Here is a 72,089-nt window from a genome sequence, read left to right as displayed (position 1 = left end):
TTTGGAAGGGACATCCTGCGTGACACTGCAGTGCCACTCCTAGATGGGCCCGGTGTTTGTGTCGGCCACTAGGGTCGCTAATCTTACTCACACAGTCAGCTACCTCATTGCGCCTCTTTTTTTCTTTGCGTCATGTGCTGTTTGGGGAGGGTTTTTTGGAAGGGACATCCTGCGTGACACTGCAGTGCCACTCCTAGATGGGCCCGGTGTTTGTGTCGGCCACTAGGGTCGCTAATCTTACTCACACAGCTACCTCATTGCGCCTCTTTTTTTCTTTGCGTCATGTGCTGTTTGGGGAGGGTTTTTTGGAAGGGACATCCTGCGTGACACTGCAGTGCCACTCCTAGATGGGCCCGGTGTTTGTGTCGGCCACTAGGGTCGCTAATCTTACTCACACAGCTACCTCATTGCGCCTCTTTTTTTCTTTGCGTCATGTGCTGTTTGGGGAGGGTTTTTTGGAAGGGCCATCCTGCGTGACACTGCAGTGCCACTCCTAGATGGGCCCGGTGTTTGTGTCGGCCACTAGGGTCGCCAATCTTACTCACACAGCTACCTCATTCCGCCTCTTTTTTTCTTTGCGTCATGTGCTGTTTGGGGAGGGTTTTTTGGAAGGGACATCCTGCGTGACACTGCAGTGCCACTCCTAGATGGGCCCGGTGTTTGTGTCGGCCACTAGGGTCGCTTATCTTACTCACACAGCGACCTCGGTGCAAATTTTAGGACTAAAAATAATATTGTGAGGTGTGAGGTATTCAGAATAGACTGAAAATGAGTGTAAATTATGGTTTTTGAGGTTAATAATACTTTGGGATCAAAATGACCCCCAAATTCTATGATTTAAGCTGTTTTTTAGTGTTTTTTGAAAAAAACACCCGAATCCAAAACACACCCGAATCCGACAAAAAAAATTCGGTGAGGTTTTGCCAAAACGCGTTCGAACCCAAAACACGTCCGCGGAACCGAACCCAAAACCAAAACACAAAACCCGAAAAATTTCAGGCGCTCATCTCTAGTTTAAAAGGATGAGTCTGGAGGAAACTCAGGAAAGCCATATCGCTGCTTCTCCCGGCATGAATTTAGTAGCCTGTGCAATGACTCGGCTCATCTGGTTGCTTCACATGCTAATAGGACCTGGCTAACATGCTAAAGAGCCCGGCCAACATAACAGCCACAGCCACTGACTCCCCTGCTCCAGCTGGATCAAACTATGATTATGATTGTCCCAGGGAGCAGTGAGCCTCGGCCGTCACCAGCAAATCTCCAATGTAAATATGTTTGTACGCAAAAGCAATTGCAATTGCCGCTACTCCACATAAACTCTCCATTAACACCCCCCAAAAGGTCACTTCCTGTCAATCACTTTCCCATGAAATCATCATTATGAGCGGGAATGCAGCGGCACCTTGGCTCATGTACAGTGCGATTACAATCGCTTTGTTGCGTGAACATCGGCCATTGTGTACAAATGTGTGGAGGACACTTCATACCTGTGTTCCTAGCTCCCTCATTGGACAACTTTCATTTCCTATTTACCCTCAAATTGTCGACCATGCATCTGCTCTCATAGGCAAACGCAAACCCCCCTCCCAGAAACCCCCCTCCTCTTGGCAAGTGGCTCAAATTATGGCACTAAGAGCCATGACATATAATACAATTACTAGAGCTGCCACCACATCATGCAGTGTAAGGGACAGAGCGGAGCTGCTGCACATGCCCAGTGATAGCAGCTTCTTCTACAAAGTTTGCTCTGTGTGTGGATCTGAGTCTTCAATCATTGCTCTGGACCAGAGAGTAGCCACCAGTAAGAAGAGACAGGAGCCTTACCATGAGGTGGGAGAATGTGTGCTTAGAAAGTGCAGTACTTGTTCTATTATGTCTGTGTATTTATTTATTATGGTATGTTTAACCTTTTCCTGACCACTTATTTATATTATTTCAATATTTGATACAGCCTATACTATAGACCATCTATAGTGTTAAATATTGATACTGTATTCCATACATTATCCGGTGTATAAAAAGACCAATATTTACATTAATGTCCAGGGTCGTTACTAGGTTCTTCTGCCGCTTCTCCAGACTTCCGCACTTGCTCCAGTGGTCCACAGAGTGGGAGACTGTGGACTGCATTTGGAAACCCCCCTCTAGAAACCCTGCGTCTGCCACTGGCATTGACGTTGTAAAATTCCGGTTACATTTCTTTCCCTATAATATACTTTGTTTTTACTTAAGAGAGTGCAGAAGCTCTGACTTTACTAGGAACAACTCCGTCACCTCACAAATAAAGACTTTGTCTTGGTACGGGCAATCCTCCTAACAGGAAACAGCAACAAACAGAAAATCAACGCTATAGGCCATTAGAGCAACGTACTATAATATAGAGATGTGCACCGGAAATTTTTCGGGTTTTGTGTTTTGGTTTTGGATTCGGTTCCGCGGCCGTGTTTTGGATTCGGACACGTTTTGGCAAAACCTCCCTGAAAATTTTTTGTCGGATTCGGGTGTGTTTTGGATTCGGGTGTTTTTTTACAAAAAAACCTCAAAAACAGCTTAAATCATAGAATTTGGGGGTCATTTGATCCCATAGTATTATTAACCTCAATAACCATAATTTCCACTCATTTCCAGTCTATTCTGAACACCTCACACCTCACAAAATTATTTTTAGTCCTAAAATTTGCACCGAAGTCGCTGGATGACTAAGCTAAGCGACCCAAGTGGCCGACACAAACACCTGGACCATCTAGGAGTGGCACTGCAGTGTCAGACAGGATGGCAGATTTAAAAAAATAGTCCCCAAACAGCACATGATGCAAAGAAAAAAAGAGGTGCAATGAGGTAGCTGTGTGACTAAGCTAAGCGACCCAAGTGGCCGACACAAACACCTGGCCCATCTAGGAGTGGCACTGCAGTGTCAGACAGGATGGCAGATTTAAAAAAATAGTCCCCAAACAGCACATGATGCAAAGAAAAAAAGAGGTGCACCAAGGTCGCTGTGTGACTAAGCTAAGCGACCCAAGTGGCCGACATAAACACCTGGCCCATCTAGGAGTGTCACTGCAGTGTCAGACAGGATGGCAGATTTAAAAAAATAGTCCCCAAACAGCACATGATGCAAAGAAAAAAAGAGGTGCACCAAGGTTGCTGTGTGACTAAGCTAAGCGACCCAAGTGGCCGACACAAACATCTGGCCCATCTAGGAGTGTCACTGCAGTGTCAGACAGGATGGCAGATTTAAAAAAATAGTCCCCAAACAGCACATGATGCAAAGAAAAAAAGAGGTGCACCAAGGTCGCTGTGTGACTAAGCTAAGCGACCCAAGTGGCAGACACAAACACCTGGCCCATCTAGGAGTGGCACTGCAGTGTCAGACAGGATGGCACTTCAAAAAATAGTCCCCAAACAGCACATGATGCAAAGAAAAAAAGGGGTGCAATGAGGTAGCTGTGTGACTAAGCTAAGCGACTCAAGTGGCCGACACAAACACCTGGCCCATCTAGGAGTGGCACTGCAGTGTCAGACAGGATGGCAGATTTAAAAAATAGTCCCCAAACAGCACATGATGCAAAGAAAAAATGAGGTGCAATGAGGTAGCTGTGTGACTAAGCTAAGCGAACCAAGTGGCCGACACAAACACCTGGCCCATCTATGAGTGGCACTGCAGTGTCAGACAGGATGGCAGATTTTAAAAAAATAGTCCCCAAACAGCACATGATGCAAAGAAAAAAAGAGGTGCAATGAGGTAGCTGTGTGACTAAGCTAAGCGACCCAAGTGGCCGACACAAACACCTGGCCCATCTAGGAGTGGCACTGCAGTGTCAGACAGGATGGCAGATTTAAAAAAAATAGTCCCCAAACAGCACATGATGCAAAGAAAAAAAGAGGTGCAATGAGGTAGCTGTGTGACTAAGCTAAGCGAACCAAGTGGCCGACACAAACACCTGGCCCATCTAGGAGTGGCACTGCAGTGTTAGACAGGATGGCAGATTTAAAAAATAGTCCCCAAACAGCACATGATGCAAAGAAAAAAAGAGGTGCAATGAGGTAGCTGTGTGACTAAGCACTGTACAGTACTGCGCACAACTAAAATGCACCACAGGTATGGATGGATAGTATACTTGAGGACACAGAGGTAGTGCAGCGGACTACTGTACCGTACTGCTAGATATATACTGGTGGTCAGCAAAATTATGCACTGTCCTCCTACTATATATACTGCGCACAACTAAAATGCACCACAGGTATGGATGGATAGTATACTTGGTGACACAGAGGTAGATAGAGCAGTGGCCTACTGTACCGTACTGCTATATATTATATACTGGTGGTCAGCAAAATTCTGCACTGTCCTCCTACTATATATTCTGCGCACAACTAAAATGCACCACAGGTATGGATGGATAGTATACTTGACGACACAGAGGTAGGTAGAGCAGTGGCCTACTGTAACGTACTGCTATATATTATATACTGGTGGTCAGCAAAATTCTGCACTGTCCTCCTACTATATATTCTGCGCACAACTAAAATGCACCACAGGTATGGATGGATAGTATACTTGACGACACAGAGGTAGGTAGAGCAGTGGCCTACTGTACCGTACTGCTATATATTATATACTGGTGGTCAGCAAAATTCTGCACTGTCCTCCTTCTATATATACTGCGCACAACTAAAATGCACCACAGGTATGGATGGATAGTATACTTGACGACACAGAGGTAGGTAGAGCAGTAGACTACTGTACCGTACTGATATAATACTGGTGGTCACTGGTCAGCAAAATTCTGCACTGTCCTCCTACTATATACTACAATGCAGCACAGATATGGAGAGTTTTTCAGGCAGAGAACGTATAATACTGGTGGTCACTGGTCAGCAAAATTCTGCACTGTACTCCTCCTATATAATACTGATGGTCACTGGTCAGCAAAATTCTGCACTGTCCTCCTACTATATACTACAATGCAGCACAGATATGGAGCGTTTTTCAGGCAGAGAACGTAGATATTTTCAGCACACTGAGCACAGATATTTGCAGCACACTGAGCACAGATATTTGCAGCACACTGAGCACAGATATTTGCAGCACACTGAACACAACTGAGAGAACGCTGCACGTCCTCTCCCTATCATCTCCAATGCACGAGTGAAAATGGCGGCGACACGCGGCTCCTTATACAGAATACAAATCTCGCGAGAATACGACAGCGGGATGATGAAGTTCGGGCGCGCTCGGGTTAACCGAGCAAGGCGGGAAGATACGAGGCTGCCTCGGACCCGTGTAAAATGGGTGAAGTTCGGGGGGGTTCGGATTCCGAGGAACCGAACCTGCTCATCTCTACTATAATATAATATTTTATTGAAAACTATATGTAAACAACTGAAGGAAAAAAAATAACTGTCCACGACTCTTTATAAAAGCATACATTTTTGTTCGTTAATAATAATATAAAAAATATAAAAACAGTATAAATCAAAGGTCAGATGTATGACTTTGACAGAGTCGGCCAACTTGACAAATTACTGCAATATTTTGGAACTAAAGCTGGGTACATACTTAGCGATATGTGGTCCGATCCGGCGGCTAGCACCGGCATATGTCTCACATCGGCGCATACCGAGCAGTGTGTTTGCCCGATATGAGGGTGCGTGGTCGCCACAACGTCAGGTTTGATGTGCTGCACATGAAACCTGATATCGCTAGCGACAACTGGTATTCTAATGAAGGAGGGGAACAGTGATTGATATATGAGGCCCAATGCAATGACGCTCGAGATTGCCGGAGGTGCGAGATGCCGGCTTATCTCTGACTTTTTTCTAAAGGGGCAGTCACTTACAAGGCAGGTGAACACTCTAAACACTAAGAACACTGCCAATCATAACAATTATAATACACTCTGTAATTTAACATGGAGCACAATTGAGGTTCTTGGCATAATTTTGGCCAAAAAATATTGGCCCACCTACCTCATCACGGTGACCTCATCAGGTGGGTCCCTAACATTCTTATGGTTCAAGTCCAGAGCCGGTGACCCTGGGGTGCAGTCCAGCCCTCCCTGCTAGTTGAACAAGTAATGTCAGCAAATGGACCCACATTGCATATTTGCCCATCTGCAGAGTTATACACATCATGCGCTGTGAACGCCCCCTATCCAGAGACAGATTAATAATGACGTGGATGGAGCTACAGCCACAGGCCTCCACATAAAAATACACCGTAGTGAGAGTGGAGAAGTTGCCGATAGCAACTAATCAGTTTCTAGCTATAATTTAACTAGTGCAGTCTATGAAGTGACAGCTACAATCTGATTGGCTGCCAAGGGCAACATCTCAACCTTATCTTTCTGGAAGGTTTGATACATCAACCCCTTAGGGAGACAGTGGGGCTGATAATGTAGGAAGTGTACACGCCCAGATGGCACTGGCCACACCCACACTGCTCTGGTCACACCCACGTGACACTGGACACACCCACACATTACTGGCCTCACTCACATGGCATCTGTCACACCCACATAGCACCAGCAACACCCACACAGCACTGGTCAGTGGTCACACCCACACTGCTCTGGTCACACCTCCCCCACTTCTCACAGTAGGCCCTTTTTAATTTCCAGCCCTAAGTCTATGTGGCCTATAATCTGGCTATGCACATCCCTGTATTCTTGATTTACTACTATCATCAACAGTGCGCACCTCCCTATGTCCAACTCCGCATTTACATTAACATACCTTTGCTTGATCTTCGCCTACATCAGAATGCCGTTAAATCTCAGTTCTACTTCTTCAGTCATGGCGTAGATGTGATCGAAAATGCACACGACTCCACATCGCCCGTACGTTCCTGTGCTTAGGCAAGGTGCATGCACAGAATGAAAATGCGCAAACGCGCTCTGCAAACTGGCGACATTCAACTCAGCATTAGGTCCAAAACAGTTTTGCTGCAAAAAACTGAGCCGCCATGAAACCAAACACAAAATCAGATTCTGTTGATTGGTTGCTAGGGGCAACATCACCTCTTTTCACTTTTAGAAGCTTTTGTAAATTCACCCCAGTGAATGTGATCTTAGCTGTGCACTTTGAACACAGCCACAAAGCCAAATATCATTGTATTACATTTATCTCAGTAAAATAATAATATCCCTGCAGTGGCGGAAATGGAGGGAACGGCGCACATTTTTAATATTAAAATGATTTATGTTTAGCAGGCACAAATCAAGCCTAATGTAAGCCAAGAAATGATTGTTTTTGCGGCCTGTATAAAACGCATTCCTCTTTCCACTTACCCAGTTTTGTTGCTGTTGTAAAATAACTGAATAAACAAGTAAAATATCATAGACAGAGATTAAATCAAGTGCAATTTAATTATCTACATGTAATAATCGTATAGGACCCGTGTTATATCTGTGAAATCTGTGTTGGTGCTCCTTCTAGTAGATTGACCTTAAGAAAGGGCAGGTAAAGGGTTTCCTTTACAAAGATCAAAATGGGCGAGGTGCGGCACCCACTTAATTTTGCGCACCCCAATTTGCGCTGTTGCACCTAGATTTCCACCAACATGGGGATCTCAGGTTTGCACAGCATTATACATTTGTATAGGCCATTGGGTTTGGTGTGGACACTTTTTGCAGCGCACTGCGTGTTGTTGCAGAGCAGCGCAGAATCTGAGATTTCATATTGCGGAGCAGGATTGTTTAAATGGGATAGAAAGGGCAAATATTCTTATAAAAAAGTTTAAACACACGGTAAGTGTCACATGTACTGTAATAAAGACTGTTCGATTAAGAGATGTTTTTAACCTCTCTGCAAACGTAGGCGCCTTTGTACTGCCTAGCGGCCAGTCAGCTTGAGTCGGTTGAAAAATGTATGTCAGTAAATGGAGCTATGTACACATTCTGATAAAGAGTTGGGTTTGGGTGACCGGCGGTTGGGAGACTACCGGTCACCATACCAATGCAGGGATCCCGGCTTTTAGATGGTCGGGGGGGAGGGCAGCGCAACGAAGCCCCTTGCAGGCTTGCTGCGTTGTCTACATAGCGGGCTCAGTGGCTCGCCGTGCTCACCATAGGTTCTATTCCCACTCTATGGGTAATAATCCCTGTTGGTTGGCATGTCGACTGGCAGGCTATTCAGCGTTCGGGATCCTGGCATCGGTATTGTGACCACCGGTCTCCCGACCGCTGGTCACGTAACCTCATTCCCTGATAAATATGCGTTTGCATCAATTTCAATGTTACTGTACCTGCAAATTTCCACAGTGCTAGTCTGAGTGTAGTTATATGGCAAATCTCATTTATGTACTTAGGGGGTTATTCAGAGATGAACGCAGATCGCCGCATACATAGCCGCATATGCAGCGCCGGTACTCTGCTCAGGCAACGCCTGTGCCTGTCAATCACGTTGCGGACGCATCCTTCAGGACAATGTCAAGGTCGCGCACGTGCGCAAAGGCTGTTGCGCACGCGCGGACCACCTGGATGCGGCCTATGCGAGCGGCCACACGGCTGTGTCCAGGTCTGAAGGAGGGCCTTAGAGACTAACGCACTGCTGGGCAGAAGGCGTGCTTGTGCGAAACAAAACCTAATTGCAATTTGCAGCAAGATTTTATTTACTAGGGGACAATTTTTCCAAATCACTGATCTTCTGCTGCTCCTATTTAACTAGTCTTGTATACTGTCTGTAACTTGATCATCATAAATGTGCCTGCTCTCCGCCCACTTCCTGGCCACAGCCAATCCATGGCAAGTTGTGGGTATTTAAGGCAGGAAGGCAGCACACTCACTGCTGGTCATATTGCCTTTCTGTCTGGATGGTGCTGAACCTGCTGCTGCTCTGTTCCAGATTCTGGGTTTGCTCCTGGACAGTGGCAGTGCTGGGGTCGGTTACACCCGGTCCTGACAATAGACCCCTTACGCATGCCTGGAAAGGGGGTGTGCACGGGGTGTGGCTTTATGTGAATCCTGCTGCCGTCATTAGAGTTGGTGTGAACTCGCGGGGAAGCCCCCAATTACCTCACTCCGTTGTTGTGCTGGCTGGCCCCGAGAGACTCTTCCAAAGCTGCCTGTTCCTTCTCAGTGACAGGAGCCATGCCTGACGGATAACGTTACACTGTAGAGCCCATCTCCTGTCACTGTGGGAAGTTGGCATTTTGATGTCACCCCTTGCAAGGGTGACACCAAAGCGTGGCCCGCACTCCCTGCACCCCTCTATTGATGCCTGTGCTCCTAGATATTGTTACTAGTGATGAGCGAGGTTCGGTTTTACTCGGTTTTACTCGGTTTTACTCGGTTCTCAAAACGGCATCTTATTGGCTATCCAAAACACGTGACATCCGTGAGCCAATAAGATGCCGTTTTGAGAACCGAGTAAAACCGAGTAAAACCGAGTAAAACCGAATCCGCTCATCACTAATTGTTACCTTCTGGCTTCCTGACCTCAGCTTGTTTCCCAGATATTCTTCGGTCTGCTGCTTGCCCTGAACTTGAACCATGCAATGTTTATCTGAGGCCTGCCCTGACCCCAGACTGTGACGTGACAATCCTGACTGCCGCCTGCCCTGACTACCTACCTGTGTCTGGATTCTGCCTCAGAGACCCAACTTCACCTCACTGCTCTATCTTGGTGTCCAGCCCCGTTCTCACTGATCATGTTTGGTAATTAGCTGGAGGACCATGACCTTTGGGTTTTCAGCAACTAAGTTCAAAAACTCCTTGCGGATATTCTAGGTGAACACCTCACCCTCATTAGACTCTGCAAGCCAGATCATGAGACCATTGGCGGACAGAAAGAAAGCTGCTAACCTTTATTCGGTGCCCATACTCAGGTACTCTCCATAAACCCCTGATGGCAGCCCTTGGCATATCCGACACACAAAAACCAAGATAGAAACCCTTTAAGACATTATCTACAACAACCACATAATAACCTTTCAGTTATTAAAAAAGTCTACAAGCAAAGCTGTTTCTGCTTGTTATTTTTATGGAAAGACTTTACAAAAACAACATCTTATCTCTATTTATATTATAACCTGCTTCCAACACAACAGGGAGTCCTATTAGTTTAGCTATCAGCTAGGAGATATATAAGAAAACAGTAGGTATTCTGCAAAGCAAGACAGGTGGACTATTGTTTGCTGAAGTATGATTTGCAAACATTACAACAATTTCTGACAAAATGTGATGGTAAAATCTAAAATTATATTTTCTTCCTGATTGGGGAGGGATGCTCTATCATTAAAATACTATTTTTAGGGGCAATACTTCAGGGAGGCAGAGGAAAGGAGATTCTCTTTTGGCGCAGGTGTACAGAGAAATGAAAGATAAGTCTATATGGGGAGATGTATCAAGCCTTGGTGATAGATGGGGATATGTACTAAGGCAGTGATAAAAGTGGAGAAGTGAGCCAATGGAGAAGTTGCCCATGGCAACCAATCAGCATTGATGTAACATTTATAATTTGCGTACTATAAAAGTATACAGAGCAGCTGATTGATTACACAGTTACATAGTTGTTGAATTTGAAAAAAGACAAATGTCCATCGAGTTCAACCTGTATTATAATTTTTATATTAATTAAATGCTGTATCCTTGGATATTTTTTTCCGCTAAGAATTTATCTAATCCATTTTTAAACTTATTGATTGAGTCCACCATTACTACCTTCTCTGGCAGAGAATTCCAAATCCTTACTGCTCTTACTGTGAAGAACTCTTTTCTCCGTTGTGTATGGAATTTTTTTTCTTCTAACCTCAGGGGGTGTCCTCGTGTCCTATGTGGTGTTTTTTTGATAAACAAATCGTTTGATAAATCCTTGTATTGTCCCTTTATGTATTTATAAATATTAAACTAATTAACTCTCAGTCGCCTCTTTTCCAGTATAAACATATCTAACCTTTAACCTAAGTCTTTCTTCATAATCCAGTGCCTCTAACCACTTAACCAGTTTAGTGGCTCGCCTCTGAACCCTTTTGAGTTCCAAGATATCTTTTTTATAGTGCGGTGCCCAGAACTGTACACAATATTCCAGATGTGGCCGCACCAATGATTTATACCATGACAGGATTACACTCTCATCCTTTGTCTCCATTCCCCGTTTTATGCATGATAACACCTTATTAGCTCTTGTTGCTACTAAGTTTATTATCGATGAGCACCCCCAAATCTTTTTCAACTACCATTATCCCTACATTTTCCCCATTTAGTTTATAGGCTGCCCGATTGTTCTTAGTCCCAAAGTGCATAACTTTACATTTGTCTATATTGAACCTCATTCTCCATTTTTCCGCCCAGACCTCAAGTCTAGATAAGTAATTCTGTAGAGACTCAACATCCTTGTCTGAATTAATTACATAGTTTATTATCATCTGCGAAAATTGACACTGTGCTTTCCAGATCCACTCCTAGGTCATTAATGAATATGTTAAACAGTAATGGTCTGAGTACTGAACCCTGCGGTATTCCACTGAGCACTGAGGCCCATTCAGAGTACATCCCATTAATCCCAACTCGCTGTTCCCTATTGTACAGCCAATTACTCACCCAAGTACAAATAGTGTCTCCTACCCCAAGCTCTCTTCATTTGAGAATTAGGGGGAAATTTACTAAGCAGTGATAAGAGCGGAGAAGTGAACCAGTGGAGAAATTGCTACATCAACCAATCAGCAGCTCTGTATAATTTTATAGTATGCAAATTATAGATGCTACTTCAGTGCTGATTGGTTGCCATGGACAACTTCTCCACTGGCTCACTTCTCTGCTCTTATCACTGCTTAGTAAATGTCCCCCATAGTCTCTTATGTGGAACTTTATCAAAGGCCTTAGCGAAGTCCAAAAAAACCACATCCACTGCTTTACCCTGATCAATATTATCGCTCACTTTCTCGTAGAAGCATATTAACCTGTCCTTCATAAAACCATGCTGATTCCTAGTAATAGCCTTGGAGGTATCCAAGTACTTTAGTATGCTATCCCTTAATATACCTTCTAGTATTTGCCCCACTATAGATGTCAAACTTACCGGTCTATAGTTACCTGGGTGAGTTTTAATACCCTTTTTAAATATCGGGACTACCGCTGCTATACGCCAGTCCTTTGGTATCATTCCTGGTGTAATTGACTCACTGAAAATCAAATATAGGGGTCTGGATATCTCTACGTTAAGTTCCATAAGAACCCTGGGGTAGAGCCCATCCGGTCCAGGAGATTTATTAATCTTAATTTTACTTAGTCTCTCCTGGACTACTTCCTCGTTTAACCAAGTACCTAGCAACGGGTCGTTATTATGGCTTATGTTATGCTCTACTCTCGTCAACCTGTCCTCTTTCGTGAATACTGATGAAATGGGCAACTTCTCCACTGGCTCACTTCTCCACTCTTTTCACTGCTTAGTACATGTCCCCCAAAGTAGAGTAGTTGCCCAAAGCAACCAATCAGAAACTGTCATTTGAAAGACTCTGCTACGTAGATAAATGATAGAAGCTGATTGGAAACTTAGGGGTCTATTTACTAAGCCTTGAACAGAGATAAAGTAGACTGCAATAAAGTACCAGTCAATCAGCTCCTGTCATTTTTCAAACATAGGGGTCTATTTACTAAGCCTTGGATGGAGATAAAGTGGATGGAGACAAAGTACCAGCCAATCAGCCCCTAATTGCCATGTCGCAGGCTAGGTGTGAAAAATGACAGTTAGGAGCTGATTGGATGAAAGTTTATCTCCGTCAACTTTATCTCTGTCCACGGTTTAGTAATGACAATGCTAAATTCCTTGTCGTATAAACAACCCTTATGAAGCTAAGAACACTGTACGCTGTTTATTTAAGAAATACCGTAATGATACGCTATTTGCGTAACGATCGCTCAGCCGTAGGCGAGACGCTCAAGCGTCACGTTCGCTCACGGCCCAGTGATCACAGGACACGTTATTGGTTATGTCTAGGGGAAAGATTCGCTGTAACGTAGCGTACGCTAGAGACCACGAGGAGGTCACCAGCGATGCAGACGCTCACAACACTATACCTTTATGTTAAACCTTATACCGATGAAATACACTGAATACCTTAATGTGAGTACAGGGTGTAAGTGCAACCTTGTGGAACCTGACTATCTACAAAGCTGCATGAGCGTCACCGACGCTCAAATGAACACTTATCACTATAGGAAATACACAGATACTGGTTTAGGTTTCCAAGGCCTATTAACTGTATTATGTCTAATATACTTGTAAAAGGGGATAACAGTACATATGATACACTACAATATAACAGAGACTTCCTAACCACAGAACTAAACAATAAATACAAAAAGACAATACTACACTGACCTAAATGCAATACGATACAATACTATAATACTATAAGGTATTTAAGAGGAAAAGAGGAGAGAGGGAGATAGAGAGAGAGAGAGAGAGAGAGAGAGATTGGCTCGCAGAAAGACAATGATTATGGAGAGAACTTACGCACAAAGGGTATGATCGCCAGCGCCTCGATATCCAGCTCCCGATTATCAGCAGATAACCGTTGATGAGAGAGTGAGAGCTGGATGTGGTCGGCCTGCCTATTTATGCTCCACACACAATGCAATCTCCTGGTCCTACAATCCCATTGTCCATTGGCCGAAGGAATTCGGCCCTGCATCATAACAAAAGGTCATAGGGTGATTCATACAGGTGGGCTGTGACGATTTCCAACAGCTCAGGTGGGTGGGAAACTGGGGTTTCCCGCCGCATACCTGAGTATGTGCAAATCATAGAAATGGACATAAACTTCTTATGTCCATAACTATTCGCACGAGCGATTAATACGCTCCAAACCAACACCGGAATATTGCTAATCAAATACTCTTCCGATGGGTACCAAACACTGCTGTATGATTCCTGTTAAACCCTTCGTACGATGCAAAGAGGGATTCCTCAGCTCTGGGACATTATACTTTAACCAAACTTACAGAAACTATCAAAGGGATCATGATCTATAAACTACATTAATTGTGAACATTTGTAACTAATGAGTCGCACGCTACGATCACATAAACTCTACCGTAAATGCGCATACTGCGCGTGCGAGTGCACGCTATTGCGGGTATGCGCTTCCACGGGAGAGCGTACGCATGCGCAGCACGGACCAGTGTGCGGTGCAAATATGGCAACGTGCATTGAGACATTTTTCTGACTTTGACAGTCCACCCTTTGGCAGTCAATAATAACTGCCACAAAATATTTAAGGAGAAAAATGTAAGTCAGGGGTTAATTGATTTCCATGGTGGGGAAAGGAAGAAGAATGGAGTAGGTGTGAAGAGGGTATGACCTAGTGAGAAAGTAGAAGCATGTGTGTATGAGTCCATGTTTGGAGGGTCATGTATCATCGTGCCGTACGTGTGGTAAATCAAGCTTCGAGGTATTGCGAAGTATACATTTGAATTCCTTCTTATCCTGTGGTACAGGTCTGTGGATGGGCTGTCAAACTCTACCGAGCTCATTTCGGCTGTGGTTGTAACACAATGGGGATGCACATTTTAGTTGATGATACATGAATTGGGGGAGGTATGTGGTTGCTGATATCTGTGCCTGTATTCCCTATCGTCTATGTGTGTCGTTACCTGAGGGTTGTAGAGATGAAGATAAAGAACACTTACGAAAAATGCAATAATATTCTATGTCAGGGAAATGTACATTCGTCGATTGAGGTCTTGATTGGTGTCAGTTGATTGGAGTCTTCTTCTTTGTGCTTTTGCTCATAAATCGTGAGTAAAGCATACAACGTCCATGGATTTACAAAAAATGTTGGGCTATCGTGATTTTAAAGTTCCTAGGGAAACTGGGGTACCCATGGCATTGTCCATCAAAATCTTGTTTATCAGGTCGTCTGCTCTTCTTCTTTCCATCTTTCCGTTGTCGGCCCCTTGGCTCATCAAATCCTTCGTCTACGTGGGTCTTTGTTCCTCGGAGGAAAACATAGAAATGGGTGAAAGACGGACCGTATACTCATTACATCATTACGTCATGGTTTCTAGCATTGGGTCATAAATCAAATCCAGGTTAATTACAGTTTCCTCACTCCTCAAGCTCATCACTTTTGTACTTTGTTTGCACCTTATTAAAGCCTGCCCGCATCTAAATATCAATCCAAACGATATAACGACACCCAAAATACATAGGAGAAACTTTCCAACATCCATTATGACTCCTTGAGCCCAGTCTCCTAAACCGGAGAACCAATTTCGCGGGTTCAACCATGACACCCAACCAGTCAGCTCATTACCTACAGCAGCAAGGGTGAGATTGTGTTTTCGACGAAATTCCCACTTTAATTGCAGAATATCGTCCATCTTTTGGTCTATGACCTCTATCGGATCCTCGGTGCTATTTGTGATATACGTGCAACACTTTATGCCGTACTGTGTTGCCAATGTAACACAATATCCGCCTGTTACTGCTGTAAGATAATTAAGAACCATCCTATGCTGAACTAGTTCTGTTTTGTAAGCTTGAAGTTCTCTTCCAGTGTATCTAAACGTGTCATCATACATTTCAGTGATAATATCTAACAAATTGGCGAGTGCGGAAATGTATCTATAATTCATCACACCTCGAGCGGTGCGAGTGAAATCTAACGCTACCAGAACCTGAATCCCGGTGGATTCATGGATAAGATCAGAGGCCGGATGCTCTAACCTTTCTGACAGTTGTCTTTTAACAAGGTGCTCGTAGTGAGTGTGAGTATAAGGAGTTTGGGCACCACGGTGTATGTCCTTCATTTTGTCATGTGTAACAGTCATTACTTCAGGCAATACTTTTCCAATATAACACAATCCTTCAGAGTTTGGGGCAAGCCACTTGTACGCCTTTCTCCCACATATGAAATATGCATCATCGGGGAGAACATAGGGGACGGAGAAGGACATGACCATGTTACAAACCTTCCAGGTGAAATCTCCTGACCCTAATTCTTCCATCTGCCTAATGCACGTATCGGTTTGTACGATATGTGCACAGTATCCTGGTGATACCTCTCCAACTTTAGTAATCCTATTTCCTAAGGTATATCGATACCGGAAAGATTTTCCTCTACTGGCTATGTGGCGTACGAGCTCTGTATCTGTAGGCATTCTATCTGCTCTGTGTGAAAAGGTCATGGTAAGGTTGCTCCATGACACTTCCCAATTTCCCGGTTTTCTGGGATTGGAGATGTTAAAACATATGAGGGACCTATCCACATGGTATTGGTGGAGCTTCAAACTAGGAGGGCTGGAGATGTTAAACCTCCGGTCCACCGGTCTCCCACCACTTAGCTCAAGTACCTCCCCTAACGTTAAAGGAAATGGTACTAGCCCTGATTTACTGTGACCCTGAGGTACTTGAGAGCATACCCAACAATCTGTTTGGTTTAACACGTTACCCACTAAGGAGTGATAGTCACTCAATGGATGCCGGTCCATATGGATATTAAAACTAGATTGGCATTTCTTTATGCATCCATCTTCAACCAGATTATCACAGAGCCTACAGATACAATTTTCCTCAGCTAACAATCCATCACAATTTCTTCTATCGGATCGTTTTCTGATACTCGCCTTTGCTTGTTGGCTTGGTTGATCTTGGAAAACTACGCCTCCATCATCATAATCGGAACCCATTCCAGAACCTCTTTCGACCTCTATGGTACTCTCGCCGGAACAGACTGCTCTGGTCAACATCATGGTTAACATCAAAATCCGGATCACAGTCTCTTGGGGCAAGTCCATCTTTGAGGAGGAAATAGAGAAGAATGAGAAGGGGGAAAAAGAAATTTTAAAGGAGAGGGGATGGGAAGTGGAGAAAACAATAAAAGGGAGAGGGGAGTCGACAGCTGCTTTCGGTCTTCAAGGCTCAGGTGCCGCCTCAGTCCTCCTGGAACAGACACTCTAGTGATACAACCTCTACCGTCTGTTCCTTATCACGGGACTTCTCTGGATCAGCAACCTTCTTGCAGTGGGATGAATGGACCCAAGTCTCTCTCTCAGCAACCTTCAATGCTGTGGTGCTAGTCAATAAGACCTGGTATGGTCCTTCCCATCTATCAATAAGACAACCTGAGCGTAGAAAATTTCGTATCATTACATAATCCCCAGGTTCAATGTCATGACAATTACTATCTGGTAAATCAGGAATCACCAACTTCAGATTATCATTTTGATTCCTCAACTGCTTACTCATATTAATTAAGTACTTTACAGTTACTTCATTGTTACATTTCAAATCATCCTGAGGGTTAATCATGACATGCGGTTGTCGACCAAACAGAATTTCAAAAGGAGACAGATTAAGAGGGGACCTGGGAGTGGTTCTGATACTATACAAAACAATGGGTAAAGCTTCTGGCCACGTCAATCCTGTCTCTGCCATTACTTTACTCAATTTATTTTTAATAGTGCTGTTCACTCTTTCGACCTTCGCACTCGCCTGTGGACGGTACGGAGTGTGCAGCTTACTATCAATTCCCATCAACTTACACATTCCTTGAAAGACATCACCTGTAAAATGGGTACCCCTATCACTTTCAATGATTCTAGGGATACCATACCTACATACAAATTCCTGCACAATTTTCTTAGCTGTAAACATAGCGGTATTTGTAGCTGCTGGAAAAGCCTCGACCCAATTCGAGAAAACATCTATGCAAACAAGTACATATTTCAAATTTCTACATGGGGGTAATTGAATGAAGTCAATTTGTATTACTTGGAAAGGGCCGCCGGCAGGTGGGATATGGGAGGGTTCTGTAGGTATTGCCTTTCCAATATTCTTTCTCAGACAGGTAAGGCATGACATTGCTCTTTTACTAGCATGAGAGGAGAATCCTGGGGCGCACCAGTATGCTCTTACCAATTTGCACATCCCCTCCTTGCCTAGATGAGTCAGCCCGTGAGCTGCTTCAGCCAGACACGGAAGGTATGCCCTGGGGGCCACTGGTTTACCATGTCCATCCGTCCAGAGCCCTGAGGACTCCTGGCCATATCCCTTTGCCTTCCAGACTGCCTTCTCCTGAGTGGAACACAAATTCTGCATTTCACACAACTTTTGTGTGTTGATGGTATTAAATACCATCAGTTGTGTGGTGTCTGTCCGTATGGGGGTAGCAGCTGCAAGCTTTGCAGCTTCGTCTGCTCGGCTGTTACCAAGGGATACTGGGTCTTGACTATATGTATGTGCTTTACATTTGATAACAGCCACTCTGTCGGGTTCCTGTATCGCTGTTAGAAGCCTTTTTATGTGAGCTGCATGCGCTATCGGTGTACCAGCTGCCGTCATGAAATTTCTGAGACGCCATAGCGCTCCGAAATCATGGACTACCCCGAACGCGTATCTAGAATCGGTGTAGATATTGGCAGACTTACCCTTAGCCAATTCACATGCTCTGGTTAGGGCGACCAGTTCAGCAACCTGGGCTGAGTGAGGTGGGCCTAGCGGTTCCGCTTCTATGGTGTCTTGGTCATCTACGACTGCGTATCCAGTACACAAGTCTCCCGAGTCTGACTGTCTGTGACAACTACCGTCCGTGTAGAACGTGAGTTCTGCATCTTCTAGTGGATTGTCACTGATGTCAGGCCTTGCGGAAAAATTTTGGGTCAAATATTCCATACAATCATGTGTATCTTCCTTTGCATTAAATCCTCCTTCCCCATCACTCTCACCTCCCACCCTTTGTGCCTGTCCAGGCACACCTGGGAGAAATGTTGCAGGGTTTAATGCGCTGCATCTCCTTATGGTGATGTTTACTGGGGCCATTAATGCCAATTCCCATCTCGTAAACCTTGCTGATGAGACATGTCTGGTTTGGGCAGAATTCAATAAGGCCGATACCGCATGTGGTGTATGGATTGTGAGGTTGTGGCCTAGCACGACATCTTCGCTTTTCGTCACTAGCAATGCTATCGCTGCAACGCTACGCAAGCATGTGGGGAGGGATCGCGCTACCGTGTCTAGCTGCGCGCTGTAGTATGCAATTGGCCTGCTGGCATCACCGTGTTTTTGTGTTAGTACCCCTGCTGCGCACCCAGCACTTTCTGTTCCGTATAGCTCAAAGGGTTTCCCATAGTCTGGCATACCTAGTGCTGGTGCCTGCGTTAGGCACTGTTTGAGTCTCTCAAATGCTGTTTCAGATTCGTCTGTATGCGAAATCTGATCAGGTTTGTTTGAAGAGACCATTTCCTGCAAAGGTAGCGCCAATATGGAAAACCCTGGGATCCAATTACGGCAATACCCACACATTCCTAAAAACGTCCTGATCTGTTGCTGGGTTTGTGGCAGTGTCATGTCTCTAATGGCTTGGATTCTATCAGCGGTCAGGTGTCTCAGTCCTTGTGTTAGACAGTGTCCCAAGTATTTTACCTTAGCTTGGCATAATTGCAACTTGTCTTTGGAGACCTTGTGACCTGTGTCTGAAAGATGAAACAGGAGCTGTTTCGTATCCTTCAGGGATGCCTCCAATGAATCAGAACACAGCAGTAGATCATCCACGTACTGTATCAACACTGATCCACTTTCCGGTTGGAAAGACTGTAAACAATCATGCAAAGCCTGAGAAAATATACTTGGACTATCTATGAAACCTTGGGGTAACCGAGTCCACGTATATTGGACTCCTCTGTATGTGAATGCAAACAAATATTGGCTGTCAGGGTGCAGAGGTACCGAAAAGAAAGCGGAGCAGAGGTCAATAACAGTGAAAAATTTGGCAGTGGGAGGAATTTGCATTAGGATGACAGCTGGATTAGGCACTACGGGGAACTGACTCTCAACTATTTTGTTAATCCCCCTTAGATCCTGCACTAGCCTGTAACCCCTCCCCCCACTCTTTTTAACAGGGAAGATGGGACTATTTGCTGTGCTGGACGTTCTTACTAGAATGCCCTGTTGTAGCAAGCGCTCTATTACCGGGAAAACTCCTAACTCCACCTCTGGCTTCAGAGGATACTGTGGGATTTTTGGAGCTATCCTACCATCTTTTACTTGTACTACTACTGGAGCTACATTTGCCATTAATCCAGTGTCCTGTCCATCTTTTGTCCAAAGCGACTCTGGTATCTGAGATGTCATCTCTTCTACTTGGGATGGATTCCTATTTGTCATAATGGAATGTGACATTAATTTTGATGGGGAGTCTAACATGTCTCGTACTTCCTGAGCGTGATTCTCAGGGATGTCCAAGAATACACCTTCAGGAGTACAATAAATGACGCAACCCATTTTACATAGTAAGTCTCTTCCCAGGAGATTGGTCGGTGCCGATGCAGCCAGCAAAAAGGAATGCTTGGTATGCAAAGGCCCTATTGTAATCTCGGCTGGTTTGCTAACAGGGTAGTGCTGGACTACTCCTGTTACTCCTATGGCTGGAACTGTCCTACCAGTGGTTCTCATGCCCACTGTCGAATTGATCACTGACTTGGCCGCCCCTGTGTCTACAAGAAAGTTTAAAGTTTTACCGGCTACATTGATTGCAATCTCTGGTTCGCTTCCAAGACTGGCAATCAATTTAACTGGTTGCAGATTACAGGTATGGCCACACCCCTATTGGGTATGCTGACCTCCCTGAATCCCGCTGGCAGCAACTACTTGTGAGGGAGTTAGCTGGGAACTACCAGAGGCATGCCAATCTCTGTGTGGGGGATATCTTTTTGTTTCCCCTGTATGTGGCTCAAAACTCCGCCTCTGTGGACCCTGCTCCCAATGTCGTGTGTGGTGTTGTTGTCTAGGGGGTTGAAAAGATCTTTGTACATTTCTTACTCTACAGTCTCGTGCATAATGTCCTGGTTTGTTACAAGAAAAACATGTTATTACACTTGCCTTACCCACAGGATTCGGTGGTACATACGCAGGCTGCCTTGTGGTCAGCGCCTGTATACTTACGGACATCAACTTATCACTTTGCGACTCCCTGTGCCTAGTGATATTTCTGTCGTGATCAATAGCAGCCTCTCTCAAGGTGGACACTGACAGACCTCGCCAACATGGCTGCGTGGTCTGTACCCTAGCTTTTAATGTTTCTTTCAAACCATCCATCAGTACAGATACTGCTACTTCTCGATGGTTTGGGTTGGTCTTAATGTCTTCTATACCAGTGTACTTTGCCATTTCTAATAGTGCCCGGTGAAAATATTCTATTGCCGTTTCGGACTCCTTTTGCTTAATGGAAAATATTTTATTCCATTTAACAACGGCTGGGAAATACTCTTTTAGCTGTAAATTTATCCTTTTTACATTATCCTTATTGTACACGTCTGTAAGCGGTACATCTTTATCCAATGCACAATCAGCTAAAAACTGAGTTGCATCAACATTGGAAGGTAAACAAGCTCTTAGCAGTATCTGCCAATCCTTGTTGTTGGGTTCTACCGTGTTACCTAAATCCCTGATGTATTTTTGGCTAGCAACTAAATCCTTCCTGGGGTCAGGAAATTAGGACACTATTGTTCTTAATTCCATTCTGGAAAATGGAGTGTACATGGCAATGTTCCTTATGGGAGTGGCGCCAGACACATCTGTTTTTCCATTGGGAACTGCTATTACCCTTACAGGAGCAATTCTAACAGCCTCTTCCTGTGTAGATTCTACAGCTTGTTGTGGTACAATTGTTTCTGTGTAGTGCATGGTGCCGTACTTACCCGTTGACACGACCTCACCTATCCCTCCGCTAGGGGCTTTCACTAATCTCGTGGGTGTCGCTGTGCCTACTGTGGTCTCTGCTATGGTGGCTGCAAGAGAGAGAGCTGAAATTGTTGCTGAATCGTCTTCTTGATCACACTCCTGAGGAAGGTTCAAAACAGGGTACATCTTGCACGGGTTAATACTTGCATGAGTTATTTGGTTAACATCATTAACATTTACAGTGTTACTAAGAGTTTGTGTTTTACAACCCAGTGCGTTTCTCTCCGCAATCAACTTCTCTCCTGCAATGTATGGTGGAGGAGGAGCTGTGGCAATCAACTTCCTGACTGCCCCAGATCCCGCCGCCAGAGCCAAACCTCTCTGTATCTCACCTTCCTGGTGCCATAACTGTAAATAATCATGATGCTGAATTCGTCTCTTTGCTGATTTTACGAGACATATCCTCCTCCTTAAATTTTGTAACACCTCTGGACTGAAGCTACCTATTCTTGGGAACTTGTCCCTGTCTTGTACAGTCATTCTCTCCCATTCATCACATAAAGATTCGGTGTGAATTCCATATTTTTCACACATTACATATCGTGCCGACCCAACTGGTCGGTTCACAGAATCAACCTGAACCAGGGTTGATCGCCCCCTACCTGAGCAACTGGCCCCCATAGTCTGTAGGTGTTGCTTAATCCTCCTTGGATTTTCTGTATCAAGGTTTTCAGCAAGCCTTTTCAGACAACCAAATTACTCCACAGTAGGCCGGCGGTGGCGGTTTACCGAGTACCCCACTCACTCGCCCACCTCGACCAATACGACCTGTAAACACCGTTATGATGCCAGCGTACTCGATACAGGGCCCCTATGGAACCTTCAGTTTACTGGAACATATGAGGGTTACCCGCAGGACACTTACTCTTTCCAGTAAAGTTGGGGTTGTTAGATAGTTCCTGAGTGACCAGCGAACTTCCCTTCCAAAAATAAAAAATTACACAAATCACGTCAGAATGTACAAATAGCGTTTGTGACCACTTTACTCTAATGGTATTTAGGTCAGATTACTAACTACTGCACACAATTACGTGTGGTCCAATCGTTCGGTACACGAGCACTACTTGTCATGTACTGAAAGATCAATGGAATCGATGTTTCCGGCCGCGATTCCTTCAGCAAGAGCTTATGGCCTATATGGGTTCTGCACCAACACCCCAGGCGTTGTGCCACTGGACTTTTATAGCGGACCTTTTACCTTACGACCTCCTGGTCTTGTTCCTTATGACCTCCTGGTCTTGTTACCTTATGGTCCGCTATACTCTAATGCTCAAATATTATTTAACCAGAGATGCCTCCCTGGCCACCGTATATGTCACTTACACGTATGTTCCTTGACGAGTACCCGACTTTCCTTTTGGTTCCACCTTAAAGTTATATAAACTTTTGTATACAAAACACACTCACTCAACACATGTACACTTTGTTTCTATATCTATTTCTGCGCAGAAATTGTCTTCAGGCCAAAAGTGTTACCAATTAGGAGCAGGATCTGTTAAACTAAATTTCAGATTTTCCAAAAAAAATAGATTTGCGTTATTTACCGCTGTGCGTTACTTATCGCTTTTGCGCTAATTATCGCTTTGCGCTAATTATCGCTTTGCGCTAATTCAACTTTTCGTGACTTGGGCTACGTGGGCGTAACCAGACGCTACGTTGCGTAGTGAACGCTGCGTGCGTCTGCCTTTTGGATTGCGTACGCTAGTCTTTGTTAGCGACACGTGTACGCAATGCAAAGGATCCACCGTAACACAATATATTTATTTATCAATGTAGGTGATCCCTGATCATCTACCGCAATCCACACTGCCTGCCTTGTATCTCAGACAAACCGTGTGTTTGTTCTATACTTTAACTATTACCTCTACTTTTAAATAACAGCAAATCTCTTTTTAGCACTTTCTATCAACTATAAAAAAAATTGGCAAACAGGAATAGTGATATACGAAAATGAAACAGAAATGCAGATAAATGTATGCGTACGCAAGACAAAAGAAAAATAAACAGTTTTAAAAGACACAAGCGTTTTGTTCTTACTTCCGGTTACCGGATTCCTTCAGCACTCTTTACCTAAGCGAAGCAGACGCTTATCCCGTCAGCAACTGCGAGACAACCTCCCACCCTTTTGCTGGGGGATAACGTCTGCTGATCTACCTAGTGCAGATGTGAAAAGGACCGGACGAGCCCGCAATTGACAATGCTAAATTCCTTGTCGTATAAACAACCCTTATGAAGCTAAGAACACTGTACGCTGTTTATTTAAGAAATACCGTAATGATACGCTATTTGCGTAACGATCGCTCAGCCGTAGGCGAGACGCTCAAGCGTCACGTTCGCTCACGGCCCAGTGATCACAGGACACGTTATTGGTTATGTCTAGGGGAAAGATTCGCTGTAACGTAGCGTACGCTAGAGACCACGAGGAGGTCACCAGCGATGCAGACGCTCACAACACTATACCTTTATGTTAAACCTTATACCGATGAAATACACTGAATACCTTAATGTGAGTACAGGGTGTAAGTGCAACCTTGTGGAACCTGACTATCTACAAAGCTGCATGAGCGTCACCGACGCTCAAATGAACACTTATCACTATAGGAAATACACAGATACTGGTTTAGGTTTCCAAGGCCTATTAACTGTATTATGTCTAATATACTTGTAAAAGGGGATAACAGTACATATGATACACTACAATATAACAGAGACTTCCTAACCACAGAACTAAACAATAAATACAAAAAGACAATACTACACTGACCTAAATGCAATACGATACAATACTATAATACTATAAGGTATTTAAGAGGAAAAGAGGAGAGAGGGAGATAGAGAGAGAGAGAGAGAGAGAGAGAGATTGGCTCGCAGAAAGACAATGATTATGGAGAGAACTTACGCACAAAGGGTATGATCGCCAGCGCCTCGATATCCAGCTCCCGATTATCAGCAGATAACCGTTGATGAGAGAGTGAGAGCTGGATGTGGTCGGCCTGCCTATTTATGCTCCACACACAATGCAATCTCCTGGTCCTACAATCCCATTGTCCATTGGCCGAAGGAATTCGGCCCTGCATCATAACAAAAGGTCATAGGGTGATTCATACAGGTGGGCTGTGACGATTTCCAACAGCTCAGGTGGGTGGGAAACTGGGGTTTCCCGCCGCATACCTGAGTATGTGCAAATCATAGAAATGGACATAAACTTCTTATGTCCATAACTATTCGCACGAGCGATTAATACGCTCCAAACCAACACCGGAATATTGCTAATCAAATACTCTTCCGATGGGTACCAAACACTGCTGTATGATTCCTGTTAAACCCTTCGTACGATGCAAAGAGGGATTCCTCAGCTCTGGGACATTATACTTTAACCAAACTTACAGAAACTATCAAAGGGATCATGATCTATAAACTACATTAATTGTGAACATTTGTAACTAATGAGTCGCACGCTACGATCACATAAACTCTACCGTAAATGCGCATACTGCGCGTGCGAGTGCACGCTATTGCGGGTATGCGCTTCCACGGGAGAGCGTACGCATGCGCAGCACGGACCAGTGTGCGGTGCAAATATGGCAACGTGCATTGAGACATTTTTCTGACTTTGACAGTAAATAGACCCCATAGCCTGTGACATAGCAGTTAGGAGCTGGTTGGCTGGTACTTTATCACCATACACCTTATCTCCATCCAAGACTTTAGTAAATAGACCCCTTAGCCACTGTATCAAGGCTTGAAACAGCTCCCCCATAGTGTACACTGTATGTGAAATGATTGTCAATACAAATTTTACCACACCTTACAGTTAGAATTCCTTCTGCTTTCTTAGCATGAGACAATGGGCCCAATTCTCTGGTGGACACAAATGAGATTTGATGAAGTCTCAATGATGAAACGCGTTGGGCAACCTGGCAGTGACTGCATACCAAGTTAAGGAATTTTTTATTATTTATTCATTTTAACTGGTATTATATATTATGTGTGTATACTTTTTATCCCATTTTTTAGAAAAAGATTTGTTGTTTTAAATTTGTACGTGAATAAACTGTATTTTATTTATTATATTCATTCACCTATAGTGTGAGTTTTTTTAGACACCATTGGTCACTAAACCCCCTCCCCCATTTGTGTACAAATGAGATTCCACCTGCATTTATGTACTTAGCGGATCTGAGAAGTTATGCAAATGTCGCAAGAGCCATCTTTTGTATTGAGATGCCCACCGCTGTCTTCTCAGATCCGCCACTTGCGTATAAAGATTAAACCGTGCTCGAGCAATACTTGGTAGATGTAAGGGCTTGATAAAGGATGTGTACAACTGATAGGACATTGGCCCTCATTACGAGTTGATCACACTAAGCAACTTATTTCTGCTGGTGCGATCAACTAATCTCCGCCTATGGGGGAGTGTATTTTAGCATAGCAGAGCTGCGATTGCTTGTGCAGCCCTGCTATGCTAAAAAAGTTTCACTCAAAACAAGACCAGCCCTAGACCTACTTACCCTGTGCGACGGATCCAGCGATGATGGGGCCGGTTTTGACGTCACACCAACGCCCTCCGTTCGCCTGGACACGCCTGCGTTTTACTTACCACTTCCCGAAAACAGCAGCAAACGGTAAGTTGACGCCCCGGAATGCCCTCTTGCTGTCCATCTTCTTGCGGTCGCCGCTGCGACCACTTTCCTCTCCGTCAGGGCAATGACGCATGTGCACAATGAAGCACGTGCGCAATGCGCACACCATGCATGTGCATTCCAGACCCATTCGCACCGCAGCGAAGGACACGGTGCACTAATTGGGGTTCCCCGTCACTTTATGAAGAAAACAACACCCAAAAAATATTTTAAAAAACTAACATCAACTTTTTTCCATGTTGACCTTTTCCACATTGACCTAATGACCTTGTCGACTTATTTCAGGTGATGACATAGTCACTGTCGACCAATAGTGGTTGACCTAATGACTGTCGACCCTATGATCCACACTCGTGGCCTAGCTAGTGGTTGCTTTTTATACCGTGTGATTTTATTTTTATTTTTATTGTGGTTTTTAATTAAATATTCATTTTATTTACCATATACCATCCATCATATATTATCATGTATATACTAGCGCTGGTTTCACTATTTCTTGTTCTTTTGTTATTGAATTTGCTTTACTTGCTAGGGTACTTTTCAGCACCGGCGCCTGTTTGTGTAAATAAAAAGTGGGCGCGCGTTTCTGCCTCCACCAAACAAAAATAACCAGCTGATAACCCTGACATTATATACTGTAGCTGCCTTTATGATTTAACGGCTTTGTTGAAAGTCACAAAAGACTGCCAAAGCATAAAAAGCAACATATATAATAGACGTTGCATGTGGTCCTGTACAATAAATAAAGTCTTCTGAAGGTAGAAAACTAATTTATTCACGTCACCTGTCGCAGAGCTCGTCCTAGATAAGCCCAGTCGCTCAAATCGTTTCTGAAAATTGAGCAATGAGTTTAAAAGTAGAATTTTTATCCTAAATAAATAATTTGTTTCCATGCACGCTAAGATCTCCGCAATTATGTCATTGGAATTTCTTTATTGACGGCTGTACTGCATCACTTTCACTATAGGCAGTAATTGTAGTGTAGAACACTCACACAACGCACCCCTGAATAATCTATAACATATCACAGATAAGTCATTAAAGCTTAGAGTTGCCGTAACATTACCCTGCGCTTATTCCCTACTGTAAAATCAAATATGCACTATAAGAAACATGCTGCGATCTATCCGGAATGAAAACGTTTCTGCCTGAATGCGGTTGTGTGTTGTAAGAGAGAATGCAAGAATCATTACTGTTGTTTTTTTATATGACAATGAGCGTTACCTCTCCAGAAGGCTTGCCTGAGGCTGGCAGAGGTACAGTGTCCTGGAAGAACTCATCGCAGCAAAAACTCTCATAGGCTGTGACTTAAAAGGTTGCTGAGGGGTCCGGTATTAACAGAACACAGTCTGAACTCCGAAGTGTAAAGGGGGGGTACACACGGGGAGATGTGTGCCAGAGACGTGTGCTGAGCGTTCTAATACAGATCGTTCAGCACACATCTCAGGACTCTCAGCACACAGCGCGATGTGTGCTGAGCAAGGGTGGGGGGGGGGGGGAAGCTCACTTCACCCAGCGGTGGAGTGAGCAATCTGACTAGATTTGGCATGCATGTAGGCCATCTAGAGTCAGCGATAGCGACGTGCGGGGCCGCGCATCGTTGTCACTATTAGAGATGAGCGGGTTCGGTTCCTCGGAATCCGAACCCCCCCGAACTTCAGCCTTTTTACACGGGTCCGAGGCAGACTCGGATCTTCCCGCCTTGCTCGGCTAACCCGAGCGCGCCCGAACGTCATCATTCCGCTGTCGGATTCTCGCGAGGCTCGTATTCTATCGCGAGACTCGGATTCTATATAAGGAGCCGCGCGTCGCCGCCATTTTCACACGTGCATTGAGATTGATAGGGAGAGGACGTGGCTGGCGTCCTCTCCGTTAGTAGATAGAGACACTTGAGTTGATTACTTAGTAATTTTGGGGAGCATTAGGAGTACTCAGAGTGCAGAGTTTTGCTGATAGTTAGTTACTAGTGACTGACCACTTTATTATTTAATATAATCCGTTCTCTGCCTGAAAAAAAACGATACACAGTCACATACCATATCTGTGCTCAGCCTCAGTGTGCTGCATGATAATATCATCTATGTATATCTGACTGTGCTGAGTGCTCACAGTGTACACACAGCTGAATTGTGGGGGAGACTGGGGTGCAGTTATAGCAGGAGTACAGTGCACACTTTTGCTGCCAGTGTGACTGACCAGTGACCACCAGTATATTGTCTGCCTGAAAAAGTTAAACACTCCTGTGGTGTTTTTTTTTTTTTATTCTATAAACGCATTCTGCTGACAGTGTCCAGCAGGTCCGTCATTCATTATATTATATAAATATTTACCTGCAGTAGTGTTATATTTTTTTTGTTCATCTCTATCATCTTTATCATCTCTATATTAGCAGACGCAGTACGGTAGTCCACGGCTGTGGCTACCTCTGTGTCGTCAGTGCTCGTCCATAATTGTATACCTACCTGTGGTGGGTTTTTTTTTCTATCTTCTTCATACTAGTAGTTTAGGAGTCTGCTGACAGTGTCCAGCAGGTCCGTCATTATATTATATATACCTGCAGTAGTGATATATATATTTTTTATATCATTATCATCTCTATACTAGCAGACGCAGTACGGTAGTCCACGGCTGTAGCTACCTCTGTGTCGTCAGTGCTCGTCCATAATTGTATACCTACCTGTGGTGGGGTTTTTTTTTCTATCTTCTTCATACTAGTAGTTTAGGAGTCTGCTGACAGTGTCCAGCAGGTCCGTCATTATATTATATATACCTGCAGTAGTGATATATATATATTTTTATATCATTATCATCTCTATACTAGCAGACGCAGTACGGTAGTCCACGGCTGTGGCTACCTCTGTGTCGTCAGTGCTCGTCCATAATTGTATACCTACCTGTGGTGGGGTTTTTTTTTCTATCTTCTTCATACTAGTAGTTTAGCAGTCTGCTGACAGTGTCCAGCAGGTCCGTCATTATATTATATATACCTGCAGTAGTGATATATATATATTTTTTATATCATTATCATCTCTATACTAGCAGACGCAGTACGGTAGTCCACGGCTGTGGCTACCTCTGTGTCGTCAGTGCTCGTCCATAATTGTATACCTACCTGTGGTGGGGGTTTTTTTTCTATCTTCTTCATACTAGTAGTTTAGGAGTCTGCTGACAGTGTCCAGCAGGTCCGTCATTATATTATATATACCTGCAATAGTGATATATATATATATATTTTATATCATTATCATCTCTATACTAGCAGACGCAGTACGGTAGTCCACGGCTGTGGCTACCTCTGTGTCATCAGTGCTCGTCCATAATTGTATACCTACCTGTGGTGGTTTTTTTTTCTATCTTCTTCATACTAGTAGTTTAGGAGTCTGCTGACAGTGTCCAGTAGGTCCGTCATTATATTATATATACCTGCAGTAGTGATATATATATATTTTTTATATCATTATCATCTCTATACTAGCAGACGCAGTACGGTAGTCCACGGCTGTGGCTACCTCTGTGTCGTCAGTGCTCGTCCATAATTGTATACCTACCTGTGGTGGGGGTTTTTTTTCTATCTTCTTCATACTAGTAGTTTAGGAGTCTGCTGACAGTGTCCAGTAGGTCCGTCATTATATTATATATACCTGCAGTAGTGATATATATATATTTTTTATATCATTATCATCTCTATACTAGCAGACGCAGTACGGTAGTCCACGGCTGTAGCTACCTTTGTGTCGTCAGTCACTCGTCATCCATAAGTATACTAGTATCCATCCATCTCCATTGTTTACCTGAGGTGCCTTTTAGTTGTGCCTATTAAAATATGGAGAACAAAAATGTTGAGGTTCCAAAAATAGGGAAAGATCAAGATCCACTTCCACCTCGTGCTGAAGCTGCTGCCACTAGTCATGGCCGAGACGATGAAATTCCATCAACGTCGTCTGCCAAGGCCGATGCCCAATGTCATAGTACAGAGCATGTAAAATCCAAAACACAAAATATCAGTAAAAAAAGGACTCAAAAATCTAAAATAAAATCGTCGGAGGAGAAGCGTAAACTTGCCAATATGCCATTTACCACACGGAGTGGCAAGGAACGGCTGAGGCCCTGGCCTATGTTCATGGCTAGTGGTTCAGCTTCACATGAGGATGGAAGCACTCAGCCTCTCGCTAGAAAAATGAAAAGACTTAAGCTGGCAAAAGCACAGCAAAGAACTGTGCGTTCTTCGAAATCACAAATCCACAAGGAGAGTCCAATTGTGTCGGTTGCGATGCCTGACCTTCCCAACACTGGACGTGAAGAGCATGCGCCTTCCACCATTTGCACGCCCCCTGCAAGTGCTGGAAGGAGCACCCGCAGTAAAGTTCCTGATAGTCAGATTGAAGATGTCAGTGTTGAAGTACACCAGGATGAGGAGGATATGGGTGTTGCTGGCGCTGGGGAGGAAATTGACAAGGAGGATTCTGATGGTGAGGTGGTTTGTTTAAGTCAGGCACCCGGGGAGACACCTGTTGTCCGTGGGAGGAATATGGCCATTGACATGCCTGGTGAAAATACCAAAAAAATCAGCTCTTCGGTGTGGAAGTATTTCAACAGAAATGCGGACAACAGGTGTCAAGCCGTGTGTTGCCTTTGTCAAGCTGTAATAAGTAGGGGTAAGGACGTTAACCACCTCGGAACATCCTCCCTTATACGTCACCTGCAGCGCATTCATCATAAGTCAGTGACAAGTTCAAAAACTTTGGGCGACAGCGGAAGCAGTCCACTGACCAGTAAATCCCTTCCTCTTGTAACCAAGCTCACGCAAACCACCCCACCAACTCCCTCAGTGTCAATTTCCTCCTTCCCCAGGAATGCCAATAGTCCTGCAGGCCATGTCACTGGCAATTCTGACGAGTCCTCTCCTGCCTGGGATTCCTCCGATGCATCCTTGTGTGTAACGCCTACTGCTGCTGGCGCTGCTGCTGTTGCTGCTGGGAGTCGATGGTCATCCCAGAGGGGAAGTCGTAAGACCACTTTTACTACTTCCACCAAGCAATTGACTGTCCAACAGTCCTTTGCGAGGAAGATGAAATATCACAGCAGTCATCCTGCTGCAAAGCGGATAACTGAGGCCTTGGCATCCTGGGCGGTGAGAAACGTGGTTCCGGTATCCATCATTACTGCAGAGCCAACTATAGACTTGATTTAGGTACTGTGTCCCCGGTACCAAATACCATCTAGGTTCCATTTCTCTAGGCAGGCGATACCGAAAATGTACACAGACCTCAGAAAAAGACTCACCAGTGTCCTAAAAAATGCAGTTGTACCCAATGTCCACTTAACCACGGACATGTGGACAAGTGGAGCAGGGCAGACTCAGGACTATATGACTGTGACAGCCCACTGGGTAGATGTATTGACTCCCGCCGCAAGAACAGCAGCGGCGGCACCAGTAGCAGCATCTCGCAAACGCCAACTCTTTCCTAGGCAGGCTACGCTTTGTATCACCGCTTTCCAGAATACGCACACAGCTAAAAAACCTCTTACGGCAACTGAGGAAGATCATCGCAGAATGGCTTACCCCAATTGGACTCTCCTGTGGATTTGTGGCATCGGACAACGCCAGCAATATTGTGTGTGCATTAAATATGGGCAAATTCCAGCACGTCCCATGTTTTGCACATACCTTGAATTTGGTGGTGCAGAATTATTTAAAAAACGAGAGGGGCGTGCAAGAGATGCTGTCGGTGGCCAGAAGAATTGCGGGACACTTTCGGCGTACAGGCACCACGTACAGAAGACTGGAGCAACACCAAAAACGCCTGAACCTGCCCTGCCATCATCTGAAGCAAGAAGTGGTAACGAGGTGGAATTCAACCCTCTATATGCTTCAGAGGTTGGAGGAGCAGCAAAAGGCCATTCAAGCCTATACAACTGACCACGATATAGGAGGTGGAATGCACCTGTCTCAAGCGCAGTGGAGAATGATTTCAACGTTGTGCAAGGTTCTGCAACCTTTTGAACTTGCCACACGTGAAGTCAGTTCAGACACTGCCAGCCTGAGTCAGGTCATTCCCCTCATCAGGCTTTTGCAGAAGAAGCTGGAGACATTGAAGGAGGAGCTAACACTGAGCGATTCCGCTAGGCATGTGGGACTTGTGGATGGAGCCCTTAATTCGCTTAACAAGGATTCACGGGTGGTCAATCTGTTGAAATCAGAGCACTACATTTTGGCCACCGTGCTCGATCCTAGATTTAAAACCTACGTTGTATCTCTCTTTCCGGCAGACACAAGTCTGCAGGGGTTCAAAGAACTGCTGGTGAGAAAATTGTCAAGTCAAGCGGAACGCGACCTGTCAACATCTCCTCCTTCACATTCTCCCGCAACTGGGGGTGCGAGGAAAAGGCTCAGAATTCCGAGCCCACCCGCTGGCGGTGATGCAGGGCAGTCTGGAGCGACTGCTGATGCTGACATCTGGTCCGGACTGAAGGACCTGACAACGATTACGGACATGTCGTCTACTGGCACTGCATATGATTCTCTCTCCATTGAAAGAATGGTGGAGGATTATATGAGTGACCGCATCCAAGTAGGCACGTCAGACAGTCCGTACGTATACTGGCAGGAAAAAGAGGCAATTTGGAGGCCCTTGCACAAACTGGCTTTATTCTACCTAAGTTGCCCTCCCACAAGTGTGTACTCCGAAAGAGTGTTTAGTGCCGCCGCTCACCTTGTCAGCAATCGGCGTACGAGATTACTTCCAGAAAATGTGGAGAAGATGATGTTCATTAAAATGAATTATAATCAATTCCTCCATGGAGACATTCACCAGCAGCAATTGCCTCCACAAAGTACACAGGGAGCTGCGATGGTGGATTCCAGTGGGGACGAATTGATAATCTGTGAGGAGGGGGATGTACATGGTGATGAATCGGAGGATGATGATGAGGTGGACATCTTGCCTCTGTAGAGCCAGTTTGTGCAAGGAGAGATTAATTGCTTCTTTTTTGGTGGGGGTCCAAACCAACCCGTCATTTCAGTCACAGTCGTGTGGCAGACCCTGTCACTGAAATGATGGGTTGGTTAAAGTGTGCATGTCCTGTTTATACAACATAAGGGTGGGTGGGATGGCCCAAGGACAATTCCATCTTGCACCTCTTTTTTCTTTCATTTTTCTTTGCGTCATGTGCTGTTTGGGGAGTGTTTTTTGGAAGGGCCATCCTGCGTGACACTGCAGTGCCACTCCTAGATGGGCCAGGTGTTTGTGTCGGCCACTTGGGTCGCTGAGCTTACTCACACAGCTACCTCATTGCGCCTCTTTTTTTCTTTGCATCATGTGCTGTTTGGGGAGTGTTTTTTGGAAGGGCCATCCTGCGTGACACTGCAGTGCCACTCCTAGATGGGCCAGGTGTTTGTGTCGGCCACTTGGGTCGCTGAGTTTAGTCATCCAGCGACCTCGGTGCAAATTTTAGGACTAAAAATAATATTGTGAGGTGTGAGGTGTTCAGAATAGACTGAAAATGAGTGGAAATTATGGTTATTGAGGTTAATAATACTTTGGGATCAAAATGACCCCCAAATTCTATGATTTAAGCTGTTTTTTAGGGTTTTTTGAAAAAAACACCCGAATCCAAAACACACCCGAATCCGACAAAAAAAATTCGGTGAGGTTTTGCCAAAACGCGTTCGAACCCAAAACACGGCCACGGAACCAAACCCAAAACCAAAACACAAAACCCGAAAAATTTCCGGTGCACATCTCTAGTCACTATGGGGCATACACACGGAGCGATGTGTGCTTCATTTCTAAGCAATCTAGTCAGATTGCTTAGAATTTAAGCACACATCTCTACGTGTGTTCCCCCTTAAGATAAGTTTCCAATCTTTTGAGAACAGATTTTAATAATCCAATTCTATCTCTCTATCTATCTATCTATCTATCTATCTATCTATTTGTCTATCTATCTTTCTATGGTCACTCAGCCCCATTATGAGATCCTCTGATTCAGTAAGGTAGAATGGCTGGATCTTTTTGCTGGAAAGCAATGCTGGAACTGTTTCCTTCCAGTGGACACTGGCAGCTTGTCTCTACTATGCCCAGTACCAGAGATATCAGTCTTCCAGCAGCCAGTCCCTGCTCCAGCTCCACACGCCTGGTATGCAGTTTTTATTTTCTGTACCTTCTGAAAGGTGGTCTCTCTAGTTTTTTTTATACCATTGAAAGCTAAGAAATCTATTTCCAGGAACTGGAGATATCTGCAGTCAGGGAAGCTGCCCTCCCACCGGAAAATGATGAATATTAAGCCCACTCCACTATCCACCCCTCCCCTGAATATTAAACACCCCCTACCACCCTGGAATTCATGTACTGGGGCCCCTTCATTCAGCCCAATGTCCCCTTCTACAGTTTAGTGTTCTCCCTCCTGCCCCATCTACCACCATCTGTGCAGTAAAGGAGCAATTAGCAGAAATTACTGCTCCAGGTCCTACATGCTGAGCGGAAGATAGAACACCCCCTACCGCCCGCGGGTCATCAAAGCTGCCGCTGATAGCACCCCCCACCCCAACCACTGGAGGATGGGAAGGGGCCCCAGTGCATTACTTTGCCCAGAGGCCTACACTGCTGTTAAGACAGCCCTGAGGGGTGGATCGTGTAGAAAGATAGATGACATGTAATTAGCATGTGAGGAAGTTTTCTAAGCATGTGAGGAGGTCTGGTTGGCATGTTAGGGGCATTTGGGGAGTTCTGATGCACATACAAGTAGCATGTTTGGAGGTCTGCGCTGCAGGGCTTGTATAGGGCATGAGGGGAGGTCTGATGGCATGTTAGTGGAATGTAAGAGGTATGATGGCATGTTAAGAGATCTGATGTGCTGTAAGGAGGCACATGGGACATCTAGGGCCATCAAGGAAGCTCTGAGGGCATGGCTCTTTGCATTTTCTATAAATATTTTTTTGACTCTTGACGGTAGATTTACTGTGTGTTTCCAAAGCCGCCAATTATTGGTGCCTTTGACGGATGGATTTAAATTGACAAACGAAATAAATGCTGAGCAGCCTGATTTAGCATTGATATTGTATTGTCATCAACTAGATCGGGATGGGCGTTCTCGTACTGTATGTATTCTATCACACACCTACGCCGTGAATGGGAGCCTGTTTGGTTTTCCTACAGGACAGAAGAAGCGGATTCCGAACATAGCGGAAAAATGTTACATCAGGGAAGAAATGATCAATAAACCAGCTTCTTCTGCAGACACTTGGGTGAAATGTTCCTGGGCACGTTGCATAATGTATCCGAGGACAGCCTTTCTTGTGACATTACAATCTGATGCAGCAGCAGATGGCGTTTTAGACACTTCGATCCCTACATTTAGATGCATAGTGAAATGTTCCTATTGTGAAGCAGCGTTTTTTTGGCTGAAGATTATACCGGTATTCTTTATTGCTTGTCTTATGTACTTAGACTTGTCAGCTCTGTAGATGTGTTTTTGCAGACATTCTTTTTTAGGTAATCAGCTTGCTGGCTGCCAAAATCCACAATGTGTAAGAAAGCAATGCAAAGCAATCTGGCTCCGCTGCTAGCATGGCAGCAGTGCAACAAGGGTTAACCCAAAGTTAACACTTCGGTGGCATAAATCCAACATGCAAGGACTACTTCTCTACTGCTGTAGGTTAGAAAGCGCTTTCATATGTAAAGCTACGATCTTTAAGCTTCCAAGAAAATGAATAAAAACATTAAAGGCTCTGTAACCTCAAGTATTGGGCTGTTGTGTCCGGCTCAGGTGACTATATAGTCTAGAGCAGAGGTTCTCAAACTCGGTCCTCAGGACCCCACACAGTGCATGTTTTGCAGGTGACCCAGCAAGTGCACAGGTGTATTAATTACTCACTGACACAATTTAAAAGGTCCATAGGTGGAGTATTATTTCACTTGTGATTCTGTGAGGAGACCTGCAAAACATGCACTGTGTGGGATCCTGAGGACCGAGTTTGAGAATCTGTGGTCTAGAGGTAGAATTATTTATGGTATTCCTCTGTATAGGACAGTGATTCCCAAGCTCGTTCCTCAAGGCACACTAACAGTCCTGGTTTAAGTGATATCCAGGCTTGAACACAGGTGACTTAATTAGTACCTCAGTTATTTTGATTTAACCATCTGTGCTGAAGCCTGGATATCACTAAAACCTGCACTGTTGGTGTGCCTTGAGGACCACGGTTGGGAATGCCTGGTATAGGATATGGGGAAACTTATGTTTGCTACATCTGGCTCCTCTTTTCCTGATGTCTGCTACATTTTTGATCCTTTACGGACCTGTAACCACCCACAATGACACTGCGCATATGTCTTGCCACTAAGCCACACCCATAACTGGTAAGGGAAGCTCAGCCCATATCAGTAAGACTGACAGGAGAAGTCTAGGACCAGATAAGGGAATTATGGGTAAAAGAACAAACTATGGAAACTGTAGTGAAAAATGGACTCTGCAAGCAGATTTACCAGCACCATCGTAAAAACTAAGGGCCTGATTCTGTTGGATATGTGTAACACCCCGCGTCACCTGTCTACATCTTTTATTACAGTTGCATCTGTGACTTTATGCAAATGGATCTACAAAGCCCTTCCCTGGTGTACATACACGCAGACATGCAAGGACAGAGGGGGTCTGTTCATGAAGCAGTGAAAAGAGTGGAGAAGAGAGCAAGTGGAGAGGTTGTCCATAGCAACCAATCAGCTGCTACGTATAATTTTATAGAATGCACTTTATAAATGTTACGTCAACACTGATGGGTTACCATGAGCAACTCATCCACTAGCTCACTTCTCCACTCTTCTCACTGCTTCACGAGTAGACCCCTGAGACACCCACTTTGAGCGTCTTTAGATGCTCAGATATTGCTACATGCAACTTTAGATGAACCATCGGTGGCATCATCGAAACTTACCCAGCCCGATGCTAGGAGCAGATTGTCCAGCAGAGTATGACCCCCAACGTCGGTGGTGAAGCAACCACTATCAGCCACCTACCCGCGGCACTCCGATAACGGGGCCAAATGGACGCAGCAACTCTGTGCGTCTGGTTAGCCACCCCCCCTGTCTCCGAACAGGAACACCCAATATATTTCCTATACATTTAAAAAGACACTTCCTGCCGACGTCACAGATCCGAGTGCTGCATCCTAATGTGCAACATCTGTTCACCATCGGTGCCATCACAATATAACTCTACTGCAACATCGCTAGTGCATGGGATACAGAATCAGGCTGTATGGCTAGACTATTTGTATACTTAGGGGCCCATTTATCAACGAGTGATAAAACTCATTGTGAATGATAAAACTTGTGATAAACGGTGCTTCAGCCAATCAGCTTCCAACTGTCATTTTTCAAACACATGACAGTTAGGAGCTGAACACATGACAGGAGCTGATTGGCTGGAGCACCATTTATCATACGCTATGGGTGGAATTCAAATGTTTGAAAAGTCGGTTGGGTGTCTGTTTTTTCCTGTCTGTTACATAGGAAAAAAATAGACTCCCAACTGACTTTTCAAACATTTGAATCTCCCCCAATGAGTTTTATCACCCATTGATAAATGAGCCCCTAAATATTTAAATTGTACGATCGAAACAAAATACAGATATCACTTTAGTATATATTATTTTGACTTAATTAAATTATAAAGAGTCATTCAGATGTTTGTCTTTCAGGCAAAACCAGTGATACATTTTGTATGTAATGAGAATGATCCTTTTTATTATATAGAAGTATAACATTCAAAAAAGGTAATAAATCTATCCAATGTAGAACTGGCAATCACGGACTTCCTAACTTTAATACGTTTCTCCCTTAGTTGCAAGCAGTGTATATGCTTTGAACTAATTTGTTTCCATACATATTACATGCATGAACGGTACATCATAAATATCATCGTAAATAGTGCGATAACCAGGGCCATCCTATCAGCATTGTAGTCCCTGGGCAAAGCAAGGCATTGGGGCCCCTATCCATCCATTCACGGGAAGATATAAGAAAAGAAAATCATAATTTACCCGTCCTGCTGTTACACGCTGTCTCTCCACATGCTTCTATACAGTGACTGGCCATCAGCACTCTGATTGGTGGATAGCTCCAGCCATCCACCTATCAGCATGCTGAAAGCCTTTCACTGTCTGGCTGTGGGCTGGCAGTTAGGTAGAAAATGCTGCCTGGCTGACCTTTTGACCTTGTCAACATTCTGTACCTGACAACTTTAACCGCTGTCTACCTTTTACCTGTCATCCTTTCGTCGGGTGGTCTTCTGTTTGCCGGCGGTCGGGCTCCCGTGAACCCCTTTCGTCCCTGTTGACCTTTTGACCCCATCGACCTAATGCATGTCGAGCATATGGGTCAACCAAATGAATGTTTACCTAGACACCGTAGCTCTTCTATAGCACACCCTAGGCTGAAAAATGGAGGTGCAGTTGGGTGTGTCCAAAAAATGTATATCATCATCTCAGAGGCTTTTGTCCGATCAACTCTGAGGGCTTTATCCAATCACCTTAGGCTAGGCAGCGGGGGGGCAGAGTCATACTCTCAAGTAACAAAAGAATAACGTGTTAACAATACCTCCCTAGTGGTCACAGTATAATATACAGGTGTATATAAACAATAAACTTAACAAAAAAGTTCCAAAATATTAATTGAATAAAAACGTTATCTCTCAAAATGCTTGTTCACTAATTTATCATTAAATAGAAAAAAAAAAAACATTTTTATTTGACATAGTCTAAATGGGTATGAAAAAAATCCTCTTAAAAAAAAAAAGTCCCATCCGCACACTTTTGCTGAGCGCTACATGATCAAAGCTGGGAATCGTTGGGCTCACCTTCAACAGCTAGCTTATCCCAAACGGTTTCTCTGGACACTTGTAATTGGCTGGCACAGTGTGAGACATTTGGGGTCTATTCATGAAGCAGTGATAAGAGTGGAGAAGGGAGCCAGAGGAGAAGTTGCCCTTGGCCAACCAATCAGTGTTGAGGTGACATTTATAAAGTGCATTCTCTAAAATTATACGTAGCAGCTGATTGGTTGCCACTGGCTCACTTCTCCACACTTTTCACTGCTTCATGAATAGACCCCAACAGTCATTTCACAACACTGAATTTAAGCTTTTTATCAATGTACCAGAAGACATTAGGAAATTATCATACAGAGCATCTACTGAGCTTCATATTTGAATGGAACTGGAAATTAAAGTTATGGTAGCACTCAAGAAATTTACCTTCATCCATTTAAATTTTAATGGGTGCTGTAGCAACGGCATAGAAACTCCAGCAACGGCACCGAAATTTGCCCCCTCCGTGGCCCAATCTCAACAGGGATTCACAGATTTCATAAGTAGTCTGATGGGCCTGCTTACAAAAATTTGCAAATCTGGAGGTACCCTAAGTACTCATATAGCTGCACATACTTGCGCTGCCATTCTGTAGCGGGTATGACTTCATACTGGGGGGCTACATACACATGCATCCCCCTCTTATTACTCCCAGGAGTAGATTATTACTTTTGTAATTATTTTTATTTCCCTTTACAGTAAAATTGTTACCAACATTTGAGAAGTGCCCGTTGACAAGACCCGGTACAGCATATTGCTGCTGTAATAAGACAGCAGGTACAGACACATCACACCCAGTCATTTTTAATCCTGTAACCTGTCTGCATTTCTCTCTGAAAGTTCATCCAGGTTGCCTGGTGAGTGATTCTGCTTGTTGCAGTGACAGAAGAGCAATAAGCAGAGAGCAATTATTTTGCATAATGCCGGCAATTTCTCCGAACAAAACCGTAATAACCGCCATCAAAGCTGTCACATCTGTAGCCATTTCTCACTCAATGGAATATTGCAAATTTTTGATGTATGCCTACTTCATATATGTTTATCAGTATGTTTATACATGACTTCACTGGGAGAGCTATGAATATCCAATTATGGTAAAATGGAAACTCCATGCTATATGAGCCACTCTTCCCCATACGTCCAAACAGGTTTTATTATCTGTTATGCTAAAAGAACACAAGGAAATCAATATATCTTTGCCATGAAACTTTCCGACTTTTCTCAAACCTAAGTTTCATTTTGCTGGAGGCCAAGAATTTCATCTAAATATTATTGAGTTCCCGCAAAACATTAGTATGCAGGGATATTTACAATAACACCACCATTACAACTCAATCAGAAACTGATTTCAGCCAGAATTATGCAGAATTAAATCTTGCAGGATTCAGATTATTAAAAATCAGAGACTCAATAAAGTGCTACTGGAGTCCCATTTATCAAGAGACTGAAAGCACCTCTCCGGCGCTGACTTTTTCATATATATTCTGCAAGAATTTGCATGCATTTTAAAAGATCAGAGTTTAATTCGCGTGGCATTCAAATAACAAAACTGCATCACAAAGAGGCAATAGACGCTACTTGAGACTCCGCTCTTTCCTCTTTAGTTTACATCTTCCATTTGAACTATAATTCTTCTTTGCAGCCACTATGGACAGGAATAAATTCAACCGATCCCATCCATTCACTCACGGAGTCATTTTTACACAAAAGGGAACAAAAATGAGCATTCGCAGAGAAGGTTTCAGTCCCTTAAATCTTGCACGTATCTTTACAGTGTCTGCGCAGAATTTAGGGGTCTATTTATAAAGCAGAGATAACCGAAACACCAGAATGGAGTAAAGGCTCCATTGCATCATTTATCAAAAGAGTAACTGCTGGGAAGCGACTATTTCTCCTGCTATACCTAATTTTTCCACCACTTGCCACCATGCTCATAGACCTCAATTTTTGAAGCGACCAAAGGTATGACTTTTTGCCGCACACTAACACGATCTTAGGATCTGAGGACTATGCGTATGCTTTTGCCGGCAGTATTAGACTTATTAGACTGGAGCAAATGATACATTTTATTGGTCATACAAATTTTAGTAAAGGGACCGGCGTATGCCAGGCCATCTCAGTCCCACCCCATACCTCTCCACTCTGCCCTGCTCCTACTCTGTCTGGTCCCCAAGCATCCATTCTGTCCACCACTGCTCCTTCCTGCCACTCCCTGCTCCAACCACCAACCCCTGCTCCAATATTTTCCCTTTCAGGTGGCACACAGGTTCTCCTTTCAAACTAGTGGAGCTGAAGGAGGAGCGGAGTGCCCTGCATGTCGAGGGGGGACAGACCTTACACAATTATGATATCGATTATACATCTGGAGCAATCATTATTTCAACATTTAATGTTTGCTTCATTCGGCATTTAGCACCAGTCAGAGAGATAGTCACCAGAAGTTTCCCATTTAATTGAATTGGTTGCAGCGGAGCAGCGCTTTATGACATTGCAACGTGGAGTGCAGTAGAATATAAATTATGCAAAAAAAAATGTTCATGTGTGGCGCAGCCACAAAGAGCTATTACAAGAGGAATAAAAATAATACAGGCCGCAGGAGGAAATGCACAATAAGGCATTTTGGAAATGTATGCGTACTTCTAGGCTCCAAATTCGGAGCCGTTATTATGTCCAAAAACTTTAACGGTGTTGATGTCTTCCTACACAAATTCTGTGAGACCAATTTTAAAGTTCTGTTTAACTCCAGGTCCCCTACAACTGATTGGCAGGACTCCATTGATGGTCCAAAGGCTCCAACGTAATATGGAACAGAAAGTTAAAAAGAATATATAATGTAGTATTGATATTAATGATGGATTTAAAACTGTGCAGGTGACATCAAGCACAGTCACCGGCAATAAACCCAAATACAGTGGTGGCATATAATTGTTTTGCTTTCTAGAAATATGAAAAGGATATCTAGAACAAGTAAGACTGGTATGACTGTTGTGTAGAACTGAGGGGAAGGACTCTACTTTTTCTAATGCTTTCTTCAAATATAGATATTTCAGCCACAATTAAAGTCAAAGATGAGCTGCTCTTTGTTTCAAACTTACATCATGTGCCCTGGCCTCTGCCCCCAAGACAGATGCCCAATGGGTGTTACATGAACCCATTCTTCCTGGGCTATGCCAGGTCTGTAATACAAAGCCAGTAATTCAATTAAGCTAACCAATCTCTAATGGAGTCAGAAGGGGGTGTGAGCGGAAGACCAATCACAAGTCACAATCTTTTCATTGTTCCACCTGCTCCTCCCTCTCCAGTTTTCGATTGCCACTTTAAAAGGAACGGAGGAGCAGGCATGGGTTCTAGAAGAGTAGGACACCTTAAAAATAATAATTAGTAGTTGGTAGTGAGACTAAAGTGATGTTATGCCATGTCTAAAGGGGAAAGACCAATACCAAGGACATTTAAAATGTACAGCTACTCTAAAGGGCTTTATTCTGACTTTCATGTAAAGCGACAGCAATTCCATAAGGTATGGCAGCCAGATTTAGGGGATGATTTATAAATGAGTTTTATAATACCCAATGATTTTTAAAATTCACTACGTATGATAAATGATGCTCCAGCCAATCAGCTCCAAACTGTCAGTATTTAAACCCCAGGCAGTTGGAAGTTGATTGGCTGGAGCATCATTTATCATATGCAACGAGTTTTACAACTTGTTGCTTATGATAAAACTCGTTGATAAATCAGCCCCTTTGGCCCCCATTTATCAAGCCTTGGAGAGGGAATGTAGTTATGTGACCGGCGCTAAAGAGACTGCTAGTCATATTACCGGCACCTACATCCCGCACCCCTTTTCCCGACATTTGGCATGCCAACTAGCAGGGACTATGGCGAGCGCAGCATGGCGAGCGTAGTGAGCCCACAAGGGGACTCGCTGCGCTTGTTTCCCCCACCAGCATTCCGTGGCTGGGATACCGGCGTCGGGATGCTGTACGCCGGTATCCCAGCCGCCAGTAACCCAAACCCAATCCTTGGAGAGTGATAAATAGCACGGTGATAAAGTAACAACCAATCAGCTCCTAACTGTCATTTTTCAAACACAGCCTGTAACATGGCAGTTAGGAGCTGATTGGTTGGTACTATTTATCACTCCCCAAGGCTTGAAAAATCTGGGCCATGGTACCATATGCTAATGTTTTTATTTGAAGGGTTTCATGCTTATAACCGCGCTGCCAACTGTTTTTCCAGCCACAACCGCAACCATCCTCATGCCAAGAACTGCGCTTGTGACAGTCGAAACTGAGTGAATACGCATTTTAGCGGCACCCCAGTAAGCCGGGTAAATTCAACACACCCCTTGCACGCATTACCACTTTAGCGCGGCACGCCTCGCCCATTGCGGACTTGCCATCCGGTGAGGTTCTTCTGACAGGTGAGATTTAGATTTTACGCAAGCCGCGGTGTTTAAAACAATCTTGTTTCTATTCACAGAGACCTGTAAGAGAATGAAAGCAAAAGGTAATTGCATTTTCAATTAAAAGTCTTGCTAAAGTTCGGCACACGCATCGCCAACGTGCTCGGAATAAATGCTAAATAGCGATGGAAATATCTGTCTTTGTTACAGTGGTAATGCTCTCGCTGTCTTTGTCGTAGCATCTAACCTATGTCATTTGTAACAGAATATTACAAAAATTGCTTTGTGCGATAGATAACTGATTTTAATCAACTGCAATTTTTTTTCTAATTGTCACAGCTATGACAAACTCACCAGGGATAGCCTGACTTGTGTATATTCCTGACAGCAAAATGGGTTGCAGCAGCTGCTTTGTGCCAGGCAGCACATGTAGTATACCTCTCATGTCTTGTCATTCACATCTCCCCTAATTACTAAACATCTGCTTTGCATTTTCATTAACACTACAATACCAGCTTGTCTAGTTTAATACCAATGACTTCTGACCTTCCCCAAGGAAGACACTTTCCGTCAGCTCTCCTCCCCGAAGAAGTCGAGACTCGGAGTTCACTGCGATTCCATTATATTCCTGACTTCCTCAAACTTTCTCTAACTATTTACGAGGAAATGTTTCCTGAGCGCTGACAAGATAAAGGAGTAAGAAGAAAAAAAAAGATTTTAAACAAAATCCATTGACTGGATGGAGATCTGATGAGCGAAGACTGTAGGACTTGTTGGCCCAAGACGTCTACTTCAATTTCACATTTTGGATACAGTTGGAAAAATGAATCATTCAGGAAGTTTTAAAGGTCTGAAAAAGAAAATTGGTATAAGCGCATTTGCACGTGTTGATATTTTTATGCTTTTGAAGAATTTGTTGCCTAAATGCTGTAATTGTGTTCGAAGGTTTTGCAATTCCACTTACAAAATAATATTTTGTTAATGTACTTTATGCAAATGGATCAGAGTCATGTCACCTGAATCAGTTAATTTCTGACATCAGTGTAACCATTTATGACTCTGTGCACAAATTATTTCAGAATTCTGGGCCTTACTCGGGTTTGTTAGCAACCCAAAACAAGCACACTAAAGAGCAAAACCATGTTCACTGCAGGTGGGGCAGATGTAACATGTGCAGAGAGAGTTAGATTTGGGTGGGGTGTGTTCAAACTGAAATCTAAATTGCAGTGTAAAAATAAAGCAGCCAGTATTTACCCTGCACAGAAACAATATAACCCACCCAAATCTAACTCTCTCTGCACATGTTACATCTGCCCCACCGGCAGTGCACATGGTTTTGACCATTTGAGGAAAATGTTGTTTTGCAATCAACCTTGAATTAGGCCCTTTATCTCTTTCCATGTCTTATTACAAAGACCCAAATAGATTCACAAAGAACACGCTTAAAGGACAAATTAATATTATAATTTGTCCTTAGTTCACACTATTCCTAGCTGACACTACGCTTTTTGTTGTACCTCCACATACTTTACTCACCGTTATTTGATAAAACTAATTAAGGTCTAATTTAAGATCTAAAATCACCAAAGGTTTAGAATTAGCATTAGGGTTACCATTAAGGTTAGGGTTACTTGTTTGAGTTACTACTAGGGTTAGGGTTCCAGTAAAGGTGAGGGTTATCACTAGCGTTAGAGTTACCATTAGGGTTACGGTTAGAGTAAGGATTATGTTAGGGTTACTATTAAGGTTGGGGTTACTGTTAGAGTTACCATTAGAGTTATGGTTAGGGTTAAGATTAGCAGTGGGGTTACCATTCAGGTTAGTCTTACTCTTATGGTTATCGTTAGGGCTAGGATTAGCGGTAGACAGGAGCGGTTCTAGGCACGGGCAAGCCGGGCCTGTGCCAGGGGCACTGCGGATTACGGCCGTGGCCACAGTCACCCCACAGGCGCCCCCTACCCACCCGCATCCCACAGTCCCCTGGTGCCATTGTCAGACGCTAGAGTTCATAATTGACCTCTAGTGTCTGTGCGGCATTATGGGAGAGACGTCATGACGTCTCTCCCATAGATCTGAGGAGCAGACGGCCAGAGACGGAGCAGCAGCAGTCGGGAAGCAGGAGCGGGGCTGGGGAGTAATGTGTGTGTGTTTTTGTTTTGTTTTTTAGTGTGTAAGCGGCGCTACTAGGGGGCACATCTACAGGGAGGCAAATCTACAGGGGGAAAATCTACAGGGAGGCAAATCTACAGGGAGGCAAATCTACAGGGGGCAAATCTACAGGGCAAATCTACAGGGGGCAAATCAACTGTGGGCACATCTATAGGGGGGCAAATCTACAGGGGGCATATCAACTGGGGTCACATCTACAGGGGGCACATCTACAGGGGGCAAATCTATGGGGGGCACATCTATGCTATGGGGGGCACATCTATGGGGGGCACATCTATGGGGGGCACATGGTACTATTCTGTGGTCATGCCCCTTTCCTATGAAGCCACGTCGCAATTTTTGGTGTGCTCCTTCGGCGCGCACTAACCCTGTTTTGCCTGTCGAGGGAGGGGGGACTCCTACATACCACCCAATGGAGAAAAATTTATATAACACATGTACCGTAACTGTGACAGGGAAGGTGGCCCCTCTCAGCTCTGGCCCCCATAGCAGCTGCACTCCCTGCACCTATGGTGGCTACACCCTGTATATAACACATGTAACTGTGACAGGGAAGATGGCTCCTCTCAGCTCTGGGCCCCATAGCAGCTGCACTCCCTGCACCTATGGTAGATACACCCTGTATATAACACATGTAACTGTGACAGGGAAGGAGGCCCCTCTCAGCTCTGGCCCCATAGCAGCTGCACTGCCTGCACCTATGGTAGCTACACCCTGTATATAACACATGTAACTGTCACAGGGAAGGTGGCCCCTCTCAGCTCTGGCCCCATAGCAGCTGCACTGCCTGCACCTATGGGAGCTACACCCTGTATATAACACATGTAACTGTGACAGGGAAGATGGACCCTCTCAGCTCTGGCCCCATAGCAGCTGCACTGCCTGCACCTATGGTAGCTACACCCTGTATATAACACATGTAACTGTGACAGGGAAGGTGGCCCCTCTCAGCTCTGGCCCCATAGCAGCTGCACTCCCTGCACCTATGGTAGCTACACCCTGTATATAACACATGTAACTGTGACATGGAAGGTGGCCCCTCTCAGCTCTGGCCCCATAGCAGCTGCACTGCCTGCACCTATGGTAGCTACACCCTGTATATAACACATGTAACTGTGACAGGGAAGGTGGCCCCTCTCAGCTCTGGCCCCATAGCAGCTGCACCCCCTGCACCTATGGTAGCTACACCCTGTATATAACACATGTAACTGTGACAGGGAAGGTGTCCCCTCTCAGCTCTGGGCCCCATAGCAGCTGCACTCCCTGCACCTATGGTAGCTACACCCTGTATATAACACATGTAACTGTGACAGGGAAGGTGTCCCCTCTCAGCTCTGGCCCCATAGCAGCTACACTCCCTGCACCTATGGTAGCTACACCATGTATATAACACATGTAACTGTGACAGGGAAGGTGGCCCCTCTCAGCTCTGGCCCCATAGCAGCTTAACTTCCTGCACCTATGGTAGCTACACCCTGTATATAACACATGTAACTGTGACAGGGAAGGTGGCCCCTCTCAGCTCTGGCCCCATAGCAGCTTCACTTCCTGCACCTATGGTAGCTACACCCTGTATATAACACATGTAACTGTGACAGGGAAGGTGGCCTCTCTCAGCTCTGGCCCCATAGCAGCTTCACTGCCTGCACCTATGGTAGCTACACCCTGTATATAACACATGTATATGTGACAGGGAAGGTGGCCCCTCTCAGCTCTGGGCCCCATAGCAGCTTCACTTCCTGCACCTATGGTAGCTACACCCTGTATATAACACATGTAACTGTGACAGGGAAGGTGGCCCCTCTCAGCTCTGGCCCCATAGCAGCTGCACTCCCTGCACCTATGGTATCTACATCCAGTATATAACACATGTAACTGTGACAGGGAAGGAGGCCCCTCTCAGCTCTGGTCCCATAGCAGCTACACTCCCTGCACCTATGGTAGCTACACCCTGTATATAACACATGTAACTGTGACAAGGAAGGTGGCATCTCTCATCTCTGGTCACCATAGCAGCTGCACTCCCTGCACCTATGGTAGCTACCCCCTGTATATAACACATGTAACTGTGACAAGGAAGGTGGCATCTCTCATCTTTGGTCACCATAGCCATTGCACTCCCTGCACCTATGGTAGATACACCCTGTATATAACACATGTAACTGTGACAGGGAAGGTGTCCCCTCTCAGCTCTGGGCCCCATAGGAGCTGCACTCCCTGCACCTATGGTAGCTACACCCTGTATATAACACATGTAACTGTGACCGGGAAGGTGGCTCCTCTCAGCTCTGGGCCCCATAGCAGCTGCACTCCCTGCACCTATGGTAGCTACACCCTGTATATAACACATGTAACTGTGACAGGGAAGGTGGCTCCTCTCAGCTCTGGGCCCCATAGCAGCTGCACTCCCTGCACTTATGGTAGCTACACCCTGTATATAACACATGTAACTGTGACAGGGAAGGTGGCCCCTCTCAGCTCTGGCACCATAGCAGCTGCACTCCCTGCACTATGGTAGCCATGCCCTTGGCTGTAGGGCTATTATTAAGGTTAGGATTATTTTTAAGGTTACCGATAGAGTTATGGTTAGGATTAGGTTTAGTGGTAGGGTTACAATTAGGGTTAGGGTTAGAATTACCGTTAGGATTAAAGTTAGGGATATGGCTATTGTTAGATTTAGGGTTAATATTAGCTTTAGGGTTCCATTATGGTTAGTGTTACTGTGAGAACTAGGGTTAATTTAGGATTACCATTAGGGATATGGCTACTGTTAGAGTTAGGATTAACAGTTGACTCGACACAGTGTTGACTTGTTCAATACTGACAATGTCATGTTACACAAATGAATGTCTCAATAAAACCAGAATCCTCTGTGGATTTGCTGAATACATTGATCTCCACCCAAAAGTGAATTTTCATGCCATAGAGGAGTAAATAAGTAATCGTGGATCTGTCCTGGTATTAAATATGATGAAGGTAATTTGCGACTCTATCACTCTACCGTTGAAAACTAAATGTACGTTTCAACCTGCACAATGCATGTGAAACTCTTGTCAGAATATCTGCGTGTTACATTGTTATTGCAAAGTTAAGTTTCTTTTCACTGATACTTTACATTAACAATAAAGATTTTTTTTTAAAAACCCTTCAATTTCCAGATGATCATTCAGTGAATTTAGTTCTATACACAAAATAAAAATAAAAAAAATTAATAAAATACACATTAGGAGTAAAAACTCATTAGGAGATAATTTGCTGACTGTCTAATTGGCTGATTAAAGACGGAATAGCAATGGACGTTTCTATGGAAGAAAATGAATATTAATGAGCGTTTGAGTATTACCTGCCATATTGGGCATCAAACAACTGAAAAGGGAATGAGGATGTGGTCGAGGATAAAAGGGCACTGGAATGAAAAAAAATAAAAATAAACCATAAATATAGGCGCATGCATTTTCATTTCACACAAACTTCCTAATTGTCAACCTCTTGAAAGAATCTATCATTAGAAAACAGTTTACTAAAGGAAAACCGATCTTTTAATCTCAACAATAAGAGAATGTTCCATCTTTTGTATCCGCTGACTTAGAAAAAAAAAACACTTTTGTTGCAAACAAAACTCAGAGAGGTAATTACATAAATCTCTTCGCTCTTGATGAAGGCATAACGGTTTAAAAGGAAATCAATAATGTTTATGCTGTGATTTGGTGTTTATTCTAAGTCTTCTAAAAACTTTTTTTTAAATCATGTTTTGCCCTTAAAAAAAAATTTCAGCAGAACAGTAAAAAATACAATATTATTTTTTAATAGTATTATTATTATTATTATCACATGCTGAGTATCCCATTATCCAAATATTCCAAAATACGTAATATTCCGAAATACTGAATTTTTTGAGTGAGTGTGAGATAGTGAAACCTTTGTTTTCTGATGGCTCAATGTACATAAACTTTGTTTAATACATAAAGTTGTTAAAAATATTGTATTATAAGACCTTCAGGCTGTGTGTATAAGGTGTATATGAAACATAAATGAATTGTGTGAGTGTACACACACTTTGTTTAATGCAAAAACTTATTAAAAATATTGGCTAAAATGACCTTCAGGCTGTGTGTATATGGTGTATATGAAACATAAATGCATTCTGTGCTTAGACTTAGGTCCCATCACCATGATATCTCATTATGGTATGCAATTATTCCCAAATAGGGAAAAATCCGATATCCAAAATACTTCTGGTCCCAAGCATTTTGGATAAGGGATACTCAACCTGCATTACAAAGAAGAAGACAAAGAAGGAGAATAAGAAGACGAAGAAGAACATGAAGAGGAACACGAAGAACAAGATGAAGAGGAACATTTAGAAGACAATGAAGAAGAAGAAAAATAAATAATAATTCCATAGCATAAAATATTCATCTATTTTTATTACGTTCATGTGTTACAAAGGGGTCTTGTGCCCTGTGAAAGTCGTGTTTTATTTATGTGTCAGTAAAATGATATGTGTAGTTAAACTACAGTACATGTGGCTGCTAGTGTGATTTTATAATACTTGCAATATGCATCCCATGGCTGTGTTTCCCATGCTAAAGGATCAGCTGTCATCCCATTCTTAGTTTTACTCCTTGCACAGTGAATCAAGTCCTAGAAAGGTTATGAATAGATAGGACCCCAGCAGTCACTTTGCCATAATTCAAAGAGATGGTAGCTGCCGAGAACCTTAAAAGTTTGGATAATTGTGATCTCATATTTTATAAAGGATCCCAGCTATGTTTGGGAGACTGAGATAAATGCAGGGGCAGTTAGGTGCATGTGTTGGGGTTCCATCACAGGCTTCAGTGCCTCAAGTTAAATCTTTAGGGCTCAAGCCATGTAACAACTTAGTGCAGGGTTACATTGCTATATGAGCCCTCTAAGCAGGTGTTGGATTACTCGCCCTCTAGTCCAATCACTCTGTGCTTTCTCCTGCGATGGCAAAATGAGAAGTGCTCCTGTGATTGACAATAGGAGAAGAAGCAGGGCCGGATTAAGCCTTGGGGGTGCCGGGGCACTTAAGAAAGGGAAAGCCCCGATGGAAGATGGGGGATTTATATTAAATTGTGCATACCTCCCAACATGACCCATTCCAGGAGGGACAAAATGCTCTCTACCTGGACTTCCCTCTTAATATATGATTGGCGTCACCTGTGTTGAACTATTTAATTGATAAGAAAGGTATTTCAACACAGGTGATGGCAATCATAAATTAAGAAGGAAGTCCAGGTAGAGAGCATGTTGTCCCTCCTGGAATGGGTCATGGTGGGAGGTATGGATTGTGTATATTAAATTTAAACCAATGGTGTATATTAGTTTTAACTAATAGTGTAATAATGCCTGGGTATGGTTTATCGCTTCATCTAATTGAAAGACAACTATTTTAAAAACTTTTCTTGTAGTGGAACAAAGACAACTTAACCTTAAAATACACATAGAAAAATAAAATAATTTATCTTGTCACATGTAACAATAGCAGCAGCCGTTGTACTACTTACACACTGGGACAGGACTCAGGAGGACTCTCTATGTGTGTCTCTATCTCTAGACCCAAATGGTTTAGTTGCATAACAGTTTACACAGAACTCAGACACCTAGGCGGGGAGGAGGAGAAGTTGGGATCCCTGTGTCACTTACAGCTCTCTCCACCCTCCTATCTCTCCTCTGGTCAGAAAGCTCTGTCGGTAGCTCATGAAACATGATAATCCTGTGTCTCTGCCTGCAGTGCATACTGTCCTGTTCGGATTCTTCTGGCTGCTGGTTCTGCTGCTACTTAAGTGGGAAACCTAGTGATGTCAGTGTGGTCTGGCCGGGGGGTCCCCCTGACAAAGGGGGGGGCCAGGGTACAGTATGATTGAAGTGGTCCAGTGATTGGCAATTGTAGAAGAGGAAGTACAGTGGAGAGAGATGGAATGCACCTTGCTCTGTTTCTTGTCCCATTGAGAAAATTACACAAAAAGGGGAAAGTTACTTACTGCAGTTTTACACATAACAATCGCTGGGCTTTTACGTTTGCAGTTACTGGATTAGGTTTATGCAGATGACTGTCAGTGGGAGCAGAGATAGCACACAGTAATTAGTTTCTGTTATCATGTAATTTCTCCTCTACAGAGAACTGCAAGAGTACAGGTAATGTTATATCTCCCAACATTTATAAAGACAACACTGTGACAAAATCAGTCCTGCCCCAATCTCCCAAACACTACAAAACACTTTCCAATTTACCACATCTTTTTTTCTGAAGCTCTATCCCCTTCAGTGGATAATTCCACATTTTTGAAGAACATCAGAGCTCACATGTCCAAGCCAGGGACGTGCGGTGAGCTAAATGGCTCAGGAGGCACTGGCTAGCACCAGAGACAGATTTACACGAGCCAAAGGGTAAATCTGGGCATTAAACACAGGTGGAGCAGCAAATACTCTTGGAAATTTGGTGAGTTTGGATCAGAGATGTACAGAAAAGATAGACACTGCCTCACCTGCCATAGACTTTTAACTCAAGAGTTTTGGCTATAAAAATGATTAGAATAATACAAAGAAGATATTTCAAACATATTCTTTGTATTTTTCATCTACTTTATACAGTCAAAACTCTGACGCAAATGTTATTATGACAGGAAAGGCTCTGCCTCACCTGCCTCACCCCACCGCACGTCACTGGCCCAAACTGGGAAAGTTGGAAGGTTTGTAGAGTTGAGAAGTATTTATTGTCCCTAATATTTCTCTGCCAGGTAGGTGCTCGTTTGCGTCACAGTGAAGGTAACTACAGTATGACTTGCTCACCAAGCTATTTGTGCATTTTTACTCGATAGTGAACAAGAAACCAGCTGTCATTTTATTGTATATATCTGTTGGTTTCTTTCTGGAGAATGTAAGAATGAGAAATCTCTACTGAAGATAGGAAATCCAGAAATGTCATTCTTTATTTGGTTGCATCCTATTGTGACTCTCTCCAGACGTACACAGATGACCCCTAATTCATTCACCCCAGGAGGACTCAAGACAACTGATTGCTACAAGGGTTATTTTGCTGTAGTTTTGCAGTGCAGGTAATTTGCAGCAATCAATTATTGTCCATTTTAATTGTAATGAAGCAAGAAAAAGTTTTATAGGTTGTTGTTTCACTTGACATTACAGGGAATTTGGTGTCGACCACCGCCAAGAATTCCTGAAAACCCGTTTTGATTCCATGATGCAAGAAAATTACATGTTAAATATGCTAAAGAAAGGGAGGTCAAGTATATATATAGCCCCACGTATATTGAATTTACTAACAACAATACAATTTTTTTCATACTTATTTGTTGTATTGTATTTTGGAAACCAGCAGATAGGGAAAGTAACGTTAATGAACTACAAATGACACAGCAGAATAATCAAAACAGACATTTGCTTTATGCTATATAAAGTATAAGGGCAGCACGGCCACACAATTATAGCACTAGGGTCAGCGATTTGATCTCAACCAGGGAATTCTCTGTGTGGAGTTTGTACATTCTCCCATTGTGTTTGCGTGAGTTTCCTCTAGGTTCTCTGGTTTCCTCCCACAATCCAAAAATATATAGGTAGGTTAACCGGCTTCAGGCACAAATGAACCCTAGTGTGTATGTGTGTATACACATGGCAGGGAACATAGAGTGTAAGCTCCACTGTAGCAGAGAATGATGCAAATGGCCAAATAGTCTCTGCAAAGTGCTGCGGAATATGTGCTTGAGTCACTTGAAGTCCGATTGTGGCTTTATCTAGCGACTATTGGTTACAGCATCTCACCCTGCTACTGTGTAATCAGAACATGTGACACTCTATGGGGGTCATTCCGACCTGATCGCACGCTAGCTATTTTTTGCAGCGCTGCGAGCAGATAAAAACTCGGCAAAACTGCGCATGCGTTTGCACCGCAATGCGCAGGTGCGTCGTACGGGTACAAAGCAGATCATTGCTGGGCGATGGATTTAACGAAGAATCCATTCGCACAGCCGATCGCAAGGAGATTGACAGGAAGAAAGCGTTTATGGGTGTCAACTGACTGTTTTCAGGGAGTGTCCAAGAGTTTGCAGGGCGGGTGTTTGATGTCAATTCCGGACCTGAACAGGCTGAAGTGATCGCAGCGGCTGAGTAAGTTCAGACCTACTCAGAAACTGCACAAAACTTTTTTGTACCGCTCGGCTGCACATGCGTTCGCACACTTGCAAAGCGAAAATACACTCCCCCATAGTCAGCGACTATTTGATTGCAGCGCTGCAAAAAATAGCTAGCGTGCGATCAGGTCGGAATAACCCCCAATGTTCCTATTCTATTTTCGATATAGTGTAGAATATACAAAGTCTTAATTTGTATCTGTTTCCTCATGAAGCTTGCATAGTGAATTCTCCAACCCCCCCCCCCCCCCCCACACACACACACACCCTGAATCTGCCGGACTACTGAACTGCTCTGTGCATATTGCTGCGTCTACGGAAGTCTTCTGGGAAGGAGTGAAGCCTAGTAGATGAGACATCACACGTTGACTTTGCATTCATACAGAAGGAAGGGCAAGATGAGAAGCTAGAGAGTAGCTTTCACTTTCCGGGACCACCAGACACACGTTCAGACGAATCGTGTTGGGAAACCTTTGACTCTCTCTCTCTCTCTCTGTGTCGGAAGCTCGCCGGTAGAAAACAAGTCGAGCAGACAAGCTAAGAAACGTATACTGGTGTTTCATTACAACAGCAGCAGGGAAGGCAAATCATTAAAACATTCCCTGTCTGGTCTGACCACTACTATCATCAATCATTACAGTGAGACAAACACCTGTGATGAGAAGAGGAATTTAAATAATAAGTGGAATAGGTCCTAACATTCCTTGTGTGTTGTTCTGGGTGCAGTGCAAAGGTTCCCCTCCGCTGGAACAAGGAATCACCACTGCAGTGTGTACAAGCAAAACATTAAGCCAAGAAATAGCACAATGGTGATGGTTCTGTATATATATATATATATATAGAGAGAGAGAGAGAGAGAGAGAGAGAGAGAGAGAGAGAATAACGAATCGGCAATCGGGCTTTGCAACTTACAATTTGAATAAAGACAATTAGCACATAGGGGGTCATTCCGAGTTGTTCGCTCGCAAGCTGCTTTTAGCAGCTTTGCACATGCTAAGCCGCCGCCTACTGGGAGTGAATCTTAGCTTCTTAAAATTGCGAACGAAAGATTCGCAATATTGCGATAAAACATCTCTGTGCAGTTTCTGAGTAGCTCCAGACTTACTCGGCATCTGCGATCAGTTCAGTGCTTGTCGTTCCTGGTTTGACGTCACAAACACACCCAGCGTTCGCCCAGACACTCCTCCGTTTCTCCAGCCACTCCCGCGTTTTTCCCAGAAACGGTAGCGTTTTTTCACACACTCCCATTAAACGGCCTGTTTCCGCCCAGAAACACCCACTTCCTGTCAATCACATTAAGATCACCAGAACGAGGAAAAAACCGTGAGTAAAATTCCTAAGTGCAGGGCAAATTTACTTGGCGCAGTCGCAGTGCGGACATTGCACATGCGCACTAAGCGTAAAATCGCTGCGATGCGAAGAAATTTACAGAGCGAACAACTCGGAATGACCCCCATAGTATGCAGCAACGTTTCAGGTTTATTACTCATCTTCAGGCAACATACACACATGTATAGCTCATATAGATCTTTCTAGGAAACTGTGATTACGGCTAGTACGGATTGACGTAACACAAAAAAAGTTTAAATTTTTTAATTATTTTTTTAATATTTACTGGGAAAAAATGCTTTATGTGAATAATATTTTTTTTTTCTCTACGCAGCATCTGCTACCACCATCCAGGATGGCGATGACATTACAGGACAGCCGGAGGGACAGGTACTGCAACTGCTCTGCCCCTGCGCTGGTCAAAATTAATGCTAACCAGCAGGGATGGGCTGGGGCCAATTTTCTGCCCTGGCATCCGTCACGCGCACACGTGAAAGGGGGAGTGTGCAACGTAAAATGGTGGCATTCTGGAATCAGGGGGGCTTGGACTCACAGCGTGCCCCTATATTGCTTAGCAACGGGCACTACAGCCGGCAGCGGGAGACAAACCAGAGAGCTGGGAGCTGCGCTGCGCCCGGCCTTCCCGGCTCTCTGTTGACCGGACCGGCCCACCACCCCATCGGCCCTTCTGGTATTTGCCAGAAGTGCCAGATGGGCAGTCCGGCCCTGCTATCCAGCCACGGCCATTGTTGGCTGTGAGTAATAGCTAATAAGGAGAACACTCAAATCATTGACTGTATTTAGGGATCTTCTTCCTCGAAAAATAGTCACCAAGGTTTCTACTTCTAATAAAAAATACTTTTACTTAAGGTTTAACAAAGCACAGTGGTCAGCATTGAATTAAGGTTTGAGGGGGCCCCAGGGCAGTAATTTCAGAGGGCCCCTACCAAAAATATTGGCTTACGTCACATAGGGGGTCATTCCGAGTTGATCGCTCACTAGCAGTTTTTAGCAGCTGTGCAAAAGCATTGTCGCCGCCCACCGGGGAGTGTATTTTCGCTTTGCAGAAGTGCGAACGCCTGTGCAGCAGAGCGCCTGCAAAATCATTTTGTGCAAAACAAGATCAGCCCTGTAGTTACTCTTCGTGTGCGTTGATTCTAACGATGGAGGGACGGCTTTTGACGTCACACACCCGCCCAACGAACGCCCAGCCACGCCTGTGTTTTTCCTACCAGGCCTGCGTTTTTCCAAACACTCCCCGAAAACGGTCAGTTGCCACCCAGAAACGCCCACTTCCTGTCAATCTCCTTGCGATCGACTGTGCGTTTGGAATCGTTGCTAGAACCTGTGCAAAACCACAAAGGACTTTGTACCCGTACGACGTGCATGTGCGCATTGCGGTGCATACGCATGCGCAGATTAGCCGTTTTTTTCACTGATCGCTACGCAGCGAACAACGGCAGCTAGCAATCAACTCGGAATGACCCCCATAGTGCACACATTAAGCACACTATGCCAAAGTGCCCCCAGTATAGACATTATGCCAAACTGTGCCCCCAGTATGAAAAACTGCCCACTCCACAGTATGCCACTCAGATCCTCCATATTATTATTATGTCCCAGTGCCCCTACAGTACGAAACAGAGCCCTCCATATAATATTATGCCCAAGTGTCCCCCCCAGGACACAACATATTGCCCCCTCAGTATGCTACCCCCATACTCCCATACCCCCATACTACTCAGTATACTAACCCCCATTTTAACATCATGCCACAGTATGAAACAGAGCCTTCCAAATAATATTATGCCCCGGTGCTCCCCCCCTTCCCTCCCCAGGATGCAACATATTGCCCACCCCAGTATGCTACATAGAACCCCCATTTTAATATCACGCCCCAGTGCCCCCCTCCTCAGTATGCCACATATAGGGGGTAATTCCAAGTTGATCGCAGCAGGAAATTTTTTAGCAGTTGGGCAAAACCATGTGTACTGCAGGGAGGGCAGATATAACATGTGCAGAGAGAGATAGATTTGGGTGGGTTATTTTGTTTCTGTGCAGGGTAAATACTGGCTGCTTTATTTTTACACTTCAATTTAGATTGCAGATTTAACTCACCACACCCAAATCTAACTCTCTCTGCACATGTTATATCTGCCCCACCTGCAGTGCACATGGTTTTGCCCAACTGCTAAAAAATTTCCTGCTGCGATCAACTTGAAATTAGCCCCTTCCCAGTATGCCACACAGAGTCCCTGAGTACTGTACTTTCTTTTGTGTTGATTCTCCTGCATAGTGCACTGCAGTGCTTACACAGTGGCTCCAGGGTCCTGAGTTCCTTACGTGTCATTGGCGTCATGCGATGTAAAGCTTAAGGGACTCAGGGGCAGATTCATCAAAGCTTGAAGAGAGATAAAATGGAGAGAGATAAAGTACCGACCAATCAACTTCTAACTGGCGTGTCACAGGCAGTTTTTGAAAAATTACAGGAGCTGATTATTGGTACTTTATCTCTCTCCTCACTTTGATAAATCTGCCCCTCAGTCAGGAGGAGACGCTCTTAAAGCCGCGCTAGTAACTCAGAAGCAGCACCGCCATAGCCCTGTCTGAAAACAGGTGGCACTCTGCACATTTATTTCATTTTTATTTTTATTTTATTTGTTAGAAAAGTATATTATTACCAAAACGAAATAATGTAATTTTTAGCTGGTCAGAAGAGAACTGGGCTTTGCAACACTTAGGGAAACACTATATTATTCCACTTGTTTCATAAGTTATGTGGAATTCTCTTTAAAGAACTACCTCAAATGAGATCTGCGGTGAAACAAAGACATGGCTGAATAATTGTGTTAATAAATAATGAAACACTCCCTATATTTGTACATTATTTTCCTTTGGGTAAATAGCTACAAGAGCCTGTTGCAGGGAGTTTGAGATTTTTGAGTTTTACATTTTAAAAATATTTGTTTAGCAACCGGTATAATGGCGTCATTATTTACTGGCGTAACACAGACCGCAGACCCTAATAATGCTGGAATAGTTTAATAGTCTCTGTACTGTACAGTACAGTATGGTGGCGTTATGTCATTAAAAAACAGTAATTATAATATGTTAAAATAAATGTGACTTCACACGTTCACTTAATTCTGCTCTGGAATGTTGTGTTTGTACAATTCCAGAGGACCAAAAATTCCACACAGATCAATTCCGTAATTCACAGAATTTTTCCACATAATTTTTTTTAAAATATTTTCTCATTTGTAGCCAAAATCCAACAAATTGCAAAATGTGGCAAATTGTTTCTTAGTACAGAAGGTAGATGTCAGAGTAATGCAAGCAGGCCCTGCCATCAGAAACTGTGGGGGCCTTGACTGACAAAAAAGACAGGACCCCTCCCTGCCCCCAAAAATAAAGATTCTGCTGCACCGCTCCACCCCTATGTGATGTCATACATTGTGATCAGGGCCGGTTCTACACCTTGTGGCACCCAGTGCGAAAGTTTCCACTGGGGCCCTTCCCCCCCCGCGGAAAAACAGTTAGTTCATGGAAAATAGGGGCGTGACTTCATAGGGGATGGTCGTGGCCACAGTTATGCCCCCAGTAGCTGTGCCCCCAGATTTGCCCCAAGTAGTTGTGCCCCCCAGTTGATTTGCCCCCAGTAGATTTGCCCCCTGTAGCTGTGCCCCCCAGGGCCGTAACTACGTGTGTGCCAAGGGGGCTTGGCACACAGCGCAGTTGCCCTGGGGGCGCAACGGCCAGCGGCATGTAATGAGTCAAATTGACTCATTACATGCCGCCTCTGTGTGCGCCGTGCGCCGCACTGGAGGAGAGAGACCAGCGCCGGGTTCAAGGAGGAGGAGGGAGGGGGAGCAGTGAGCCGCAGCAGCGCTATTTGATTGGTAGTTAGCGCCGCTGCAGCATCCCCCTCTCCTTCTGTATTGGCTGCCCGGCGCTGCTATGGATGCTGGGATGCGGTTCCTTCATCCCAGCATCCACAGCAGCGCCAGGCAACCAATACAGAAGGAGAAGGGGATGCTGCAGCGGCGCTTACTACCAATCAAATAGCGCTGCTGCGGCTCCCTGCTCCCCCTCCCTCCTCCTCCTTCTCACCTCACACAGCCTGCACCGAGAGGGAGCTGCACGAGGAGCCTGTCAGTGGGGAGAAGGTAAGTATGTCTCTCTCTCTCTCTTTCTCTTTCTCTCTCTCTTTCTCTCTCTCTCTCTCTCTCTCAAGGGGACACCGTCTGCCGCAATGTGTAAAGAGGGGGCCTGGCTGCCGCAATGTGTAAAGAGGGGGACTGGCTGCCGTAATGTGTAAAAAGGGGGACGCTGTCTGCTGTAATGTATAAAAGGGGCTCTACCTGGTGTAGTGGCGCTACTGTGCAGCGTAATTTGAATAATGTAGACTACTGTGCACCGTAGTATGAATTGCTGTTATTTTGTGGCCACGCCCCTTCCCCGTGAAGCCACGCCCCTATAAATTTTTCACGCGCCTGCGGCGCGCACTGCCCCTGTCTTACATGGGAGGGCGCCACTGTCGTTTCTTGCACACAGCGCTAAAATGGCTAGTTACGGCACTGGCTGCCGCAATGTGTAAAAAGGGGGCCTGGCTGCCGCAATGTGTAAAAAGGGGGACTGGCTGCCGCAATGTGCAAAAAGGGGTCCTGGCTGCCGCAATGTGTAAAAAGGGGGCCTGGCTGCCGCAATGTGTAAAAAGGGGGACTGGCTGCCGCAATGTGTAAAAAGGGGGACTGGCTGCCGCAATGTGTAAAAAGGGGGACTGTCTGCTGTAATGTGTAAAAAGGGGGACGCTGTCTGCTGTAATGTATAAAAGGGGCTCTACCTGGTGTAGTGGCGCTACTGTGCGTAATTTGAATAATGTAGACTACTGTGCACCGTAGTATGCATTGCTATTATTTTGTGACCACGCCCCTTCCCCGTGAAGCCACGCCCCTATAAATTTTGCGCGCGCCTACGCCGCGCACTGCCCCTATCTTACCTGGGGTGGGGGGCGCCACTGTCGTTTCTTGCACACAGCGCTAAAATGCCTAGTTACGGCACTGGTGCCCCCTGTACTTGTGCCCCCCTGTAGAATTGCCCCAGTAGCTGTGCCCCCAGTAGTTGTGCCCCCAGCAGCTGTGCCCCCAGCTAATTTGCCCCCAGTAGCTGTTCCCCCTGTAGCAATGCCCCTTGTAGTTGTTCCCCTAGTAGTTGTGCCCCCTGTAGCTGTGCCCCCTGTAGCAGTGCCCCCTGTAGTACTGCCCCCAGCAGCTGTGCCCCCAGTTGATTTGCCCCCAGTAGCTGTTCCCCCTGTAGTAGTGCCCCCAGTATGTGCCCCCTGTAGTTGTGCCCCCTGTAGATCTGCCCCCAGTAGCTGTACCCCTTGTAGCTGTGCCCCCTGTATGTGCCCGCTGTAGTAGTGCCCCCAGTATGTGCCCCCTGTAGTAGCGCCGCTTTGAAACCCTAAAAAAAGAAAAACAATACTTACCAGCCTTGCTCCTGCTTCCACACCGCTGCTGCTGCCGCTGCTGCTGTTGTCTCCGGGCGCCGGCTCCTCTCTATGGGAGAGACGTCATGACGTCTCTCCCATAGCAGCGCCGCACTGACACTAGGGGTCATGTTTGACCTCTAGCGTCAGTCAGCGACGCCGGCTGCAGCGGGCGCACACGGCGCTCGCTGTAGCTGGGGGCCGGGGAGGGAGGATTAGTAGCGGCTCTTGCCACGACGGTTGCGCCCTGGGCAAAAAGCCTGCTTGCCCGTGGCAAGAGCCGCTACTGATTGTGATGTTACATATAGGTGGAGTATTTTGGACCTGCAGGAATGGTTCACAGAGTTGTGACGCGCAGGGAAGGCAGGGAAGTTGTCACTGCGCATCAACCTGCTGTTGATTCATAGACTGGTGCAGCTCTGCAGGTATTGGCGGTAGGAGCCAGGGGTGGGCCCCCCTCTCTGTAAGGGCCCGGGACACCAGTCCCCACAGTCCCCCCACCCCACCCCCCCGGAGGCTTCCCTGCAAGCCATTAATTTCCATATGATTCATTCCCATAAGACATAATTTTCCAAAATGAAGAAAAATAAAGGGTTAAAGCATGGGTTCCCATCAACCACAGTTCTCAACACACACTTATACCCCTTTAATACCCCTTTTACACTGCTGTAGTAACCCAGTTCGTGGCTCACTGTAAAAGGTTCCAAAAACAAAAAAATCCAGTGACCCGGGAATCCAACTCAAGTTGCTTGCAGGGTTGGTGCCCAGAAGGACCAGGGTTATGGGGCAGTGTGTTACACTTTTACAGCATGGGGAGATCCGGAATTCCCAGTGTTTGAAGATACTGTCATCTCCAAGCTCCGGCAGAAGAGCTCACCTGCACACAGTAGAAGTGTGAATGGCGCCAACCCAGGAATTATCCGAGTTGGCACCGCGGTGTGAAAGGCGTCTGTCCCAGGTCTGACCTGGTTTGGAACCAGGTTCCAAGTCCTGGGTCAGACCCGAGACATTGGTGTAAAAGGGGTATAACAGTCCAGATTTTAAGGATAGTCGGTCTTGAGCACAGGTGACTTAGCTAGTTCCTCAATTATTTTGATTTAACCATCTGTGCTCAAGCACGAATAATCGAATATATCACTAAAACCTGGGCTATTAGTGTGCCTTGAGCATCAACACTGGGTTAAGAATGTAGGTGTAACATATATGAATATCCATCGATGGTGACCATCGAGATCGATTGATAACCCACCGATGGCCATCAATAGTCACAATTATTTCAAGAATTATTATTGTGGGTACTAAATAATGTAGTAATAATAATACAATTTGTATTTATCTCATAATATAATATTAAATATATATTAATGGACCAAAATCGTTAGTAAATTTACTAAGTTTTTGTTAAGTAAGACCAGATTAATTCATTAATGATGGAGGCACCAGTTATATTATGGTATCCGACTCTGGGTCGACAGCACTTAGGTCGACACATCTTAGGTCGACGCCTATTGGTCGACAGTGACTAGGTCGACACCAGAAATAGGTTGACACAGCCATTAGCTCGACATGAACACTAATTGAGGCACTAATTGGGGTTCCTGGTCACTTTACGAAGTAAACGACACCAAAAAAAAACAAAAAACCTCTTGTCGACTTTTTTCCATGTTGACCTTGTTTATGTGTCAACCTATTCACTGTCGACCAATTGGTGGCAACCTAATGTGTGTCGACCTAGACACTGTTGACCCTGAGTCCCATACCCAGTTATATTGCGCACTTGTGGCACTATACGTGCCAGTGTTCACATCCTTTATTAATTAATTAATGTGGTCCTAGTTAACCAAAAATAGTGTTGCCTCGTCAATTAACCCCCATTACGATTATCCAGGCTAAATCTGCGTTGGTGTAAATGATTTTCTATGCTTGCATAGTTCCAATTCACGTTATTACGTAGCACAAACTCCCATAGTGTTCACTCTCTGTCAGCCACAATATGACCTAAGTGCTCTTTATTCGTGGTCACTGGTTAGAATTCCTGCCTGACAGTTATGTCTGTGTAGAGTTTGTATGTTCTCTTCAGGTTTATGTTCGGGTTTTTTTCTGGGTGCCTTCGTTTCCTCCAGCACTCCAAAAACATATTGGTATATTATGAAAAAAGTCAGGGACTGTTGCTAATGGTTAACATGATATCTGTACAAGCTACATTATATGACGTTGTTCTAGAAATAAGCAATGATCGTAATCTGCTGTCAGGTTTCTGTGTTACTCTGTGATGTTCTAAGCGTGCCATATTGGATCTTATATACACAGATGGGAATGAGGACTATATTGCTACATAGCAAATAAAAATACCCAGAGACTTCATTAGAACGAATAAAGTGTTTTATCTTAAGCGATTAAATCTTAGTTGTTTAAGCGTATCGCAGTAATAACTCAGACCGCAATAAATTGAATATCTTTAGACAATAAGTAATTCATGGCTACGGAAAGGTGAACTTTTAACAGAAAACAGTTAATAGAGGACAAGGTCAAAAGCTGAACCCCCGACGTGTGCTCAAGAGAATACTCATTTACCCCCCCCCCCCCCCACCCAATAAAAAAAACGTGATCCTGCTGCTTGGAAATTGCGCTTAATTATTTAGTTACAAGCTACCACTTTGTAATTCAGTTTCTTAACCCAAAAGGGATAATAAGGTTAACATTTTTCTAAGAGACTGTTAAAAAAATATATATATTGTGTTTAAGAATAATTACCGTAATAGATGGGTTTCTACACCTTTGAATTTAAATTAAAACTGGGCAAAAAAAAAGAAATTATAATTTTTAAAAAATCATCTTCGTGTAGATGTACAATGTATTATTTTCCTGTTTGCTAAAAAAAAAAAAAAAAATAGAAGCCAGAAAGCTTTTAACTAATTTGTTCAATTTGTTTCAAAGCCAACATGAATAGGCTTGGTGCAAATTCAGATTCATTAAAACTTAATTAATATGCATCATTATGCAAATGAGGTTGCAGTTAATGAGTTCTTAAAAGAAGCTTTCTTTAATTAGTTCAGTTTTAATGGCATCATCATTTATTTGACTTGTTTTAAAAGCCACACGACATACCCGGTGTCCATCCTCTACAATGCCGCCGCGTTCTGAATCCTAATTGTTTTTTCATCTAAATTGTTTAATGTTTGAAAACTTTGAAAAAGTTGCAAGCTTTGATGTCGTTTGACTACACAAATTGCTATTTTCATTCGACTTTTTTGTTCTAAGGGGTTATCTGTTCTTCGGATATTTCATTATGCAGCTTTTGCTTATTAATCTCTTTTTTTTTCCACCAAGTACAAAAAAAAAAAAAAAAATGAATGTTTTTGTATAATGTAATGCATAAAACACGGAATATAGGAGAAAAAAAAACTTTAATACCACTAACGCGAGTGTTGCTTTACTAACATTATCAAAATGCAGGATCAAAAAAGGAACGTAGGCTGCCAGAGATTAAAGAAATGAGGAATAAGACTATTAATAGGTTGATGAATCGTTGATGAATCGTTAAGAATCGTACGTTTTGTTCTTTGCAAGTGTTGAGTAAGAAAAGACATCCAGTTAATAAATAACAGAAATAGAGTACAGGTAACAGAGCACCACACATTCTCAAGACATAATACAGCTAAGATGTAAGTATTAATGGAGTGCTCATCGTACCACTAGAGGCTGATGGCCAAAGATAGAGATGAGCCTTTACTACCAGGATAAAGATGGTCGTTGAGTAGGGGAGAGCTGCGAGTGAAATGTGTTGAGACGAGGGCTTAGACAACAAGAGGAAAGAAGGCCCTGCTCTGTAGAGCTAACAATCTAGTGGGGAGGGGTGACAGACAGATGACAAGAGGTGCAGGCAAGTGGGAGGTAGCCTGATGGCAGTATGCAAGCAAAGCTGAGATGTTCACGGCATGAGGCAGGGGGGTGGAGGTGCGGCTTCAGCACTGGGTTATGCATCGGGAGGGTATGTTTTGATGAATAGGTGGGTTTTTAGTGCCCGTTTGAAGCTTTGCAAGGTCGGGGAGAGTCTAATGGAGCGGGGGAGTGCGTTCCACTGAAGGGGTGCAGCACGGGCAAAATCCTGAACTCGTGCATGGGAAGCAGTGACCAGGGCAGTGGAGAGGCGATGGTCATTGGTCGACCGTAGGGGGTGGGAGGGAGTATGAAGGGAAAGGAGGTTGGAGATGTAGGGAGCAGTGGAATTAGAGATGGCCTTGTATGTGAGGGTGAGGAGTTTGAAGAGGATTCTGTAGGGGAATGGGAGCCAGTGTAGATTTTGTTCAAGGGGAGTGGCAGATGTGGTGCGGCGGGAGAGGAAGATAAGCCTAGCTGCGGAGTTCAGGACAGATTGTAAGGGAGCAAGATGGGAGCAAGCGAGGCCAGTGAGGAGAACATTGCAGTAATCAAGTCGTGAGATGACCAGTGAGTGGATGATGAGTTTAGTTGCACTCTGTGAGAGGTATGGCCTGATACGAGCAATGTTGCGTAGCTGGAAACGACAGGATTGTGCCAGAGCTTGGATGTGGGGTGCAAAGGAGAGGGAGGAGTCAAGAGTGACGCCCAAGCAGCGGAGTTGGGGAACGGGGGAGATGGTGGTGTTGTCAACAATGATGGAGATATTGGTCGGGGGTGTTGCTCTGGATGGGGGGAAGATGATGAGTTTAGTTTTGTCCATGTTGAGCTTCAGAGAGCGTTCAGACATCCAGGAGGAGATTGCGGAGAGGCAGCTGGAAACCTGAGAGAGGACAGAGGGGGACAGATCAGGAGAGGAGAGGTAGAGTTGTGTGTCATCAGCATAGAGGTGGTATTGAAGGCCAAATGAGTTAATAAACGCACCCAGGGAAGAGGTGTACAGGGAGAACAGAAGAGGTCCAAGGACAGAACCCTGAGGGACACCAACAGGAAGGATGGAAGGGTGTGAGGTGGTGCTGGAGGCAGGCAGGTTAATGAGGTAAGAAGAAAACCAGTCAAGGACAGTGCTAGAGAGGCCAGCATTTTGGAGTGTGCGGAGGAGGAGAGGATGATCTACGGTGTCAAAGGCCACAGAGAGGTCCAGAAGGATAAGCAGAGAGAAGTGGCCCCTGGATTTGGCCGAAAGCAGGTCATTGGTAACTTTCACCAGGGCAGTCTCAGTTGAGTGGAGTGGGCGAAAGCCGGATTGTAGTGGATCGAGGATGGAGTTGTCAGAGAGGTAGCTTGTGAGACGGCTGTAGACTAGTCGTTCAAGTAATTTGGAGGCGAAGGAGAGAAGAGAGATGGGGCGGTAGTTAGTGGGTGATGAGGGGTCGAGGTTGGGTTTTTTGAGAATAGGTGAGACCAGAGCATGTTTGAATGGCGAGGGGAAGATGCCGGTAGAGAGGGACAGGTTAAAGAGGTGAGCAAGGTGGGAGCAGGCAGTGGGGGAGAGGGAGCGGAGAAGACGGAAGTGAAGGGGGTCCAGGGGGCAGGGGGGGGGGATAAGATGAGGGAGTGGACTTCCTTTTCTGAAGTGGGACGGAAGGAGGACAGGGTGGGATAGATGGAGGGGAGGGATAAAGGGGGCAGGGGGGTTGCAGAGGGGTGACGGCGGGAGATGTCGTGTTGGATGTCCTCAATTTTGGAGATGAAGAAGGAGGCAAAGTCAGTGGCAGTGAGGGAGGATGGGAGGGGAGTAGGAGGGGAACGAAGGAGAGTGTTGAAAGTTTCAAAGAGATGGCGTGGACAGGAGGACTGAGAAGAGATGAGTGCTTGGAAAAAGGATTGCTTGGCGAGGGAAAGAGCAGAGCTGTAGAAGGAGAGAATAAACTTGAAATGGAGGAAGTCCGGCAGAGAGTGAGATTTCCTCCAGGAGCGTTCAGCGGAGCGTGAGCATTTTTGTAAGAAATGTGTTAGTTTGGTGTGCCAGGGTTGGGGTTTGGAGCGGCGGAGGGGTACAGAGGAGAGGGGGGCCACAGAGTCGAGAGCAGCGGTTAGGGAAGAGTTATAGAAGGAGGCTGCCTGGTTGGGACAAGTTATAGTGGAAAGAGGAGATAGGAAAGTCTCGAGGGAGGACATGAAAGTGGGGTTCAGAGACCCGAGATTGCATCTGGTGGTGGTAGGTCTGGGCGTGGAGAGGAGGAAGGAGGATGAGAGGGTGAAAGAAAGCAGATGGTGGTCAGAGAGAGGGAAGGAAGAGTTAGAGAAATCAGAGAGATCACAACGGTGGGTGTAGACAAGGTCGATGGAGTGGCCGAGATTGTGAGTAGGGGTGGAGGTCCATTGAGAAAGTCCAAAGGAGGTGGAAAGGGCGAGAAGATTAGTGGAAGCAGCATTAGTGATGTCAATAGGGATGTTAAAGTCACCGAGGATGACAGAGGGGAGGTCAGAGGAGAGAAAGTGGGGAAGCCAGACAGCAAAGTTGTCAAGGAAAGGTGAACAGTGGCCAGGGGGCGGTAGATCACTGCCACAAGGAGGTGAATGGGGTAGTAGAGGCGGATAGTATGGACCTCGAAGGTGGAGAAGGTGAGGGAGGGCTCAGGTGGGATGACACGAAAGGTGCAGTTAGTGGAGAGAAGGATGCCCACGCCTCCACCCTGGCGACCATCAGGTCTGACCGTGTGGGTGAAGGAGAGGCCTCCGTAGGAGAGGGCAGCAGGGGAGGTGGTGTCAGAGGAGGGGAGCCAGGTTTCAGTGATGGCGAGAAGGTTAAAAGTGTGGGAGATGAAGAGGTTGTGGATAGTTGGCAACTTGTTGCAGATTGATCTAGCATTCCAGAGTGCACAGGGGAAAGGAAGGGAGGGGACAGGGGAGATGGGAATAATGTTGGCTCGGTTCTGAGTGCGTGTGGGTGATTTGGAATTTGGGGGGTGAGACCTGGAAGTGAGGATTGGTATGTGACAGGATCGAGGAGCCATAATTTGGTACAGTAGTGTTAATAGTATTTACTGCAATTTTCTCTCTGTCTTTTTCTATTGCTTCCTGCTATGGAGGTGATTTACGATGCACCAACATGTTTTGTGAAATGTGCATATAATGTTCTGGAAATATTGCAAAAAGTGCAAAAGTTGTGCTTTTGGTAGCATGTGAGGGGATGTTGGGTCTCAAACCTTGTGGGGTCAATTCTTGCTCAGTGTGTGCAAAAAGTGAGATTACTAAAGTGAACTAGACAGGAAGAGAAGGCATACAGCCATTTATAATCTTAAAATCACTTGAATTCCACACCAGATCCGCAGACAGGACCTTGTCCTATACCTGTAATGGGGTGCAGTTTGAACCTTCTAGTTGTACTTTATAATAGAACCACATTTCTAGGAGCATTTTCTCTACTGTCAGAGCCGGCCTTAGCTATAGGCAGGCTAGGCATTTGCCTAGGGCATTCAAGCATGTCTAGGGGCATCCAAGCATGTCCCTGCAGCATCTCATGCTGAGAGGGACAGTCTGCAAACTAACTGTTACTTTCCAAATGTATTCAATCAGTACTTGTATACACTGCTGTTTACATTTGTCAAAAAAAATGCACACTGTGCCTTAAACTTCCTCTGACATGCTTGAATGCCCCTGATTTGTGAGACCTCAGACAGACAGCAGAAGCCCAGTAAATGCAATTCCTGGACCTGTGACATTTTTACTGACTATATAAGGTTATTACTGGATGGCTTCTTATGATAACACATGTGTATTTTGGAAGACTGCTTCACAGAAACCTGACATCACCTATACTGCTTGTGCACATGGGGGAGGGGGACCCTGCCATCCTGTGTGTGTCCCTTATCCCTGTGCAAACCCCAGGTGTCTGCAGGGACATAACATGGGCAGTGTTCTCCCCACACTTTATTTCCTAGTCAGTCCATACCGTAAAATTCCCCTGCCATCTAGCACTGTAACGTGGTCAGTAAGTTGCGTTGTGCTATTTCTATATGAAACATCAGTGCAGCGTGACTTTTGGACACATCAGACTGGAGGGCAGAGCATTTAGCTCCCACAGTATAAAGTAAAGTGCATGCAGTTAACGGGAGTAACAGACACCAGCAAACACACTGAATAGTGAATAGAATGGACAGTTTCTACATGTTTGATACTGATCTTTTTGTATAACCAGCAAGTGTGGCAGTATCTGTGGCAGTATATGTGTATTATGGGCATTACTAATGTGGGGCATATGTGTAAGGTGCATTACTGTGTGGCATTATGTGTATTATGGGCATTACTAATGTGGGGCATATGTATAAGGTTCCTTTACTGTGTGGAATTATATGTATTATGGTCATTATTGTGTGGCATTGTGCAGAGTTGAACTGGCCCACAGGGTAACCCCCCGGTGGGCCCCACTACCTGAGCATTGCAGGTACAGATGCAGAACTAACGGCGGAGCTAGGGGGCACCAGACAAAATTTTGCCTAGGGCATCAAATTGGCTAGGGCCGGCTCTGTCTACTGTACAGAAAAGCTTCAAGAACTCAAAAAATGTCTAATGAAATGAATGGGTCCCATGAAAATTTACCAAGCGGCAGGAGGTTGGACTGATATTACTTATATGGAGATTCAATTAAACACAGTATATATGATTACACACACCATCTATTATGGTAGACAAGAGCATAGCTTCCATATGAGTGCAGCTGATATGGGGCCCAGAGCTGAGAGGAGCCACCTTCCCTGTCACAGTTACATGTGTTATATACAGGGTGTAGCTACCATAGGTGCAGGGAGTACAGCTGCTATGGGGCCCAGAGCTGAGAGGGGCCACCTTCCTTGTCACAGGTACATGTGTTATATACAGGGTGTAGCTACCATAGGTACAGAGAGTGCAGCTGCTATGGGGCCAGAGCTGAGAGGGGCCACCTTCCCTGTCACAGTTACATGTGTTATATACAGGGTGTAGCTACCATAGGTGCAGGGAGTACAGCTGCTATGGGGCCCAGAGCTGAGAGGGGCCACCTTCCCTGTCACAGTTACATGTGTTATATACAGGGTGTAGCTACCATAGGTGCAGGGAGTGCAGCTGCTATGTGGCCCAGAGCTGAGAGGGGCCACCTTCCCTGTCACAGTTACATGTGTTATATACAGGGTGTAGCTACCATAGGTGTAGGGAGTGCAGCTGCTATGGGGCAAGAGCTGAGAGGGGCCATCTTCCCTGTCACAGTTACATGTGTTATATACAGGGTGTAGCTACCATAGGTGCAGAGAGTGCAGCTGTTATGGGGCCAGAGCTGAGAGGGGCCATCTTTCCTGTCACAGTTACATGTGTTATAAACAAGGGCGTAGCTACCATAGGTGCAGGGAGTACAGCTGCTATGGGACCCAGAGCTGAGAGGGGCCACCTTCCCTGTCACAGCTACATGTGTTATATACAAGGGTGTAGCTACCATAGGTGCAGGGAGTGCAGCCGCTATGGGGCCCAGAGCTGAGAGGGGCCACCTTCTCTGTCACAGTTACATGTGTCATATACAAGGGTGTAGCTACCATAGGTGCAGGGAGTGCAGCTGCTATGGGGTCCAGAGCTGAGAGGGGCCACCTTCCCTGTCACAGTTACATGTGTTATATACAGGGTGTAGCTACCATAAGTGCAGGGAGTGCAGCTGCTATGGGGCCAGAGCTGAGAGGGGCACCTTCCCTGTCACAGTTACATGTGTTATATACAGGGTGTAGCTACCATAGGTGCAGGGAGAGCAGCTGCTATGGACCCAGAGCTAAGAGGGGCCACCTTCCCTGTCACAGTTACATGTGTTATATACAGGGTGTAGCTACCATATGTGCAGGGAGTGCAGCTGCTATGGGGCCCAGAGCTGAGAGGAGCCACCTTCCCTGTCACAGTTACATGTGTTATATACAGGGTGTAGCTACCATAGGTGCAGGGAGTGCAGCTGCTATGGGGCCAGAGCTGAGAGGGGCACCTTCCCTGTCACAGTTACATGTGTTATATACAGGGTGTAGCTACCATAGGTGCAGGGAGAGCAGCTGCTATGGACCCAGAGCTGAGAGGGGCCACCTTCCCTGTCACAGTTACATGTGTTATATACAGGGAGTAGCTACCATAGGTGCAGGGAGTGCAGCTGCTATGGGGCCCAGAGCTGAGAGGGGCCACCTTCCCTGTCACAGTTACATGTGTTATATACAGGGTGTAGCTACCATAGGTGCAGGGAGTGCAGCTGCTATGGGGCCAGAGCTGAGAGGGGCCACCTTCCCTGTCACAGTTACATGTGTTATATACAGGGTGTAGCTACCATAGGTGCAGGGAGTGCAGCTGCTATGGGGCCCAGAGCTGAGAGGGGCCACCTTCCCTGTCACAGTTACATGTGTTATATATACAGGGTGTAGCTACCATAGGTGCAGGGAGTGCAGCTGCTATGGGGCCAGAGCTGAGAGGGGCCACCTTCCCTGTCACAGTTACATGTGTTTTATGCAAAGGTGTAGCTACCATAGGTGCAGGGAGTGTAGCAGTTATGGGGCCCAGAGCTGAGACGGCCACCTCCCCTGTCACAGTTACATGTGTTATATACAGGGTGTAGCTACCATAAGAGCAGGGAGTACAGCTGCTATGGGGCCTAGAGCTGAGAGGGGCCACCTTCCCTGTCACAGTTACATGTGTTATATACAGGGGTGTAGCTACCATAGGTGCAGGGAGTGCAGCTGCTATGGGGCCCAGAGCTGAGAGGGGCACCTTCCCTGTCACAGTTACATGTGTTATATACAGGGTGTAGCTACCATAGGTGCAGGCAGAGCAGCTGCTATGGGGCCCAGAGCTGAGAGGAGCCACCTCCCCTGTCACAGTTACATGTGTTATATACAAGTACGTAGTTACCATAGGTGCAGGGAGTCCAGCTGCTATGGTGCCCAGAGCTGAGAGGAGCCACCTTCCCTGTCACATGTACATGTGTTAAATACAAGGACGTAGTTACCATAGGTGCAGGGAGTGCAGCTGCTATGGGGCCCTGAGCTGAGAGGGCCCACCTTCCCTGTCACCAGTGGCGGATTTAGCGGGGGGCGATTAGGGCGAACGCCCCCCCTACACATACCGGCACCGGGATGGAGGCCGGGTCCCGTCGCGGTGTTGGGAACGAGGTGGAGAGCGGTGCAGCGCGGCGGGGGAAGGGGAGAGAGAGAGAGCGTCCTGACGCGCATACAGCGGCTGAGCGGCCTCTGCTCTGACCACGCCCCCTCCTTCCTGTACACGCGTCAGGACGCTCTCTCTCTCTCCCCGTCCCCCGCCGCGCTGCACCGCTCTCCACCTCGTTCCCAATGCCGCAGCGGCACCCGGCCTCCATCCGACTCCTCATGCTGCTGGCTGCAGCAGGTGTCACTGTCAGTATATGCCATGTCTCCTACCCTCCAAACTAAAGTAAGTGTGTGTGTGCCCCC

Source organism: Pseudophryne corroboree, chromosome 12, assembly GCF_028390025.1.
Source record: "Pseudophryne corroboree isolate aPseCor3 chromosome 12, aPseCor3.hap2, whole genome shotgun sequence".
Taxonomy (NCBI): Eukaryota; Metazoa; Chordata; class Amphibia; order Anura; family Myobatrachidae; genus Pseudophryne; species Pseudophryne corroboree.
Note: the sequence above shows the minus strand (reverse complement) of the source record.